This window comes from Dipodomys merriami, unplaced genomic scaffold, assembly GCF_024711535.1.
Source record: "Dipodomys merriami isolate MVZ:Mamm:240054 unplaced genomic scaffold, mDipMer1.0.p SCAF_14, whole genome shotgun sequence".
Classification (NCBI taxonomy): Eukaryota; Metazoa; Chordata; class Mammalia; order Rodentia; family Heteromyidae; genus Dipodomys; species Dipodomys merriami.
Genome location: NW_027202715.1, coordinates 18,520,475 through 18,592,563, shown reverse-complemented (window position 1 = coordinate 18,592,563; position 72,089 = coordinate 18,520,475). Strand labels below are relative to the sequence as shown.

The window sequence follows — 72,089 nt, the reverse complement described above, 5'->3', positions numbered from 1 at the left end:
CAGTTGCCTGGGCTGAGCAGTGAGTGTGAGCAGACACTGGAGGTGAAAAACAACAGCAGTCTTCAGGGAACGGGCTCTTCTGAATCCACTGATGCAGGTTTCTGTGTGGATTCCCCTGGACCCTTGGACAGAAAAGAAAACCTTGAAAATCTCAAGAAGAGGATAAATTATGAGGATAGATTCCTTGCCTTAGAAGATTTTGAGGTATAGACCAGCTTGGCATAGGAGCCATTCTGATTCTCTGGAACATGATATCTTTCAGCTCATTGACCAGGATGAAAACAAAAAAAAAGAAGCATTTGAGTTTAAGAAGCTCATAACACCTGCATCTCATGGTTGCCTGTATGCCCATGGACTAGACGAGGGTAAAGATGACTTCTCACAGAGGCAGAACTCAGCCCCAGCTCGGATGCTTTCTTCACATGAAAGAGATGTGAGCGAGGGAATTTTGTTCCTCTTTTCACACTCCAGTCACCTGTGACAGCCAGTTTGTCTGATGAGGATGATTGCTTCATGGACCTTCTTGATGGAGAGAATCTGAAGAACGATGTGGAGGCCCCATCGGGCATGGCAAGCCTCTGGACAGCACCCATAGTTATGAGAAGAGCTACAAATATTGGCAGTGGGTGGGGGCTGTTTGACTCCCCTTCCCAGTGTGACTCCAGCATTTGGTCAGCAATGAAGGGAACAGAGCAATCTCAAGAGGAATCTCCACAGGGAAGCACAAAGTGGCAAAGAGCTTGGCTGGTATTAGTCCTGGAGGGTCACTTAATCTAGAGGGTCTCTGAGATTCTACACCAGTGTGTGTCTCTGACAAATTCCTCCAAAGGTACCATAGAGAAAAAATATCAATGCATAGTCAATAGTATTTTACTAAAAATACTCCTTTTGGGGAAAAAATATTCATAGAAGCTTTTATGTGTTTCCTCTCAGACTTCAGAAATTGTAAATTTTCAATGTGCTCAAGGCCCAAGGGTAAGGACACAGTTTATTATACAGCTTGTACAGGTTGCTCTTGGGTGTGTGTGTGCGCTGTTATTAGAAAGTCAACATTTCTGATTTAAAAAGTTTTAAATCTTGTTAAAAACATTTGTTTCACTGCAGAATTGTTTATAAAAATTCAATGAAGCTGGGCACAGGTGGCTCATGCCTGTAATTCTAGCTACTCAGGAGGCTGAGATCTGAGGATCATGGTTCAAAGCCAGCCCTGGCAAGAAACTGTGAGATTCTTATCTCCAATAAACCACTGGAAAACTGGAAGTGGTGCTGTGTCTCAAGCGGTAGAGCCCTCTCCTTGAACTGAAGATCGCACGGACAGCGCCCAAGCCCAGAGTTCAAGCCACACGCCCGAAAAAAATTATTCACTGAAAATTGGGGATCTGTTTCCTACTAGTCACAGCATTTATACAATGTTGCTTTTTAATATATTAAAAACAGGAAAAACAATGCTCAGGAGGAGGAATAGAAAGAGTATCTGAGTAGCCAAGAAGATGATGGCAATGATGGTAGTGATCCAAGGTCTCCCTGAAAACATCACCAGACAACACACCGAATTTTGGCTGGATAAGAAGTGGTCCCAGTATCTCAGTAGTCCCAGGCCATTTCTGTCCTAAGATGGCTAAAGCCAGTTCAGCCAGTTCAGTGAATTGGATAATGACATATCCTGAAACAGAAGATCACATCAGATGTAGGGAAAGAAGTCACAGAAAGACAGCCTATAAAAACACATTAAAAACTCAGGTGAATGAGTACAATAGCCAGGAAATTAGGAATATCAAAAAATTCCATGGAATAAAAGCACAAAGCAGATCAGGGGACCAAGATTAAGTCCCCATATACAGATACACAGCATGGCAGGGCACCTAGGTAAATGGAAGACTAGACACTGCATGCTGCCTCCTGTTTTTGTCTCCACTTGAGGTATGAGACAGATTGTAAGGAAGAGTTCTGGCAGGCCACGGGCACACACTGCTGGAGCTGGACTTGGGTTCTTGTCTCATTCCTGATACTGTCCCAACACTGGCATCCTAATCTCCAAGCTGCCTTTGTCCAGGATCAACCAGGCCCTTTAGTGATGCTGACACATGCACCCCAGCTTCCTGCTCTCCTGGAAGCTGCTGTCCCTTGGGCCACAGGATGAACAGCAACCACGATTTTCGTACCCCTCCATCTAGCCTCACTCTCCAACAATAGAATCCCAGACATTGTCCATGGAGCAGGTAGGATCCTGAGCCACCTGTGTAGGCCATGGGAACAAAGGCTAGCCAAGCAGGAGTCTAATGACAAGTCAGAAGAGTGATCAACACCTTTGTCTCTGATAAGGCCAATACAGACACTAATTCAAGGGGGCATCAACTCTGGTTGACTTTTCTCATCTTCTAGACAGTTATTGAATAAATGTAAAAGCCTATCTGGCTAAACCAAGGCTAGAAGCAGCTCTACCAGATCACTGATTCTTAATGATGCATGCTTTCTAATGAAGACAATTCTCAATAGCAGAGTAATCAAGGGTTTCCTTTTAGAATTCTAGACCAAAGAGAGAAGGCACAGACAGTGTCACTGAGTGGTAGGACTCCTGTTCACAATCACTGCATGTTACCCATGAAAAGCATTTGGCCAGGCCCCTTGGGGAACAGCCCCCATGGGCCATGCCCAACTGCTAAAGATAATCTATCATGGTGGTTGCTTTTCCTTTCACCTCAAATGCTACCTTTGGGGCCAGCAATGCTGTACATTGATCAGAGCAAGTTCCTCCTCAGGACACAGGTAAGTCAATAATGTCAGGGTTAAGGCTTTCAGTGTGCTGAGCCTGCCTCTTCCAGCAGGAAAATCTATCTCTCTATACCTCCTAGGTACAGGTTCTCTCCCCCACCACAGAGCTTAAAGCTAGTGTCAGAATAGTCTCAGAGATTCTCCAGGCTGATGTTCTATAGGTTTGTGAAGCTATAAGAGGAACCTGAGACATTATCTCCCAAGAACTAGGCCTTTAAGTCCCATCTGACCATTAAGTTTGCTATACTCTCAGCCTCATTCATCTAAGAAGGCCTACCTCTCCATGCCTGCCATGTCCATTGCTGAAGCCCTGGCAGTGCAGACCTGCTACATAGCAGTGAGATGTGAGCTCCATCTAATCCAAGTAGCCCTCGCCCCCAGAAGACTGTGCTAGGAACTACAATAGAAATATAAGTAGATAGAAGAACTCTTTAATGAAGGGGAGCTACTGGGCATCAATCAGGGCCCCATAAGCAGACCCCTGAGAGCAAACATAAAGCTGATCAAAGTCACCCATAGTACTTGGGTATCACCAAGTGAAGTGGCTTCTGCTCACTCAGAGATGTGGAAGACAAAAAGAAGAGGCACAACTAGGAGCCAGCTCTTCCTTCTTCCCCTCTCAGAGACTCTGCATCCCAAATGTAGACAGCAAGCATTGTCCATCTCCAGAGATAGTCTTAAACTACCATTTACTAGCGAATGCCCAAGTAGAACTTTGACTTTCTAACCCCTTCCCTATTTTTAAAAATGGAAACAGAAAACATCTAAAACTGAAGCTTCTGGAAAAAGCACTTGTTCTTGCTGGTCTCCTGTCTCTCCTCAAACTTGGCCTTGGCCTCCCATTGGGAACTTTGAATTTTTTTACCAAATTAGGAGAGAAGGAAACAGACTTTTCCACTCATATATTGTGGAAATACCAGCACTAATGGTATCATCTGCTATTATTCCACATGGAACATTATGAACATGATAGATTCTTTTGGCTAGAATAAGTCAATCATTTAGATGCTTCTAGATATTAAGAATAAAGGCTTATTAAGAAGTGGAAGCCAAACCATCCTAGAAAACAAGGCATCTCTAAAAGATGAAATAAGACTCTCCATCTACTCTAAGACTAGATCTAACCAGATACAAGACATGCCACTAAGTTGTGAATTTTCAAACCGTGAAGAATACTTGGGGTCAACGGGGCAAAATCTAAAGTACCAACACTCACTCACCCATGTGAGGAGACAGAGCTGAGGAAAGGGATTGTAAGACAGCATATGCAATCTGAGCTCATTTCCCACATAGAGGGAACTAGAAGAAGTACCAAATTGCCTCTGTAGCCATCTCCAGAGATGAAACCATGAAGTCATTCATCATTCCTCTGCTTTCCTTAATGGCAGTATACTGCTCTGATCAAAGAGAAAACCTAAGAGCAAAGAATCTACAGAAGTGCACTATGTCTTATTTAACTAAAGCCAAACACTTGATAGACATGAAGCTCTTAGAAATGGTCCCCATATAGCCTCCTCTGTTCTTTTTTTTTTTGTCAGTCAAAGGGCTTGAATTCTGGGCCTTGGTGTTGTCCCTCAGCTCTTCAGTCCCCAAGGAGATGTCTTTAAATACTGAGTATTTGCAGAAGTAATTGAAGTTAAATTGAGGTCATTATGATCACCTGTAATCTAATGGAACCAGAGAGGGCCTCACCATGACCAGAGCAATCTTGAGGAAAAAGTATAAAGCTAGAGGTATGTTTTACCTCAGAATACACCACAAAGCTGTTGGAACCCAAACAGCATGGTGTTGGGATAAGAACAGCAGAACAGGACAGAGACCAGAAACAAACCAGTATTTATAGGCAACTGATTTTCAGAAGCCCAAGGAACACAACAGAGAGAAGGTCCTCATCAATAAATCATGCCATGGGGGTTGGGAAAGTGGCTCAGTGGTAGAGGGCTAGCTTTGCATTCCTGAGGCCTTGGGTTTGATTCCTCAGCACCTCATAAGCAAAAAGAAAAAAGCTGGAAGTGGTGCCGTGGCTCAAGTGGTAGAGCCCTAGCCTTGAGCTGAAGAGCTGAGGAACAGCGCCCAGGCCCAGAGTTCAGGCCCCATGACCAGACCCCCCCCCCACAAATAAACAAACAAATAAATAAATCATGCTGGGAAAACTCGATCTTCATACTTGGAAGCTAGACCTCTAACTCATACACGAAATCAACTAAAATTATAAGACTTCAAAGTAAAAACCAAACATTGGACTCAAAACAATATGACTCATGCAGGGTGAGTCATCCTTCTCCAAATGCCTTGGGTCAGAAATGTTTTGATAAAAGGTTATGGGGATGTATTGGAAATGACCAAATTTAAAGTGGGAAACATGAAATTGCTGTGTTTGTTGTATGTGTACCTTTCACATACCTTAACTCATTAGCACAGTTTGGTATGCCTATGTTTTGACTACAACCTGTCACCCATTGTCAAACAGAATTTTCCATTTCTGGCATTGAATGAGCATTTGGGAGCATTTTGAAATTTCTGAATTAGACCTTAGGGGATATTCCATATCATAGGTCTGAGCAAGGATTTTAAAAAATAAGATCTCCAAAGCAAAAACAAATGAATGGGGCTACATCCAATTAAAATTTTATGCATGGCAAAAGAAAGAGCATAAAAATCCTAGAGAGTGGAAGAAGACGTGTAAACTAGCTGATGAGGGCATAATATGCAGAAATTATAAACTCAATATCATGAAAATATACAATTACAAGTGGACAAAAGACCTGAATAGACAGTTCAAAAGATCTGCAAAATTACCTAGCAGGCCTATGTTAAAACTATTGCTAATTAGGATGATGTAACTCAAAAAGGCTCAATTACATATCACCTCTCCCCAATTAGAAGGGTGCTTAAGTTTAAAGGTTTTGAAGATGTGTATAGACAAGGGAACATTATATACTATTGGCATAGTAGTTCAACTCATATGGAAAATTCTGTGGAGGTTTGCTTAAAATGTAAAGACATGAGCTGAGAATGTGGTTTAGCGGTAAAGTACTTGCCTCGCACACATGAAACCCTGGGTTCAATTCCTCGTACCACATAAACAGAAAAAGCCAGAAGTGGTACTGTGGTGCAAAGTGGTAGAGTGCTAGCTTTGAGCAGAAGCAGCTCAGGGAGAGTCCCCAGGACTGTCAGGAGGACTTCCCATGGTCAGGCAAAAAATAATAAATTCAAAGACACAATTACCATGGGATCCACTACTGGGTATATAGCAGAGACCAAAGTCCTGTCTGCACTGCTGTGTTACTGCAGCATTACTCAAAATAATTTGAATAACTCACAAGGTATAGAACCACCGTAGGCATCAATTAACCAATGGATAAATATAGTTTGCATACACAATGGAATAGTACTTGGACATAATCAAAACCTATCATTTGTGGGAATATGCATGAACCTAGAAGAATGCAGTGTTGAGGCACAAAATGGTAATCTATGGTCTCCATATTGAAGCATCTCACCTTGGGAGAATAGTAATCAGAGGCTGGGAATGTAGGATAAGGAAGGCTGGCCAAAAAGCACCAAGTTCAATAGAATGGATAAATTCTATTAAAAAATTTAGGAGGAGAATTCAAGTGTTCTTACACAAAGAACTGTAAAGTATTTGAGATGATAGCATTCATAAATGATACTATGCATATTTGTCTCAAACTCTCCCCCATAGATAAGCAGTTATATCAATGAAAAGTTTTGAAGAATGTTTACAGTCTAAGACCAGAGTAGTAATTCAAGGAAACATCTTAACAAATAACATCCAACTACGGTTCATCATTTTACATCAGTATACAACTGAGCTCATTTCCAGGAATACTTTAATCCATTCCTTTTTAAGCCTCTCTGCTGAGAGGTCTCCATGACAGTATCTGACTCTAGGACTACTCCATGAATCTTCCTTTCCCCCATGTGAGGAGAGTTGTCAGCTATGTACAAGGCATGACATCTAATCCTGGACAACCATCAAAAGTACAAGGATGAAGAATCCAAGTATAAGGGATTCTGAATTATTCATAGGGTAGGAAGGGGCACCCACTTATAAAATGTGACCAGAGACCATGAAGGACCTTCAGACTGGATAGTCAGCCTCCAGAGGAGCCTAGGCCCCATTATTAGCCAAGAACCTACAACATGCCTGTACATTCCAATAAAAATAGAAATATACCTATCAACTGGCAACTTGAGAGCCTGGTAGAACCAAAGAATGTGACATGTCTTACCTGCAACATGAGAACAGTGCTTTACCACTCTATAAGGAAATGAGAGCCATCATACTTGGAGAAGAACCAGAACAGACTGGAGACTTCCAGTTACAACCAGATGCTGCTCATACTTAATCCCAGGGCATTTCAATTCCTTTACAACCTGCCAATTAGACAGACAGATTTGAGTATCTCCAGTCCCCTTGTCAATTACTCCTTGCAAAAACTGGTACCATGGTGTCAGGCAGCAAACCCTTAATCAGAATCTCAGGAATCAAATCTAAGATTAGCACTCACAAAACACGATGCACTTGCCCATTATGTGGGTTTGGGAACACAGCTATTACCAAAAGCTCATTTCCAGAGGTCAAAAGGCGGTCAGATTAAAGGCAGAGGAGATTTAGTTGAAAAGGCTTGGGCCCTAGGTATAGCAAGGAGCTTACAAACTACATGACTCCACTTCTATTCCACTGTTAAGGGCAATAGCTGGCAAAGGTTGAAGATACCAGTAACAGGCCACACAGCAGGAAACACTCTTGTAGATAAGCGTCATAGGAAACCAACTCCAGGTCCCAGATCAGTGAGACTTACCATGATCTGTTATATCTCCTGGGTATAATAACACTTAAGAAAAAGAAGTAAATGGGAAAAGTGTTTCCAGTAGGCATCAAGAAGCCCGACTAAGAAAGCCTGGAAAGTCATCAAATCCAGCTTGATTGGGACCACAGTGGGACTCTATCGGAGAACCCTAGGTAACCAGAATGGAGGTCCTAGCTTTGAGCATGGACTCTACAGGCTCATCCTGTGTTTCCCAAATGACCACCAGCCTCATAGGGGACACTTCCAGAGCCAAGTTCCAACATCACCTAGCATGACTGGGGCCACAACCAGCGAGCTATCCAGATCATCTTTCTAAGCATGAATAGTAATCAGAGACACTGGAAAATTCTTCCGATTCCTATACCACCAAGACTCTGATGTAACTAGGAGTATAAACTGGAATTTTTGAGAAATTTACCTGGCCAATGGACATAACCCATCTAACAACTAGATCCAGGATTAAGCCTGAATAAAGCAAGAGATGAGCAAGATGTGAGCAGCTGTTTACATCATCTTCTCTAACTATTCTAGACACAGACTGTGGAGACCAAATTGACCAATGAAGCCAACAGCTAGATGGAGGGAATCAGATTATCTGTAATATCTAAAGGTGCCTATAGGATGCTAAAGGATATAAACATATTAGTTGATTCCAAGATGTAATTCCAAATCAATCAGGGATTAGGCCTCTAACCTAGACTGAAAGGATTGGGGCAGAGACCAATGAAGAAAACTCAAGGTAAAGGGTGGGAAGGACTCCACCCTTTGAAATATAGGCTAGAAGAGCACGTGCCCACAGACACCATCACTCATAGAAGAGAGAAACAGGTGGCCTGGAAACCCAAGGCCCATACTCATGGTGATTTCATAGTCAAAGGGAAGTCTGAAGGATGATGCATAAGGAAAAGTAGACTAGACATTGAAGCAAGAGAAACTCTAGGCCATAGACAATGTGGAGCAAACATGGTCACTCATGCAGCAAGACCACACTTTGAATAGTGAAGCAAGAGAAATTCTAGGCCATAGACAATGTGGAGCAAACATGATCACTCATGCAGCAAGACCACACTTTGTATGGTTGATATATATTACCAAACACCAGAACCCTGAAGAGTGGGCATGGGCCTGGCCAATGACTCAGCACATGCAGGCTCCTCAGGAGTCTTGTCTTGCAGAGGCTACAAAAATATTTTGATTCCAGAGAGAACAATGGCTACCCAGGAGTTGGCAGAAGTGGGTCTTACTCAAAGCTATCCTCGTCTGAGTGAAGGCTAAAGGCCATTTCCTCTTCAAAATTAAGCTAAGCATTGTTAGAAAAGAACAAAGTCCAAGGAGGAGAGAGAAGGACCATTACTATCTCATGGTCATGAAGCTTTCAGCTGAAGAACACCTGCCCACAGGGGAAGTATGGGTCCCAAACTAACTCTGAGCCCACATAGGATAGACAATTCCCATGTTTACTAAGAAAACAGTAGACAGAGGCCACTCCAGGGCCAGAGCTCAAACTGTCCCAGCCAGGCAAAAACCCTCCCTGGAAGGAGTCCGATGCTGAGACCAACAGCTGACAGCCCCACCCCAGGCCATGCCATTCCATGCCAATACCAAGGACAATAGCAATTCCATGATAAGAGAGGGGTCCTAGAAGAACAAACTCCAGCAACCATCAAGACCCAGCAAGGAACAAGGGCCTAAGCTGCATGACCAACCATAAGGGAACATGTCCACAGAAAGATGACGTTACCTGCCTTTTCATTAAGAACAAGAATCAGAGAAAGATGCTGCATGAGCTACCCCTCACCACTGAGGCCAGAAGAAAAACACAGGGGGAGGGGTCTTGAGAATCACCTCATACCTGCTCTTGCTCAAGCTTCTGGAAGAACTCTACCCCATTCTGGACATTACCCACGAGGAATATGTACCCCACCTGCCTGGGAAGCTTCCAGCAAAGAATCCAAAGGAATTCATGATATACACAAAATAGGCAAGACATGTACTTGGATATTAATTCATGAATCTTCTGGAGCAGAGGGCAGAGGTAGGACCCCACAGGAAACTAAGATGTTTTCTGTCCTCATAAACAACACCTGCCATAGCAGAACCTGAAGGGAACAGCGGACTTTCAGCCAATCATATACATCAACGTCACAAGCAGCTCAGCTTCTCAGCAGATCAGGTAGACCCATGAGATCAATGCGCATGCTCAGGGACAGGCTGGATAGTTCAGAGGCCATCCATTGTATTGAAACCAATGCCTCTGCTGTTTGCTCCACCAAAAAGTGGACAGGGCCTTTGCGGGGGTTCAAGCTGAACATCAAGGTGCTAAAGGTAGATATGTAAGCAACAACCAACATGACTTCCTAATGGCCAAGCTATTCCTACCAAGACCAAGACAACATACTGGGAGGAAAAGAAATTCATGAGTATGTCTCTGAAAAATTCTCAATTATCATCTGAGACAGCTAGGGTCACAAAGAAACTAGTGCAGCTTTGTTGGTTGCTTCACTCCAAAATGCCATTGCCCACATGGGCAGGAATTGGGACATACAAAGACAAGGGGGGCCTTGTTTGCTCTGCCTCTATTAAGCACCACTGGCTGGGGTACCAGTCTTCAATGGGAAACAAAGAAATATGACCTACCTAGTTTCAGTTAGTGGTCTGAAACATGCATTCCCCACATGCCAGGGTTCCAGTTTATGTGTGGGTCCTGTCCATACCAGCAATACTAATGCACACATGTGCATTAGTTAATGCACACTTGTGGCTGCCTGAGAGTCCCAGGGAGTCACTAGAAAGCGAACATGTGCTCAGTTTTAACCCGTCACTATTGCAAAAGAAGTTCCTTTAACACATGTTTCAAGAGCTTTAAGTTATAGGCACAAGACAGCATGGAAAAAACAACCTTCAAGAAACCTCCTACTGGTGACTTGTTTATCTGCTGCCATGGCGCACATGTGTGCAGCAGATGGCATAGTCTCTGGGACTGAGATTTCAAGGGCCTCAAGAGGGAGCACTGCTTTGTGAGCTGCAATGTAGGAGAGGTTCAATAGAGAACTCTCAAACCGCACTCACCCATTGTGTCCCGAGGACTAATTAAAATAGCTACCCCATAACTGCTCCTCTGAAACAGGAACCAAGACCAGGTTCCTCAATAGATCCTCGTCATCATCCATGCTTTAGCAGAATAACTTTCTTATCATTTCCATCCTTGGAAATTTTCCTTCCAAGGGCTGTTCAGGATATGGATTCCAGTTTAAAATTAAATAGGGAAAGTATATGAATTCATCTCTCAGTCCTTGGTACTCAGTATTAACAGTCACATACTGGCTAGATCTAGGATGGAGACAGGGATTGTCTCCCAGGTCATGCATGCCCTATTAGTGTGATTTGCAATTCAACTTTAAAGTCAAATCAACTCTCTGGAGATTTCAAAATTACACATTTACAATTGATAATATTAAAGATTTGAGTAATTGGCTTAGAAGACAAACTCCAAGGAGGATAAGCATTGTGTGTTTGACATCATTCTTGCTAATATAACCTATTGTTATCAACACTAGCAATTTGAAAGACCCAAAATCAGTGGCTGAGAGGTTACTCTCACCTCACAGAATACAATCATTCCCTTCTATGGTTGAGAGATCAGACACCTTCCTTCCACATTGGGGCTTTGACTTCTTGGTCCTCCAGTTTTGTAATAGACCCAAAAGAAGACAGGTAAGCCTTTCAGGTCCTGGTCTACTGCTTAGAACACGGTATACCACCACAGTCTAGCCTGTGACCAAAGAGAGAAGACCTGCAGACTTGGGAGGACCAGCATCTTCTTGAGGATGAGAAGAACCACTTCTCTGCATCCCTTTCCCTAGGATTATCATCTTACTGGCACTGCAGAAGTTATATTTTTGACTTTTTAAAATGTCTGAAGTGGTTTCAGTGTTGCAAGTACTCTTACTAATGGCTCCTAATGACACTCCCAGATGTCCCAGACAAGGTAAGACTAACTCACTCTGCAGGTCCTTGTATTAGCACTCAAGTATCATTTGAAGTCACATAAGCATTCACAGGAATGATTACTGTTACAGAATTGCTGTCTCCAAGACATCCCCTGTGTGCATAGGTGACCAACTTGAATACAGAGTTTTATAGGCTGTATCATTATGTAAAACCTAGTCACTGAAACTAAACCATGTGTGACAAAACTATAAGCCTTAATATTTTTGCCAGTTATCATGGCTTATAAATACATTAATTGAGATATATTGCATGATTTTCCATTTGTAGAATGTAGTCTTTAAAATACATATACATATAAATGTACATGTATACACACATTACCCATAAAGCCAGATACTTATGCAGGAAATATTTCTAAAAATTAGAACTAATCCTCTCTCATTGAACACTAGAACATGATAGCCACTGAAACATCCTCTCAATACCACTGAGACCTCCTCTCATATCTTTTTCTGAGGTCCCTTATGAATGGTCAAAGAAGAATCCAGAAGATCATATCCTCCCCTGATCAACAGAAGGCCAAGACAACCCTCAGGTCCAGGTCAAGCCAATACTAGTTGGGCTTAAATCAGGATTAGCTCAAGGGAGAACTCTAACTGTCAAGTCTACCTCCAATAATAAGATCCAGGGTTTTCTCTCTGGTAACCAAACAAGAACTGTTCAGGAACAGGAAATGCTCAGGAATTGCAAGTCAACACATGGGCCCACAGCTTCAAGAAGATGGAACACAGGGCTTCATGGATCCAGCAGCATTAGAATTGGGTCCATCTTCATTTTCTCCCATCCTTAGCACCCACTTGGTATTTATAGCCAACAGACAGCGGGGGAAGGCAAGCAGGGGAGAACTTCTCATGTCTGCATATGCTCATTTTCAGAGATCCCCAAGTTTTTTTAAGGCAGCTGTAGAACTGCCATCACTATGCCTATACACAAAACAATGTTGAGGAAACAGAAAAGCCAATTATCCACCTGTCATGGATCTTTTACTAAAAGGTGGTGCATTCCTTCAATATCAGGAACTCATGAGGCTGAGAAAGAAGGGTCACAAGTTCAAAACATGGCCAGGAATGTTGTTCAACTATTATTTTCCATTACTCAAAATAATTTGAATAACTCACAAGGTATAGAATCATCATAGGCATCAATTAACAAATGAATAAATATAGTTTGCATACAGAATGGAATAGTACTTGGACATAATCAAAACCTATCATTTGTGGGAATATGCATGAACCTAGAAGAATGCAGTGTTGAGGCACAAAATGGTAATCTATGGTCTCCATATTGAAGCATCTCACCTTGGGAGAAAAGTAATCAGAGGCTGGGAATGTAGGATAAGGAAGGCTGGCCAAAAAGCACCAAGTTCAATAGAATGGATAAATTCTATTAAAAAATCTAGGAGGAGATTTCAAGTATTCTTACACAAAGAACTGTAAAGTATTTGAGATGATAGCATTCATAAATGATACTATGCATATTTGTCTCAACTTCTTCCCCATAGGTAAGCAGGTATGTCAATGAAAAGTTTTGTAGAATGTTCAGTCTAAGACCAGAGTAGTAATTCAAGGAAACATCTTAACAAATAACATCCAACTACGGTTCATCATTTTACATCAGTATACAACTGAGCTCATTTCCAGGAATACTTTAATCCATTCCTTTTTAAGCCTCTCTGCTGAGAGGCCGCCATGACATTATCTGACTCCAGGACTATTCCATGAATCTTCCTTTCCCCATGTGAGGAGAGTTGCCATCTATGTACAAGGCATGACATCTAATCCTGGACAACCATCAAAAGTACAAGGATGAAGAATCCAAGTCTAAGGGATTCTGAATTATTCATAGGGGAGGAAGGGGCACTCACTTATAAAATGGGACCAGAGACCATGAAGGACCTTCAGACTGGATAGTCAGCCTCCAGAGGAGCCTAGGACCCATTATTAGCCAAAAACGTACAATATGCCTGTACATTCCAATATAAATAGAAACAGGCCCATCAATTGGCAACTTGAGAGCCTGGTAGAACCAAAGAATGTGACATGTCTTACCTGCAACATGAGAACAGTGCTTTACCACTCTATAAGGAAATGAGAGCCATCAGACTTGGAGAAGAACCAGAATAGACTGGAGACTCCCAGTTACAACCAGATGCTGCTCACACTTAGTCCCAGGGCATTTCAAGTCCTTTACAACCTGCCAATTAGACAGACAGATTTGAGTATCTCCAGTCCCCTTGTCAATTATTGGTACCATGCAAAACTGGTACCACTGCAAAAACTGGTACCATGGTGTCAGGCAGCAAACCCTTAATCAGAATCTCAGGAATCAAATCTAAGATTAGCACTCACAAAACACGATGCACTTGCCCATTATGTGGGTTTGGGAACACAGCTATTACCAAAAGCTCATTTCCAGAGGTCAAAAGGTGGTCAGATTAAAGGCAGAGGAGATTTAGTTGAAAAGGCTTGGGCCCTAGGTATAGCAAGGAGCTTACAAACTACATGACTCCACTTCTATTCCACTGTTAAGGGCAATAGCTGGCAAAGGTTGAAGATACCAGTAACAGGCCACACAGCAGGAAACACTCTTGTAGATAAGCGTCATAGGAAACCAACTCCAGGTCCCAGATCAGTGAGACTTACCATGATCTGTTATATCTCCTGGGTATAATAACACTTAAGAAAAAGAAGTAAATGGGAAAAGTGTTTCCAGTAGGCATCAAGAAGCCCGACTAAGAAAGCCTGGAAAGTCATCAAATCCAGCTTGATTGGGACCACAGTGGGACTCTATCGGAGAACCCTAGGTAACCAGAATGGAGGTCCTAGCTTTGAGCATGGACTCTACAGGCTCATCCTGTGTTTCCCAAATGACCACCAGCCTCATAGGGGACACTTCCAGAGCCAAGTTCCAACATCACCTAGCATGACTGGGGCCACAGCCAGCGAGCTATCCAGATCATCTTTCTAAGCATGAATAGTAATCAGAGACACTGGAAAATTCTTCCGATTCCTATACCACCAAGACTCTGATGTAACTAGGAGTATAAACTGGAATTTTTGAGAAATTTACCTGGCCAATGGACATAACCCATCTAACAACCAGATCCAGGATTAAGCCTGAATAAAGCAAGAGATGAGCAAGATGTGAGCAGCTGTTTACATCATCTTCTCTAATTATTCTAGACACAGACTGTGGAGACCAAATTGACCAATGAAGCCAACAGCTAGATGGAGGGAATCAGATTATCTGTAATATCTAAAGGTGCCTATAGGATGCTAAAGGATATAAACATATTAGTTGATTCCAAGATGTAATTCCAAATCAATCAGGGATTGGGCCTCCAACCTAGACTGAAAGGATTGGGGCAGAGACCAATGAAGAAAACTCAAGGTAAAGGGTGGGAAGGACTCCACCCTTTGAAATATAGGCTAGAAGAGCACCTGCCCATAGACCACATCACTCATAGAAGAGAGAAACAGGTGGCCTGGAAACCCAAGGCCCATACTCATGGTGATTTCATAGTCAAAGGAAAGTGTGAAGGATGATGCATAAGAAGTGGACTAGACACTGAAGCAAGAGAAACTCTAGGCCATAGACAATGTGGAGCAAACATGGTCACTCATGCAGCAAGACCACACTTTGTATGCTTGATATATATTACCAAACACCAGAACCCTGAAGAGTGGGCATGGGCCTGGCCAATGACCCAGCACATGCAGGCTCCTCAGGAATCTGGTCTTGCAGAGGGTACAAAAATATTTTGATTCCAGGGAGAACAATGGCTACCCAGGAGTTGGCAGAAGCCGGTCTTACTCAAAGCTATCCTCGTCTGAGTGAAGGCTAAAGGCCATTTCCTCTTCAAAATGAAGCTAAGCATTGTTAGAAAAGAACAAAGTCCAAGGAGGAGAGAGAAGGACCATTACTATCTCATGGTCATGAAGCTTTCAGCTGAAGAACACCTGCCCACAGGGGAAGTATGGATCCCAAACTAACTCTGAGCCCACATAGGATAGACAATTCCCATGTTTACTAAGAAAACAGTAGACAGAGACCACTCCAGAGAGAGAGCTCAAACTGTCCCAGCCAGGTAAAAACCCTCCCTGGAAGGAGATGGATGCTGAGACCAACAGCTGACAGCCCCACCCCAGGCCATTCCATGCCAATACCAAGGACAATAGCAATTCCATGATAAGAGAGGGGTCCTAGAAGAACAAACTCCAGCAACCAAGACCCAGCAAGGAACAAGGGCCTAAGCTGCATGACCAACCATAAGAGAACATGTCCATAGCAGGATGACGTTACCTGCCTTTTCATTAAGAACAAGAATCAGAGAAAGATGCTGCATGAGCTACCCCTCACCACTGAGGCCAGAAGAAAAACACAGGGGGAGGGGTCTTGAGAATCACCTCATACCTGCTCTTGCTCAAGCTTCTGGAAGAACTCTACCCCATTCTGGACATTACCCACGAGGAATATGTACCTCACCTGCCTGGGAAGCTTCCAGCAAAGAATCCAAAGGAATTCATGATATACACAAAATAGGCAAGACATGTACTTGGATATTAATTCATGAATCTTCTGGAGCAGAGGGCAGAGGTAGGACCCCACAGGAAACTAAGACGTTTTCTGTCCTCGTAAACAACACCTGCCATAGCAGAACCTGAAGGGAACAGCGGACTTTCAGCCAATCATATATATCAACATCACAAGCAGCTCAGCTTCTCAGCAGATCAGGTAGACCCATGAGATCAATGCGCATGCTCAGGGACAGGCTGGATAGTTCAGAGGCCATCCATTGTATTGAAACCAATGCCTCTGCTGTTTGCTCCACCAAAAAGTGGACAGGGCCTTTGCGGGGGTTCAAGCTGAACATCAAGGTGCTGAAGGTAGATATGTAAGCAACAACCAACATGACTTCCTAATGGCCAAGCTATTCCTACCAAGACCAAGACAACATACTGGGAGGAAAAGAAATTCATGAGTATGTCTCTGAAAAATTCTCAATTATCATCTGAGACAGCTAGGGTCACAAAGAAACTAGTGCAGCTTTAATGTCTGCTTCACTCCAAAATGCCATTGCCCACATGGGCAGGAATTGGGACATACAAAGACAAGGGGGGCCTTGTTTGCTCTGCCTCTATTAAGCACCACTGGCTGGGGTACCAGTCTTCAATGGGAAACAAAGAAATATGACCTACCTAGTTTCAGTTAGTGGTCTGAAACATGCATTCCCCACATGCCAGGGTTCCAGTTTATGTGTGGGACCTGTCCATACCAGCAATACTAATGCACACTTGTGCATTAGTTAATGCACACTTGTGGCTGCCTGAGACTCCCAGGGAGTCACTAGAAAGCGAACATGTGCTCAGTTTTAACCTTGTCACTACTGGAAAAGAAGTTCCTTTAACACGTTTCAAGAACTTGAAAGTTATAGGCAGAAGACAGCATGGAAAAAACAACCTTCAAGAAACCTCCTACTAGTGACTTGTTTATCTGCTGCCATGGCGCACAGGTGAGCAGCAGATGGCATGGTCTCTGGGACTGAGATTTCAAGGGCCTCAAGAGGGAGCACTGCTTTGTGAGCTGCAATGTAGGAGAGGTTCAATAGAGAACACTCAAACTGCACTCACCCATTCTGTCCCGAGGACTAATTAAAATAGCTACACCATAACTGCTCCTCTGAAACAGGAACCAAGACCAGTTTCCTCAATAGACGCTCGTCATCATCCATGCTTTAGCAGAATAAGTTTCTTTTCATTTCCATCCTTGGAAATTTTCCTTCCAAGGGCTGTTCAGGAAATGGATTCCAGTTTAAAATTGCAAATAGGGAAAGTATATGAATTCATCTCTCAGTCCTTGGTACTCAGTATTAACAGTCACATACTGGCTAGATCTAGGATGGAGACAGGGGATTGTCTCCCAGGTCATGCATGCCCTATTAGTGTGATTTGAAATTCAACTTTAAAGTCAAATCAACTCTCTGGAGATTTCAAAATTACACATTTACAGTTGATAATATTAAAGATTTGAGTAATTGGCTTAGAAGACAAACTCCAAGGAGGATAAGCATTGTGTGTTTGACATCATCCTTGCTAATATAACCTATTATTATCAACACTAGCAATTTGAAAGACCCAAAATCAGTGGCTGAGAGTTTACTCTCACCTCACAGAATACAATCATTCCCTTCTATGGTTGAGAGATCAGACACCTTCCTTCCACATTGGGGCTTTGACTTCTTGGTCCTCCAGTTTGTAATAGACCCAAAAGAAGACAGGTAAGCCTTTCAGGTCCTGGTCTACTGCTTAGAACACGGTATACCACCACAGTCTAGCCTGTGACCAAAGAGAGAAGACCTGCAGACTTGGGAGGACCAGCATCTTCTTGAGGATGAGAAGAACCACTTCTCTGCATCCCTTTCCCTAGGATTATCATCTTACTGGCACTGCAGAAGTTATATTTTTGACTTTTTAAAATGTCTGAAGTGGTTTCAGTGTTGCAAGTACTCTTACTAATGGCTCCTAATGACACTCCCAGATGTCCCAGACAAGGTAAGACTTACTCACTCTGCAGGTTCTTGTATTAGCACTCAAGTATCATTTGAAGTCACATAAGCATTCACAGGAATGATTACTGTTACAGAATTGCTGTCTCCAAGACATCTCCTGTGTGCATAGGTGACCAACTTGAATACAGTGTTTTATAGGCTGTATCATTATGTAAAACCTAGTCACTGAAACTAAACCATGTGTGACAAAACTATAAGCCTTAATATTTTTGCCAGTTATCATGGCTTATAAATACATTAAGTGAGATATATTGCATGATTTTCCATTTGTAGAATGTAGTCTTTAAAATACATATACATATAAATGTACATGTATACACACATTACCCATAAAGCCAGATACTTATGCAGGAAATATTTCTAAAAATTAGAACTAATCCTCTCTCATTGAACACGAGAACATGATAGCCACTGAAACATCCTCTCAATACCACTGAGACCTCCTCTCATATCTTTTTCTGAGGTCCCTTATGAAAGGTCAAAGAAGAATCCAGAAGATCATATCCTCCCCTGATCAACAGAAGGCCAAGACAACCCTCAGGTCCAGGTCAAGCCAATACTAGTTGGGCTTAAATCAGGATTAGCTCAAGGGAGAACTCTGTCAAGTCTACCTCCAATAATAAGATCCAGGGTTTTCTCTCTGGTAACCAAACAAGAACTGTTCAGGAACAGGAAATGCTCAGGAATTGCAAGTCAACACATGGGCCCACAGCTTCAAGAAGATGGAACACAGGGCTTCATGGATCTAGCAGCATTAGAATTGGGTCCATCTTCATTTTCTCCCATCATCAGCTCCAATTTGGTATTTATAGCCAACAGACAGCAGGGGAAGGCAAGCAGGGGAGAACTTCTCATGTCTGCATATGCTCATTTTCAGAGATCCCCAAGTTTTTTAAGGCAGCTGTAGAACTGCCATCACTACGCCTATACACAAAACAATGTTGAGGAAACAGAAAAGCCAATTATCCACCTGTCATGGATCTTTTACTAAAAGGTGGTACATTCCTTCAATATCAGGAACTCATGAGGCTGAGAAAGAAGGGTCACAAGTTCAAAACATGGCCAGGAATGTTGTTCAGCTAGCATTTTCTATCTCCAACTCCAAGTGGGGGAAAAAGATCCTAAAGGAAGATCATATCCTACCTTTATGATAGGTGTGCTGGCTCATCTATCACCTGTGTCCTGTCAGTTCAAGTGTTCCTGCGTTTACAAACACATCCTTCCATTTTCCTCACAGTGTTAACAAGCCATCTATTCTCCATTCCCATGTCCTCTTCACATCACAGTATCTTCATACTTCATACATAAATTTCTATTTCTGTTTTCAAAAATACTCAAGAGTACACGAAAAGTAGAGCATTCTTGATTGGCTTCAATTGAGAAGAGCTTCTGAAGGTATGGAGATCTCAGGTGTACAGTTTCCTGATGATTCCCACTAGCTACACAAGGTTGGGAATCAGAGAAGCCTGACCTAGAGACCAGAGGGAAGGATCAGCTCTCCTGGTCATAGTCAAATAACTCAAACTTTTTCTTTCTCAAAATGGATTATCTTCCTATCTTAAATCTTCTTAGACATATGCTATGCCAACAAGCTGACAAATTCCTCCCACAGACTCATCAAGGCCTTTTCCTTTCTCCCAGTTTTTTTTTTCTGGGGATCAAGTCTTTCTCAAAGCCCTTAATGCATCTGATTTACATCTTAGCTGGACAGGGACTCACCAGGTCCTGCTGACCACTCCACCCCAATGTAGCTCAGTGGACAGCCACAGTGTTTTCATCTGTTAAGAGTGAAAAAGGTTTATGCTCCGGTTCCTCCTAGACTGACACTGACTACAAGGTACACCTGCTTTTCTCAGGCCTACTAAGGTAAAGCTGTCTTCCATCCCTGAAGATGAGATTAACAAGGAGCTGACTGCCCTGTTTTGTAATCCTTTCCATTTCTTTTGTCATCTCCAAGTGGTTTTCTCACTTCTGCCCTGAATGGATGGTTGCCCTTCCGTGTGACCTTTGTGTGCCCTCTAATAACTTCTCTAATGGCTTTATTCTTAATGTTCAGACCCTGCCTCCCAAGACCACTTTCCTTAGATGCATAAGCCTAGTCACAACCAAGGAAGTATTACTACTGATCTTGGCCTTGAAAAATCACCACAATTAGTCAGCATGGATGTGCTTCAGAACTGTAACAAGGCAGCAATGGTAGATCTATCCAGAAGAACAGCCCCCACCCTCCCCTTAGCTTGTCTTCCTCAGAAGGACCCCACCACAGCCTGACCCAAAATCACATCTGATGGGCCCACCAGGAAGCCTCTCAACCTGGCCCTGATCCTCCCAGCCACACCCTCATTCGCCCAGCCACGCCCTCAACCCTCCTTGTCTTGTCTTCAGCTGCCCAGCCAGGCCCTCATGTGCTCAGTCCTGCCTATTTCCAACAGTGAGAGGCTCCCTAGGCTCTGAGGTCTTCTCTGCATTGCTGTGGCCCATACATCCTTGCCCTTCCCTATATAATTCCTCTCCTCTGTCCTAAACCTTCATTCTCTGCCCATCTCCATCTCCAGCAGGCCAGTAAGCTGGTCTTTCTCCTGAATAATCTCTTTCAGAAGAAGTCTGGTGCAGACTTTTAATTCAAATGGGTGGTGGACAGGACTCGTGGAGAGTGAAAACTTTAGAAGAAATTCTCCAAGAAAAGAAGAAAAGGAGAAAACAAGAGGAGAAAGCAGAGATAGAACGCTTAAAATGTTCTGATGACCGGGATTCCAAGCAGGACACTGCTGAACAAGGGGAGCAGAGAGATCCCCCAATGGATATCACAATCAGGAATTTGCCCTACAGAAGAGAGGACACGATGGAAGACAGGGGAGAGGAAGAGGAGTCTCTGGCCATCCATCCCTCACAGCAGATGTCTCGGCGAGGAAAGGCCCATCGCAGCAAAGAGAAGAGAAAAGAGAAGCACAGACATGGCAGCCACTCAGCAGAAGGGGGGAAGCATGCTCCAGTGAAAGGAGAAAGCAAGCACGGACTTCAGAAGCAACACCTAGAACAGCAGGAGCAAGACCACCGTGAATGGGAAAGATAGAAAAGGAGGAAACTGGTAAGAGAATGTCCCGGGAGAGAGGGGGACCGCCTGGAGCAGGTCAAAGGGAAGCGAGGATGGGAGCGCAGGAGGAGCAAGCACCACAAGGAGACAGGGGACCAGAAGGGACAGGGATGGCGCCAGGAGCCTGAGGCCCGCAGGGAGGGCTTGGCACACCACTGGTGGACCAGGGAGGCCTACAGCGACAAGGGCAGGGCCACTCCCTGGAGTCGCAGCCCAGTGTGGGCACCCAGGGTGAGCTTTGCACTGGGAGCCAGACCGAAGCCAGTCAAAGGAGAGAAAACTGAGGCAAGAGATCTGTTGTCTAACCTACAGGACAGTGTGAGTGACAAGGAGAGGAAAAGCAGCTCTGCCAGGTCCTCAGTGGAATCAGGCTCGGGCTCGGAAGATCCACGGAGCCACTGGGAGGAGGCCTCAGAGCAGTCTGCAGACCTAGGAAATGAGGAAGAAATGAGTGAGGGTGAAGAGCCAGGCCACGAAGACCACATCTTGGCTGTTCCACAGTCGCGATCTGACGGAGATTCCGGGGACAGTGAAGAGGAGGAGGAAGAAGTGGGCGAGAGGACCTTGCAGAGCAGCATGTCCACCACAGGGGACCACCCTCCTGACTCCCCAGCACTGTGGCCCACCGAGCCCAAGCAGGAGCTGCCCAAATACCTGCCGGCGCTGCAGGGCTACCGCAGCCTGGAGGAGTTCCAGTGCCTGAACAGGATTGAGGAAGGCACCTACGGGGTCGTGTACAGAGCCAGGGAAAAGAAGACAGACGCCATTGTGGCTCTGAAACGGTTGAAAGTGGAGGGGAGAGAAGGGTTCCCAATCACATCCCTGAGAGAAATCAACACCCTCCTCAAGGCCCAGCACCCCAACATTGTCACTATCCGGGAGGTCGTGATGGGCAGCCACATGGACCAGATCTACATAGTGATGAACTACGTGGAGCATGACCTCAAGAGCCTCATGCAGACCATGCAGCAGCCCTTTCTGCCAGGGGAAGTGAAGACGCTGATGCTTCAGCGGCTGCAGGGGGTGAATCACCTGCATGACAACTGGATTCTGCACCGGGACCTCAAGACCTCCAACCTGCTGCTGAGCCATGAAGGCATCCTCAAGATCGCTGACTTTGGGATGGCTCGAGAGTACGGGATGCCCCTGAAGGCCTACACCCCCGTGGTGGTGACCCTCTGGTACCGAGCCCCCGAGTTGCTGCTTGGCGCCAAGGAGTACTCCACACCCGTGGACATGTGGTCGGTGGGCTGCATCTTCGCAGAGCTGCTGACACATAAGCCCCTGTTTCCCGGGAAGTCGGAGATGGATCAGATCCACAAGATATTCAAGGATCTGGGGACTCCAAGTGAGCAAAGCTGGCCTGGCTACAATGAGCTCCCAGCAGTCAAGAAGATGACCTTCAGCCAACAACCCTACAACCACCTCCGGAAGCGCTTCGGGGCTCTGCTCTCAGACCAAGGCTTTGATCTCATGAACAGGTTCCTGACCTATTTCCCTGGGAGGCGGATGACCGCAGAAGATGGCCTCCAGCACGAGTATTTCCGTGAGAACCCCCTCCCTGTCCACCCTTCCATGTTCCCCACCTGGCCTGCCAAGAGTGAGCAGCAGCAGCAGCAGAGGGTGAAATGTGGCACCAGCCCCCAGCCCCCCAGGGGTGGTCTAGGCTTCAACCGGCTTGGTGAGAAGGAGGAGGTGATGGAGACAGGCTTCCACCTCACCACCACCAACAAGGGGGCCTCAGCCATGGGTCCAGGCCTCAGCCTCAAGTTCTGAAGTTGGAGCCACCCCGCCTCACCCAGTGCTGCTCTTCCATCCAGAGCCTCCCTCAGCCAGGACACCTGACTGGAAACACTGCCGCTAAACCTCTCCACTTGTTTTGTATTTTGATTTGTGAATTTGTATAATTAAATGACTATTTCCTTTTGGAAGAATAAAAATAAACTCTTTCCTGCCTGAAACAAGTAGTGGTCTCTTGTTTGAGAATCTTATACAAGGGAACCCAACTATCTGGTGTGATAATCCCCACTAAAAATTGAAGGTATCTGAGTTACTAATCACTGGCAGAAATTTCCTTCTATTGTCTGGCCTCAGTCCCTCCTGCTGCAGGAAAGTTACTGTCTCCCCTGACACAGTAAAGAAAGGATATCCATGAAAACAAAATGTGAGATCAATACAGAACAAAATTATTGATCAAGGGGAAAACCTCTTGGTAAAGAAAAACCCCAGGCTAAGGCTGACCAGCAGTCAGCGATAGCCCCTTTACATCCTTGCTACAAATTAAAAGAAAATCTCTCCCTCTGTCAAGCTTCCAAGCCAGGGAGCTTTGCTGAAGACCACTTACAAGCTTGAGGCTTGTCATCGGCTGTACTGACTTGCTGTATTAGTCCGGAGCTCATAATAACTATAATTTCTGTTCAATAGACTTTCCCCACCAGGGATTGTATTTTGATTTATGCAATCCAAGGATATTTTTTGTGTTTTTGTAATCAAGTGTCAATAAATTGTTAGTATGGATCATGCTGATCAAGTGAAGATTATGTGTTGCCTATGTTCTTGTGACTCAAAGGCTATGCTTTGCTCTGTAACCTTGCTTGCTTGATGCTTTGGCAAACATCACCTAGGTGAAACCCCTTCCTATAGAAATCCCATGAAAAGCAAATGGGGCTGTTCTCTGAAACTCAGAGCTGGAGACCGATGCCATATGGCTGGTGAGTGCTGTGGACACTTTTCATAGATTGGGGGGATGAGTCCCACCACTCCCAGGAAGCTGGGATATTTCATTTGGCCCAGAGATTTAGGTTTCTCTCTATATAGTGAGGAAACTTAGGAGAAGGTTGGGAGACTAGCAAGTATGCAGCTTCCCACATAAAAGCAGGATTACATTGTCAGATTGAATCCCTTCCACCCCTTCCCCAGCCCATTCCTTTAGTCAAGCTCCTTTGCCACGTTGGAACCAATGGAGGCACAAGTTTCCCATTTTAAAGTGGAAGTGAAGTGCTCATTCTATACTAATGTGTCAACACAGGGCGCAGCTTGAACTCTCCCTAGACTGTCATCACCAATCCCCAGACTCTCAAGGGCCCTTTGCTTCCACCAAACATTTGGGTGTCCTCAGCACACTCCCAGAAGGGCACATTGGCATTGTCTCAGGTTGCTTAGCTAACTATCTGCCCTAACTGATAGATTTCCATCTTTTGGGGGGGGGTTGGGAGGGATTTTGGGCCTGAACTTGGGGCCTGGACGCTGTCCCTCTGCTCTTCCTCTGCTCTTCAGCTTAAGGCTAGCATTCTACCACTTGAGCCACAGCACCACTTCTCGTTTTTCTGCTTATGTGGTGATGAGGCATCAAACCCAGGGCTTCATGCATGCAAGGCAAGCACTCTACTACTGAGCCACATTCCCAGCCCTCGATTTCCTGATTTTAGTCCTAACTCTAGGTTCAACTGCCCTGTCACCTGGAGGTATTCATACCCAGTGTCCCAGTGGTGACAGACCAAGTTCTCAGGACCTAATTGGTGCCTTTCCCATGGAGCTCTGATTGGAATTACCGTAGCTTTTCCTACCTGAAGTAGCTGAGCACAGACATCACACTTAGGATTATTGCCTACTTTACCTTCTTGTTACTCTCATTGCTGTACCAAGACTTAAACCTATTTATTTCCCCAGGCTCCATTGCTGTTCACTTACACCAAAAGGCTTCTGAACATATACTTAGCCCTACTCAAACCACACACACTTCATCTATTCTTCTCCAGTAACCTTCCAGAACCATAATGTTCCACTCATTGTAATGACTATGTATTTCCCCACAGAACTCTCAACTCCTAACGGGAAGGTAGGGATGAAGAAAAATACAAAATAATCTAGGCATAAAGCAGAAATAGGAAAAAGGATTCTTGGAATGCAAATACCTGAAGAATACACTTCAGGCTAGCTTCTGATCTTACTTGTCACAGTCTCTCCATATAGTTTGTTCCTCAGGGAACAAGCAGACAGCTCTGCTATGTTCTAGTTGCCGAACAAACAGGAAAACACTGCCACAATTTCTTTCACACCAGCTATCTAGTGCCAGATACAATTATTCTGTAAGAAAACACCATCCCCACAACTATTCAACAGATAATAGCCTCAAGGGTATTTGGATGTGAAGAACTCAATTATATCTAGCATAAGAAAAACAGGAATTTTCTTTTATAGCTTGCAAATATTTAAACATATCTAACATGATTCTGCAGATTTCTTCCATTGCACTCTTCCAAAAAGACAGCACAATACAACATCATCTGAGACAGCTAGGCTCACAAAGAAGCTAATGCAGCTTTGATATCTGCTTTGCCTCGAATGGCATTAACCTCAGAAGCAGGAATAGGAGGCTTACAAAGCAAGGGCAGCCTTGTTTGCTCTGCCTCTTAAGTATCATAGGCTGTGGCTAGCCTTGAAGGGGAAATAAAGAAATATGGCTACCATCTTCAGTTAATGATCTGAAACAAGCAGTTCTTAGACACTGGCTTGCTCATTTAAGTGTGGGTGCTGTCCACACTGGCAATAGTAATGTTAATGCACACTTGTGGCTGCCTGGACAGTCCCAAGAAAGAGAACATGTGCTTAGTTCCAATCCCTTCCTTGGGGGACAAAATGTTCCCTTAATACCTTCAGGTTACAAGACCTGAAAGTTGAAGACACAAGGCACCATGAAAAAAAGACAAGTTGTCCAAAACTGAAGAACCAACCCTCAAGAAACCTCCCAGTGTTTCTTTGTTTGCCTGCTGACATGAGCACACTGGTGGGCAGCCGATGCATGAGGTCTGGGCTCAAGACTTTCAGGGCCTCAATAGGGAGCACTGCTTTGTGAGCTGGAATATAGCAGGGGTTAAAATAGACAACTCTAACTGCACTTATTCAGTCCCATGGACTAGTTATCATAACTAATTCTTAACAGCTCCTCTGAAAGGTGAACCAAGACCAGGTTCAAGAGGGGACCTATAGCTAGTTATCACCCATGATTTACTACTAGAAGCTTCCTTTTCATTTCCATCCTTGAAAAATTCCCTTCTAGGAACTGCTCAGGAACAGTCTCTCACTTAAAATTAGAAATAGGGCAAGCATGTTTTCATAAATCAGTCCTTGTTACTCAAACCAGTATTAACATAGTCACATAGCTAGATCTACTACAGACAGAGGAGCATCTCCCAGAGGGTGCCTATCCTACTAATGTGGTTTACAACTCCACTTCAAAGTCAGATCAACTAGCTGGAAGTTTCAAGATGGCTCATTGATGTCTGATAATATTTAAGACTGGAATAGTTGGCAATCTATTTAAGATACTGGCAAAACATTTAAGATGTGAGTAGAAGACAAACTCCAAGGAGAGTAAGCATTGTGTGTGTGTTTGGCATTATTCTTGCTAATCTACTGTCATCAACACCTCCAGTTTTATTGTAAATGCAAAAGATGACATGTGAGTACTTCATGTCCTGGCCTACTGCTTAGCATGTGGCATATCACCATGGGAGAAGAGCTAGAATTCAGTCTAGCTTGTGACCAATGTGAGAATACTTGAGGGTCCAGGACCAGCATCTTCTTGGGGCTCCAAAGAACCATTTATGTACATCTCTTCCCCTAGGATCGTCATCTTACTGGCATTGCAGTAGCTATGGTTTTACTTTTTCTAATTTAATGTCTGACATCATTCTTTGTGAACAGGCCTCAGAGTTGCAACCCCTCTTATTAAAGACTACTAAATACACTCCGATGACCATGAGCAAGACAAGCTAAGACGGACTCACTGTACAAGTTCCTCTGTTAGCATTCAAGTGTCCCTTGACAGTCAAGTCAGTTAAGCAGCTGCAGGTATGGTCATTGTTGCAGAATTGCTACCCCCAAGACATCTGCTGTGTGCTTAGCTGACCAAGGTGAACACAGTGTTCCATAGGCTGCATCATTACATAAAAACGACTCACTTTGAACCTGAGTCATGGGTCGAGAATGTATGAGCCTCAAATTTGTTTTGCCATTTATATTGGCTTTTAAATTCATTGTATTCAGTTTAGATATATTGCATGCTTTCCAATTTGCAGAATCTAGACCTAAAAATACCTACATATGTATATATGTAAATACACACATACGTAGGACATTTCTGAAAATTAGACAAGCTTCTGTCTGCTCATTGAATACTAGGACATGATAGCAAATGAAATATGCTCACAAGTCTTTTCCTGGGCTCCCTTGTGAATCTCTAAGAAGAATCCAGATCATATCCTCTGCTGATCATTAGGGGCCAAAACCACTCTCAGGTTTTCTCAAAACCTTTAATGCATCTGTTTTTTTGTCTTGTTGCTATTACCTGGAGTTCATATTAATGAATAATTATTTTGTATGATCAGACTATGTAGGCATTGCACCTTTGCGTTCATCTCCTAAAAATATCCTCCTTTGGTCTCACTCTGTGTGAATGCCTATAGTCTTATATCATTCTGGACTGGGTTTCAAACTCAGACCCTCATGGCTGTGCGTGGTTTTGGTTTTGGTTTTTTGGTCAGTCATGGGTTATTGGTCTTGTGGCTTGAACTCAGGACCTTGGGACTGTCCCTGAGCTTTTTGCTAATGCATCTCGTTTACATCCTAAGTAGACAGGCCCTTGTCAGGTCCTGCTGACCATTCTCACTGCAGTTAGGCTCAATGGACAGCCATAATGGTTTCATCTGTCAAGAGTAAAAAAGCCTTATGCTCCTGCTCCTTCTATACCAACCCTGATTCCAAGGTACACCTGCTCCTCTCACAGAAACGTCAACATTAGTTAGGCTTACGTCAGGATTAGCTCAATGGAGTATTCTTACTGTCAAGTCTATCTCTAATAATAAGATTCAGGGTTTTATCTCCAGTGAGCCAAACAAGAACTGCTCAGGAACAGGAAGTTCTCAGGGACATCAAGTCAACTCCCAGGCCCAGGCTTTCAGGAAGATGCCACAGAGGGCCTCCTGAATCAAGTAGCATTTGAATCTAGTACATCTTCATTTTCTCCCATCCTTAGCACCTACTGGGTATTATAGCCACAGACAACATGGGACGGCAAGGAGGTGAGAACACCTCATGTCTACATGCCCTTGAGGCTGAGGAAGAAGGGCCACAAGTTCAAGGTACCCCATTGCCAAAACCAAGGGCTAGAAATGTAGTTCATCTAGCATTTTCCAGCCCCAGCACGAAAGGTGAAAAAAATACTAAAGGAAGATAATTTTATACCTCTGATTGTTTTACTGCCTCATCTACTATCCTGTGACCTGTCAAATCAAGTGCTCCTGCCTTGACAAAATACACCCTTCCATTCTATTAACAGTGTTAACAAGGCATCTGAATTTCATTACCATGTCTTCTCCAGTTCAAAGAGTCTTCCTACTTAATAAACTTATATGTTAGTTTGAAAAAGTACTCAAGAATGGCTGGGTATGTGGCTTAGTGGTTGAGTGCTTGTCTATCATGTATGAAGCCCTGGGTTCAATTCCTCAGTACCACAAACACAGAAAAAGATAGAAGTGGTGCAGTGGCTCAAGTGGCACAGCACTAGCCTTGAGCAAAACAGCAAAAGAAGTTCAAGCCCCAGGACTGGAAAAAAATACTCCAGAATATACCAGTAGTAGAGCATTATTGACTGGCTTCAATTGAGAGGAGCTTCTGAAGTTATGGAGGTCTCAGGTATACAGTTTCCTGATGGTTCATACTAGCTACACATGGTGGGGGCTCAGAGAGGCCTAACATGGAGTCCAGAAGAAAGACCAGCTCTCCTGGTCATAGTCAGATAATCCATTTTGAGAAAGGAAATGTTTGAGTTCTCTTGCTGCCTTAACTTTTCTTAGACATAGATGATGTCAACATGCTGACAAAATACACCCCTGTCCTCATCAAGGCCCTTTTCCTTCTCCTCAAAGTTTGTCTGGGGATCAAGTCTTTCTCAAAACCCATAATGCATAGGGTTTACATCTTAGCTGGACAGGCCCTCACCACGTCCTGCTGACCAGTGCCACCGCAGTTGAGCTCATCAGACAGCCACAATGGGTTCATCTGTCAAGAGTAAAAAATGCTTATTCTCCTGCCCCTTCTCTACCAACACTGACTCCAAGGTGGCCAGCTCCTCTCTCAGACAGACTAATATCAAGCTACCATCCATCTCTGAAGATGAGAGTAACACTGGGCTGACTGCTCTCCTCTCTGTCCCTGTCTATCTCCTTCCTTTTCTCATCTCCAAGTCATCCAATTTTTTGCCTTCCTGCCAGAGACATTCCCATTGTTCCTGATGGGTTAAAAAGGGTTAAAAAGGCTTCAAAAACCCAGAGCATTTGGAACAGAATCTGACCTTCCCCCTACTAAGTTGGAAAGTTAGCTTTACTTCCTAAACAGTGGACCTCACAAACCAGAAACTTCTAAACCACAATATTCTGCTTTGCTTCTGTTTGAAATTTCTAGAATAGTCTTCACAATGAAGGAATAACAGTATTAACACTATTAACACTAAAAATCAAGTCAGAAGACTAAAGACAGGGAGGAGCATCAATTTATTCTTATTGTCTATAAGTCAGATCAGAATTAGACCAATGATAGATTTTTCAGCATATGAAAATAGGTTCCTAGACAAGGAGAATCTCCAAAGTTCTTAAGAACAGTGAGGAGTTTAGAACAGTGAGGAAGGATATGCCAATGAATTGTACAATGACAAGCACAGTATATATTTGTCTGCCCATGGTGGTTATTTCTCACCTACAAGATACAAGTCTGCATTCTAGTGGAGACAGAGGTACAGTGGGAATGGCTGTGCAACCAATTCAACTTGCAGCTGTACTTAGTGAGCTTGAACTTGGATGCAGTACTTATTGAACCTGATCTGTGGCATATCAGGCTTAGAAGTGGCAAATCCTTAGACCTTGCAAGTACACAGGAGACAGGAGCCTAAGGTCAGATGTATACAACAAGGTCATGCTATGACCTTAGAAACAGTTGCCCCAGAGATCTCTAAAGGATATCATGACAGCACACCTATTTCTGAAGCCTTCACTCCACTACAGCAGGGCAGAGACCAAAAGTGTAGTAGGCAGGCACCAATAGGCTTCCACATCCCTCTGCAGGAATGGTGCTACCCCTGGCCTCCAGAAATTTCAGAGCCCAGCCCTACAGGGCAATGACTCTGAAGAAAAGCCACTCACTTCCAGACTGACCGATCTTTCTTTCCGAACATGAAAAGCTTTAGAGCTGGTTAGTTTACAAACCCTACCATTATTCTGACAAGCTTTAATGGAAACTTCAACCCAGCTCATCTCTCTGCCTAGTCCCACACATTGGTACTGGCACAAGAACAGAGCAACTCTTAAAGAGAAGCTAAGACCGAGAGATGGAGCTTCTTCTACTTCCACCTCAACAGATCACAGATGAAATTAACTCAAGGAAAAGGATGGCTATTGAAGACAACATAAGAAAAAACAGGATCATCTCTCTTCCTAGTCCCATACCCTTCACAGGCATTAGTCAAGAACACTTCCTAAAAAGCCAAAAAATAAGCCCAATAACAATAACACCTCTGATTTCTCCACTTCCAAAGAAGGAAAATAAGTCATTTTATGAGTCAGGATTTATGAGTCAATGTCCAGTGTGCCATCTGAGGGCAGAACTGAGGTTGAAAGCCCTGAGCATTCAAAGGAAGAAAGTGGTTCCTGGCATAAAGGTGATATTGTAGGTGTTTTCTTCAGAGGGGAATGTGGATTTTGAACATGTAAAAACTTGGTTTATCATGTTTTAACTTGAGGGACAGACATTGATGAATCACCAGTTAGGTAGCCCTAACTGGAAGTAAGGGTCTCAAGGGAACACATCCCACTGAAGGAGCTGATGGTGTCCTTAGGTGATTCATCCCCACTCTCAGATGCCAGCCATCATGCCTCCATTGGAGTCTAGTCTTCTCCCTTCCTGCCCTGGAGTCAGGGAAGGACTTGGGGATAGTGGAAATGGTTAGTTTGCTGTGTTATTGGTTTGAGTTGCATTTATTTGCCTTCTAAAATAATCTTGAAAAATCAATGTGGGAATCAGGCATGGGAAGAAATCTCTGTCCACATTTACCAGGATACCATGGTATTTTGTACCATCTTAGCATTGTTTAGCTGACAGTTGAAGATTGTACAAAAGTCATTAACCCTCCCCCAAAAGATTAGAACCTAGCCATGGTGTCCTCAGCCCCACAGAGCAGATCAAGCCGAGCCACAGACACCAGTGGGGCAGCAGTGTTCTTACTGCCCAATCCTTCCCTCCCCTGGGCACCAGAAAGGCAAAGAATCCCTGGCAGTCCCCAATGTCAACGATACCACGGTCCCAAAGCCTGCTGCTGGGGTAACCTATAGCTGCTAGGGTAGCTCATAGCCAATAAAGGCTCTTCTAAGAACCCCTTCATTGACTTCAAGTTTATTTTCCTCCAGGCTCAGCCCAATTTCACAGAGCTAAGACCCACCTTCCTAAGACACATGCTGTCCAAATCGGCCATTTGGTATTTGAGGTTTCATAGTGGTTGCACATGCCTGAAGCTCTGTAAGGGTTAAAATATAGTAGTAGAGGGGCTGGGAAGCTGGCTCAGTGTTAGAGTGCCTGCCTCCTAGGCATGAGGCCCTGGGTTTGATACCTCAGCAGCACATATGCAGAAAAAAATCACAAGTGGAACTTGGTTCAAGTGGTAGAGCATTAGTCTTGAACTAAAAAATGTTAAGGGACGGTGTCCAGGCCCAGAATTCAGGCCCCAGCACCAACAAACACACACACACACACACACACACACACACACACACACACACACACACACACAAATATATATATATTAGAGCCTTTCTGATGAAATAGCCAAATTCACCTAGCAATAACAATTAGAGATCCTTGAATCAAGAAGTCCAAACTAAATCCATGCAACAACTTGCATGGCCTTAGACCTAGTGATTAACGCACCTGCTTTTTAGATCCATGTTGTCTCAGTGACTGGAGCTTAACTCCCTTCACTTGGTGCCTCACCTAGTGCTCAGAGAGGCTGATGTAAGGGAAACCTCAGTCTCTGAAGAAATGAAGCCAGGGAAGCCAATTCAGAACAGGTTCTTCCCCTCCTTTACCTGAGAAGTCTAGAATCTACATCATAAATAAAAATTGAAAACCCATTCAAAGTTCCCTTTGAATGAAGAGGGCCAAGGCACTAAGAGCTAGCATGGTCCCAGATTTCTCAGCATCCCAGGATCAAGATAGAAGCTCTATTGTGAGGAGCTGGGTTCAGTTCCTCTTATTGGATTCTGCCTCAATAAGAGATGCTTAAATGAATCCACATTCCTGAGAGGTCCTAGGTCAGTTTGGAGAGTTTAGGGTCTTCTTGCTATTGGAGGTAATTAGAGGATATTAACCCTTGTGCATGGAGTTTGAAGCTACCAATTCCTTCCCTGCCTACTGGTTAAAGGTGAACAACGATCTCTTAGACTTCTACTTAAGTGATAGATAAAATGGTCACCTCAACATTGAGGAAAGTACAGAATCAGCCAAGAGAAGCTCAATTGCAGAACCTGCTAGAGCCACTAGCTTGAGAAAGAGTAAGCTGGCAATAATCATTAATTCTGAAAAGTAGCTAGAAAGCCAATGGCTTTACATTCTAGCGTTTACTCCTGTGAACACTGAGTATTGGAGGGAGCTTATCTCAGGCAATGTGGAGGAGAATGTCATCTTGAACTATGCTTAGCAGCCTCCCTAACAAGGGTCTGTCTTTGAAGATCTCATTGCTAGATCCCTTGTCCTGCATAAGAACAACTAGCTGGCTTCAACCTACTCTGCCCTCCTGTATAAAGTGATGGGACCAGAAAGGCTAAGATATGCTTCAGGCACTAAAACCCTGAGATCCAATCATAAGGCGTCACAAGCTTTTTCAGAGAAAGTGGGAATAATAGACTGCTAAATAGAAGCTCCAGGACAATAGTACTGAGAGTTCTTAGGGAAACCCAGAGAAAGGCCACCAGAGCATCTGTCCCTGGCAGCTACCACTGTATGTGACACATTCCTAGCACAAGGAGCATACATCTTTTCACAAAACTCAAACACCACAATTCAAACAACATCCATTCTTACTCTAACTGGTGATGTCTAGCTTTCTCCAAAAATTGCTAGTGAATGCCAGAAGCAGGATCATTCCAAAGAGAATTACTAAGCATCATCATCAGATGTCAGATCCTCAGAGTCAGACAGAATATAAAAGAGAAGACATATGTGCAAATCTCTAGGACTTAGATACCATGAGAATGAATGGTTGATATAAGGGAAAAGGTGGAGTTTTGAAAACTCCATGTCTTAATAACAGTGGACCAAAATAATTGAGCTAGAAACTATGTTAATAGACTAGTCCCATAAGAGGACTGCACAGCTGTTCAGGACATCTGACTACAGGATTCAGCATCATAACACTCAGATATAATCATTCCCAGAGTGAAGAAGAGGTGCCTGGACCACCTTGAGGTAGGTTTTCCCTCCCAGAGGCATCCCCAAATTCTGAATGTGGCCAAAAGGCAGAGATCTAGAGCATTCCCATTTTCTACACACCCCTATTTTTGTGCTGCACTTGTGTTTTCCTGCTGAAACTTTGCCATTCAACTTGGGTCAGAGTTGTCTTTTCGGCTGGCCTTTGTTTGATGTCTGGTAGGAAAATTAAGAGTTTGGATACCTGGCCAATGCACTGCGCAGAACAATATTTCTTGGCAGTACTGGTGTTTGAACTCAGGGCCTCTTGCTTGCTAGGCGCGTAGTCAGTCAGTTCAGCTATGTTTCTAGCCCCTTCAATAGTAATTTTGGTAGATAAGAAAGTAGTCTCCCAGAATCCTCGAGTACTTTCAGATTTCTAGCATGTCCTGGTACCCCCAAGTTCCTGACATCCTGGAGTATTAGCTCTTAGGCAGACATTAGCTATTAGTACATCAGAGCAATTAATATATATGTACATATAATATATTTAATATATTAGCATATTCCAAGAGAATGGCCCCTATACCATTCCCTAGGGAGGCTTCCTCTCTGCAAGGGGAAATAGGAAAGGCTCACCTGGCTTCTCCAAAAAGAAGCAGGTTCTCAAGTAAACTAGGTATTCTGGGTGGTGGCTTCAGCCCAAGACACCACCTTCATAGTTTGTCAAAGCTCAGTAGGCCTAGGTGGTCAAGAGCCACCAAGAATTCAAGACCCCAGTGTTTGTTCATCCTCCATATGTTGATACACTTCAGTGCCATTAACTCCGTCCAAGAAGTAAGCAGCCAGAAGGCAGTAGAACATCATCGTCCCTGTGCAAGGAAAATAATGAAGCCAGAGTTCTTCTGGATGATGATCTTTACATGTTAAGGTTGTAAAGCTGTGAGACACTAACAGACTCACAGCTACTGAGCTAGAAATGGCGGGTGGGGAGGAAGTGGGGAGGGGAGAGAGGGAAGAGAACAGGAAGGAAGGAATGAAATGATCAAAGCCAGGACACAATGGAGATGCAGAAAATTTGCTCAGGTCCATAAGCAATCCTAAGAGAAAACCTAGGTCAGACCAATCAAGGACTACAGAAGGCTGAACAACTCCATCTTCCATGGCCAGTTACCTCAGTGTTACCCCAGTAACCCTGCTATTCTTCTGCCAGTATGATCTCTAGCCTCACCTGCCCATGCTGGCCCTAGACAAACATTATACTACTTTCACTTCACATAGTCCACAGCTGGTCTAGTCCCTCAAGGAGCCCAAAAACCCATTGCCCAGAATCCTATCTGGTCGACTGCAAGTGGCTTCTATAACCAACAGTCATCTGTCCTAGTGAGGAGAGCAGAATCTTAGATTCACCTGACATCTGACTTTGTAAGATTTAGAGATTCTAGGTGGAAGACTCAAACAATTAAAAAAAAACCTCTAGCTTTTCTTGTTTTGTAAGTGCTGAACTGAAATTTTTCCCGAAGACTACTCACTACTTTTTCTTCTCCACAAGAATGGAAACCAAAGGAAAGTGTGTGCATGCTGTCTGAGCAGGGCTTCCCCAGCATAACTGGAGTCCCAAAGGAAACTGGAGGAAAGTCATCTGTTATGCTTGGAATGGATTCCGAGACAGGGGCTCTCAGCACTTCCTTTTTCTTAATAATGGTAAGCTGTGGGCTGATCTAAGATGTCCTTTTCCAATCTTTGGATGTCTCCTTCCCACAAACCCTTAGGAAATATGCAATCCTGAAGATCTGGTTCCATCTGGACTGGATCCTTTTCTCCTCATTAACATGCTATGTCACCAGACACACATTTCTATGCTGTTCTCCTGATTATGCAAAAAGCATGAGGACAGGCAGACACAGAACCCATGCTGTGTGGTCGCCAAAGCAATGAGAGCCTGGATTTAAACCTTGTGTCCTTTATCTTCAGGACCTCCAAGTATCATATGCGAACTGTCTGTGGCCCCCTTCATGTGCCTGGCAGCTCCCTGAGCTCAAGGCTGAGCTTCCCTGCTGCCCCTACATCCACCCATCAACTTTAGCAAGAGGCAAATGGCCTCATCCTCAGAGTGACAGGGGGAAGAGTCAAGGTCAGGAGCAGGCTCCAAAGAGCTTCGTCTAGAATTGAGCAAGGTCTTTTAGGATTACCAACATCATAGCTCAGCTGAGAGTCCCAGGAAGTAAACAAAACCAAAGTTTAGAAACTTTGATCCTGCCAGGAAGGCAAAGGAAACTTTCTTGGGAACACAGCTAGAAGTCAGTACAGAGCAGCTGCAGAGGTTTGTGCACTCCTCAACAGGACTTTTAGTCCACATTACTAAGTATTTGATTTACTTCTATTTACTTGGACTCAACAAAGCAGGGCAAAGTCATTGCTCAGCTAGTCAGTACTTTCCTCACTAAATTCTTCAGTCCAAGATTAGACCAGGTTCCAGCCCTGAAGATTTTTGGCACAGTTGTCAAGCTCCCCCTCCCAGAGTTACAACCAAAGAAACTGGAGGGAAAAAAGGCCTCCAGGTAAGGCACTACTTTGACCTGGTACAAGAGGGTGGCTGTCTCTAGCCCAAGCTGGAGGTAGCTTGGTACAGCAGAGGAGAAAGGACCAAGACGAATTCACCTCCTGCTCCTCCCCAAATAGATTAGGCCCTAGCTTGCTTCATACTGGCAGAAACCACTACCTCCAGCGACTTTTTTTCTGTAAGACAATGAAGTCAGAAAGCTCTGTGCCAAGGAAAAACAGGTGAGAAATTCCCACATCTTTGCCTGACAAGGAAGCTCCTTTACCCCCTTCACCATCTCAGTTAACACCCACTCCTAAGGTCAGTAAGTTGGAGTCTTTCGGAAGACAATCTACTCAGAAAGCCTTGAGCTAAAGTCAAAGACAAGTGAGAAATCCCCACATGAATCCTTAACAAGGAAGCTGCTTTACCCACTTCACCATCCCTGTTCCCACCACTTCCACAACCAGTGAATTCTTATAAACGTTATGCTGGCCTCCTATGGCCCTCTGCCTGCTAACAATGGGAGATTCTGCACAAGAAGTCATTTGACCTGTTCTCAGGATGCTCTGTCCCAAGACTCATCATTCTCTATTTCTGTTCCCTGGGGATGGAGATTGAATGCTTCAAGGGCTGAGGTCTGGCCCTCCTCATAGATGTGGTTGGACCAGACAAAAGCTCTCCATAAGAAATAAACTCAATCCAAAGTGGAACATTCTTCTTCAGGATAGCTACTAGATCACCTGCCGGAGGTTAAGCATTTAAAATAGGCCAAGGGGCTCAAGGCTATAAGCCAATACTAAATGAGGCCTGAAAAACCATTCAAATATAGTATGTAAAGGCTCTGCAAGCTGAATTGATTCAACTGAAAAACTAGAGAGCTTCATTGAAATCAGGATTGACCAAAAATAAAATCATCTCTCAATAGTTGAAATGAGAAGAGGGGAAGAGATGGAGGTATGTCTGAAGGGAATATTCTAAGGTTGAAAGAGATTGTAGAGAGCACAAGGGTGCACAGCTCAGGCCCAGGTAGTTGGCTATGGTATTTGCTTCACTGAAAAGGAAGATCAGAGCTGGGAAAGCAGGTGACTGACATCAGCAGTTGCTTGGAGAGTGAGATACCAGGCTCTTTGGAGATGGCACCTTTCCAGAGAACTACCAGTTCCTTGCTGTCAGCAACATACAGGAAGTTGCCCCAGCCTGGAGATGCTACTTCCTGAGACCATAGAGAAAAGAGTGGACTAGGACAAGTCCCCTAGCTTCCTGGAGCAGTGCAGCCTAGCCCACAAGCCCCAGGGCAGCCCACCTGGACCCTCCACCCCCCACCAAGAGCAGGCACTTTGCAAACATCCGATTTCATTTACCCAGCTGCCTACACTTAGCTTGCTGCTAGCCTTACTCAGCCCTCTTGGGAACAGGGCCTCACACATTCTCCCTGCCCTTGGTTTCTTGAGAGAATCCTCAACTTTGTCACCATTTTCAGTCATCTCCACACCACAGCCTGATTGAAGAGGGAGGCATCAATATCTTCCACCTGAGCTAGGGTTAGGCCCTTCTGGTTCTTCCCCCTCCTTGCTCCAACATCTGAAGCCATTTGTGCCTTCCTTCCCTGAGAACACAGCCATTATTAGGTTTCCCCTCTTCATAAGAGCTAGAAACCTGTCATGCTACAGTAGAGACCTCAAGGCCAAAGTGGGGCCCTGCCCATGCTTGTATCAAGAGACCTGTCATTGGCTCCAGTTAGCCCACTTCTGAGGTCCAGCTTCGGTGCATTTCCCCCCTCTTGCTCCCTATCCAGGGAACCCTTCAAGTTCTGGGTTCTGGCCTTCTTCCTGTCATTGCTGGGCAGTGGCTCACACATGGCAGATAAGATAGGAGTCACAGACAGCTCCGGTTGTCCACACTCAAGCCTTGTGCTCAGAGTACCTCCCTGAGCTACCAAGCAAGTCAGACTCCAGCACCAGAGCTGGATGGCCACAAGGCTTTAGAAGCAAACTAGGTTATTTCCTGGCATCTAACAGCCAGCTTCCTGATGAGTCAAGCACCTGGGTTTTGAGCCAAGCCTTTTAGAAAACAAAACAAAAAAAAACCTGTTGGTTCCAGGCCCAAAGTACCCCAGCATGGGCTAGGAGCGGCCTTTCCCGGGGTCCTGCCTATGACATTGCCTCCGTAACTGGGGTTGCATTCAGCCCTTCTGGGAGCTAGACAGTGTTAAAGGACCACTCTTCAGTAACTGAGACCAACACTGTTTCTCCCATCCAAACTCCAAACCCCTAAAGTTCACCAGGCTGACCAGGAAGCCTCAGAAAGCCCCTTGTTCCATTGCCCGGTGTCAGATCTGAACAGAACCAGTGGTAGCAGCACCTCCCTGGCTCCCTTTCCAGCCAACCCAGTAGCCAACATTACTTTTCCATCAGACCAGAAGCTGCTAGAATTCCAACCTCCTTCTCCCTCCTCTTCTTTCAGCTTTTGCCAGTGAGAGCCTACACTCCACCTAACACTCTGGAAATGTCTTGACCCCCACCCACAGTTCTTTCTTCTCAAGCGGCTGCTTAGCTGAGGACTGGCAGGATCAACCCCACCACCACCCGTACCGCCCCACTCTCCCCACCCCCGCTTCAGGCCTGTGCCCAGAACTCCATGCTGAAGCCAGGCTGAGCATTCCCAGTGCAAAAGTGCTCATCTAGCCACTTGTCTTCTCCCTGCCTAGACAAAGTCCATCTTCTGGAGAAGCAGGCCCAGACCCTGTGGAAGAGAAAGTCCCTATTTATCCTCAGCATGCACTTGTTCCTGGTTTCCCTAAAAGCCAGGAATCCCCTCCAGACTCAGCCAGGTCGGTCTACTTCCCAGTCCAATCACTCCTTCTAGTCCATGGATAGAAACCCAAGAGACCCTCTGCTCTGTCAGACAAAGAGAACTTTAGCTTCCACTAGAGACCTGTTTTGGCCTAAAGCATGGCTGGCTAGAGTGACCGGTACAAAGCGGAGCTGAGGGCATCCTGGGAAGGAGGTTTTTATAGACCCGCTTGGGCTCATTCTTCTAGATCAGCTGTTCTCAACTCTGCAGCCTGCATTAGAATCACTTGGAGAGCTTATTAAAACACACCCTCTGGGCCCCATCCCCAGAGTCCTGGATTCAGTAGGCCTGGGCTAGAATTGGAGAAATTGCCTCCCAACATGGTTGGTTCCCAGGTGGCACTAATATTACTATTCTACTGCCTCCATTTTGAGACCTACTGTTCCCAAGTCTCCAGAGTCGATGTCCAGTGGAGGGCCATCAGCCAGGATTTGGGGAATGGCTAAGAATGGTCCACTTGATTTTCTGGGTGTCCTAATGTTTCCTTAGTTGTAGTGGTGGTGGTTGGTGGTGATAGGGTGTGTGTGTGTGTGTGTGTGTGCTGTTCTGGTCTTGTGTTTGAACTCAGGGCTTGGAAATTTCCCTGATTTGGGGTTTGATAGACAACAATGATACCTCTTTATTGGATACAGAAAGCTGATAGATTATACAGATTGCCGACATAGATTTTATTATATATACATTTCATATTCTGATGCTATATATGTATACTAACAAACAAATTTGAGTATTTAACTTACCTGTTACTTAAGAGAAACCAATGTCTGTTACTTAAGGGAAGCAAGGCCTGCACTCAGTTCGTGCTGCTTTTCCTTTTTCAAGCTTGATTTGCAAACCAGTGTCTCCCACTCAAATATAATCGCATCAATGTCACCAGGCAGTCCCTTCATTTTAACAATTGCTAAACAAGCCCTAGGGAGATGGAGTGGTGATGGGGAAGTCAGTGGTGTTTTCCTCTTTTTCACGCATGTGCTCTTTGAGTGTAGAGGTGCCAGGCCTGCTACACAAGCCATGAGCAAAGCAGGAGCACCACACTGGGAGTGACTTCCCTAGGGCCACAATGCTACAGAGCCAGGGACCCCACCTCATCAAGGCCCAGCTATGCTTAGGCCCCCAAATCTCCTGAACAGTGGGTGGGCTTTTGCTCTGTTCTACCCTCATGGCTTGGTGGTGAGCTCAGGATGGAATTCTGAGAATCTCACCAGATTTCTTCTGATTCCATCCCAGCATTACAGATGAGACAGATGTCCCCCATAACAAGGGACAAGTCCCACAGCCTGTAGAGGGCCACATGCCAGGGCTTTCTTCAACCCACTTTGCGGGCAGAGCAGTTCACTGAAGCATTTGGGATCTGAGGTGTCACATTCTTAGGTTTGAATCAGGATTCCCACATGATCAGCTGCGTGACTTTAGGCAAGTTGTTTAACCTTTCTGAGTCTTTGTGGCTTTTTTCCTTCTGTTTTTGGTGGTGGTGGTTGTTGTTGGTCATGGGGCTTGAACTCTGGGCCTCAGCACTGCTGTCCCTCAGCTCTTCAGCTCAAGGCTAGCACTCTACCACTTGACCCACAGAGCCAAATCCGGTTTTCTGGTGGTTTATTGGAGATAAGAATTTCCTGATTTTCTTGCCCAGGCTGGCTTTGAACCACAATCCGCAGATCTCAGCCTACAATCGTGAGCCACTGGCACCTGGCTTCCTTCTGTTTTTTTCAACTGAAACTACTAACCTGGAGATGTTGAGAGGCTTCAAGATGATGCTAAAATCACCAACTCCCCATGTTGGAATCCTGTTGCCACGGCCTTTGCTGTGCATGGAATTCAGCTGTGGAAGTCTGGCTTAGGCCTACCCAGAGGGCCTGCTTAAGGCCAGGGAGACTCTTGGCTCTAAGGGTCTCACTGTGAGAAGGTTTCATAGAATGACCACAGGGCTGTGGTCTTAGATCTGGTGGGGCCCCATCTTTTAGTTCTTGGGGTGGCCTGACTTAGGCTGCCTATTTCTCTTATGTCTCAAGCTGCTGGCCTGTGACCTAGGCTGAGAGCCCACCCCCAGATTTGGGAGTGTTCCCCCACCCTCAACAGGAGCTGACAGGAGGTTCACTGTCCACCTCATCCAGCATTGCAGCTGCCAGGAGGCAGCCTCACTCCACAGCTGGAGTACATGGGCCAGGACCACACCCTCCAGGGGTGACTCCAGGCCTGACTCCAGGCCAAACTACCTGCTGGCTGAAAATGTCCTTTCTTAGAAAACCACTGAAAAAGCCACCTGATTGTCAGTCAAACTGATAGCTGGGGTCAGGTGACCCCAAGGAGACATACTTGAACTATTTCAATTTCTTTTCTGTTTCTTCTTTATTTCCTCCCCCTCTCCTTTGCCCTCTCTCTTCCCTTCTCTCTCCCCCTCTCTCTTGCTCCCCTCCTCTCGTCTTCTCTCCCGCTTTTCCTTCCCCCCCTCTCTTTAAAGCCTGTCCTGGGGCTTGAACCCAGAGGCCTGGCACTGCCCCTGAGCTTCTTTCCGTCAAGGCTAGCATTCCACCAATGGAGCCACAACACTACTTCTGGCCTTTTCTGTGTATGTGGTATTGAGGAATGAAACCCAGGGCTTCATGCATGCTAGGCTAGCACTCTACCACTAAGACATATTCCCAGTCCCTATTTCATTTTTAACCCATGTTTAAATATCAGCATCTTACTGGGCTCTGTTGGCTCATACTGTAATCCTAGCTACTCAGGAGGCTGAGATCCAAGGATCCCAGTTTGAAGCTAGCCTGAGCAGGAAAGGCCCTGAGACTCTTATCTCCAGTTCACTACCATAAAAAGCACACCTGTAATGCTAGCTACTCTGGAGGCTAAGATCTGAGGATTGTGGTTCAAATCCAGCCATTTTTGTTTGTTTGTTTGTCAGTCGTGTGGCTTGATCTCTGGGCCTGGGCACTGTCCCTGAGCTCTTCAGTTCAAGGAGAGCCCTCCACCTCTTGATCCACAGTGCCACTTCCAGTCTTTGGGTGTTTAATTGGAGATAGAAGGCGAGGGCTCCTTGACCACCGGGAAGATGCAGGGACAGAGTGGCGCATACCAGGGACTTGTAGGGCTTCTAGAGCACCCCTGAGCTCCCTTGGTTTTGGTAGCTCACCTTCAGATCCTGGGCTAGTGGGTCCAGGGAATGCTTTTGCCAGGAGGCTGCAGCACCTTGTGGAGCGCCAAGAGGGGGCGCATTGGAGCCTGCTTCCTGAGAGATGCAGGGCCGCCCTCAACCAGTTGGCACAGCCAGAGTTAGAGGCTGGGGCCAGGGAGAGAGCACAGGGGAGAGGCTCCTGAGTCTGGCCACAGGAGCACATGGACCTGGAGCTGAGCACTGGACATGCTGCTGCTGGAGCTGGGGGAGCTGCTGTTCTGCTGGGGCCCAGGCTGAACCAAGCATTTGGGAAGCAGCCAGGGACCAGATTGGGCAGGGGTGGTGGGTGGAGGGGACCCTGTTTACCCCCCCCCCTTGAACTTCCCTGAGCCCATCCCGAATTAGAGGTGGTTCTTCCCTGACTTTGCACCCACTGGCAAAGCAGGGAGGGGCGCCCCACGATACCAGGCACAATCCCTGTACCACCAAAGTGGGAGATGGATTGGGCCTGGGGTGATGACCCACCCAGGGGTGGGCACCCAGGAGGGAGAACCAGGCTTACACCTGCAGGGAGAGCTAGTTGTGTAAGATACATCTACAGGAAGACACCTATGAGGGTGGAAAGCTGCGTCCTAGAAGAGAAGGTCAGATATTCTAGCTCTCATGACCCTTCCAGAGGTGACCACAAAACTGGACACTGAATAGTATAGGCAAGCATATTTTATCTCACACCTAGAATGCAAAGGAGATAGATAATAGAGAGTTGAAGGGTACCAAGAGATTTAGGACACACCTGTAGGACTAAAGATCTTAGAAAGATTCAAACCTGACCTCAAGCAAGCCAAATATGCCATTCCTACCACATAGGAGCTATATGTGCTGCCAGAGATGGAGGTAGTAGGCACGAGAGAGATATCAGGTTTTACACCAGCCAAGAACCTTGAAGATCAACTTTCCAGAAGCCCAAGTAATGGGGTATACATACCATAGCAGGTAAAACAGCAACTTGAAAGGCAAGATTATAGTTGAGTTGTCTAGGGAAAGAAAAAAATATTTCATTCCATACTCAATGCACCGTCCCCATGGCCTTTACCCTGGCTAGCAAGGTCTCAGCATGACACATCCCTGCATAGTGGGCTGCTGTGACCACAGGGACCCTGGAATGGGCCCTAGTCTCAAGCTATCAGCTTCAGACTCATCTCCAGGCTCTTCCACACCAAACCACAAAACAAGATCCCTGCCTCAAACTTCACCAAGTTTCAGGACACATGGGAGAACTGCGGACAGCTTCCAGGCACTCCATCTAGTCAAAGACAGTATTGAGAACACTAAAGGATGGGCTTTACTTAGAACTGGATTAGAAAACAGGTGATGACAGGTGATGAAAAGAGGTGTTTCTTTTGTCTCTGAAACAGACCATGAGCATTCTTGTGGACATCAACCACCCTGGCTAGTCAACAGAAAGGATCACATCCAAGTAGGGATCTGATCTGATATGCAAGGCATGCATATCTCTGCTTTGAGCCTTGTTTGAAAGGATTCTCAATGTGAAATGGATGCTCTGGAGGAAGGAAGAGACCATCCTTTATCTCCTTTGGTCTTGTCCAAAACAAGGACAGTTACTGCAATCCGGAAGTCTAAAGTTCAGAAACAGAATCAAGTATGTTTCCATTTTTGGCATATGAAGGTAACACTCACAGGATAATGCTAATTCTTCAGACTTTATTGTCAACTTCTCAACACTGAGGAAACTGGGAAAACAGGCTAATGTTAAATCACACTTGACACTACCAACACAGGAAGTCTTGCTTTGGGAGATGTCAAGCTACCTTAATAGATATCTGGTGTCTTGTTTCCCAGTGGGATTAGGTCACAGGAAAGTACTCAGGGATATGGGACGACAACAAACCAGGTCCAATGCGCTGGCCATTCAGGTCGATCCTGAAGGAAGAATTCGGTACGATGCAGTTGCTCGACAAGGTCAGTCAAAATACAAGGTCATTTACAGCAAATATACTGACCTGCTGCCACAGGAGGGCATGAATGCCGGTGATCCAGACCCACAGAGACCTGGCGAAGAAGCTATTCAAGAGATCATAGCAAAGACAAGGGTAGCCTTAGAGAAGTGTGTGCAGCAGAAGGTTGCCTCAGCCATGCCAGTTCGGGCAGCTGATCAACTGGCTCCTGCTCAGTATCTGCGATACACACCATCTCAGCAAGGAGTGGCATTGAACTCTGGAGCTACACAGAGGCTCATTCGCATGGTAGAGATGCAGACAGATCCAATGGAGCCTCCGAGGTTCCGGATCAACCAGAAGATTCCCCGGGGACCACCTTCTCCTCCTGCACCTGTCATGCACTCTCCAAGCCAAAAGATGACTGCCAAGGAGCAGCAAGAGTGGAAGATTCCTCCTTGCATCTCCAACTGGAAAAATGCAAAGGGTTATACAATTCCCTTAGACAAGCGACTGGCCGCCGATGCAAGAGGACTTCAGATGGTACACATCAATGAGAACTTTGCCAAACTCGCCGAAGCTCTCTACATTGCCGATCGGAAGGCTCGGGAGGCTGTGGAAACACGGGCCCAAGTGGAGAGAAAAAGGGCTCAGAAAGCAAAAGAGAAGCATGAAGAGAAACTTAGAGTGATGGCCCAAAAAGCCAGGAAGAGGAGAGCTGGCATCAAAACCCGTGTGGACAGAGAAGATGGGGAGGCCCGTGGGAGGGAGGAGATCCGGCACGAGAGGCAAAAAGAGAGACAGCACAACCGGCATCTTTCCAGGGCAGCTGCTGAGAAGAGATGGAAACCGCAGAGGAAGGAACATCGAGATATCACTGAAGTCATTGCTCTGGGTGTCCCCAATCCTGGAACCTCCAAGGAAGTTTGGTATGACCAGAGGCTCTTCAACCAGTCCAAAGGTATGGACAGCGGATTTCTAGGTGGAGAAGATGACAATTACAGCGTTTATGATCTCACCTGGAGAGGTGATAAAGACATGGCCCAGACCATCTATAGGCCCAGGACAAATCTGAACAAGGACATGGATGGTGATGACCTGAAAACCAAAATCCAGACCAACAGCTTTCTTCTAGTTCAAGAGTTTTCTGGTTCAGAACATAGGCAGACTGCAGGAGAAGGGCCAGTGCAGTTTGAGGAGGATCCTTTTGGTTTGGACAAGTTTCTGCAAGAAGCTAAACAGCACAGTGGCTCCAAAAGACTTGCATATAGCAGCCGACCCGAGGAGCATGAGCATGAAGGCAAGAAGAGGAGGAAGCCGTAGATACTTCTCTCTTCCCACTCAATGAACTTTGTCCAGAACCCTCGTGATGCAAGTCATGGGGATATGCTTTGGAAAGGGTCAGAGTAAAATCCAAATCTGGATACACCACAAATGGTTCAAAGACCTCAGAGTCAAAGCAGACCCTCAGAAAATATTACAGGATCGAAGAGGAGAAAGCCTAGGTCTACTTGGCACAGGCCAAAATTTTCTTCAAAGAGACCCAGAAACACAACAAATCAAAGAAAGCTTGGACAAATGGGACTGCATGATATTGCAGAGCTTCTGCATGACAACGGACTTAGGTAGCAAGATCAATAGAAAGCCCACGGATTGGGAGAAGAGCTTCACTAGCCATGCAACAGACAAGGGTCTCATATCTAAAATAGTCCTGGAACTCAAAAAATTAAATCCCCCAGAAACAAATCTCCAAAGAAACAACTGCCCGATAAATAAGTGGGCTAAAGGCTTAAAGAGAAACTTCTCTGAAGAGGAAAGAAGGATGGCAAATAGACACAGGCAGAAATGCTCAACCTCTCTAGCCATAAAAGAAATGCAAATCAAAACAACCTTCTGATACCACCTCACCCCAGTCAGAATGGCTATTATGAAGAACTCTAATAACAACAGATGCTGGAGGATGTGGACAGAAGGGACCCTTACTGCATTGTTGGTGGGAGTGTAGACTTGTTCAACCACTTTGGAAAGCAGAATGGAGGTTCCTCAAAAGACTCCACATAGAGCTCCCCTAGGACTCAGCAATCCCCCTCTGGAGCATTTATGCAAGTGTTTCCCCATAAAGACCATACTAAAGCTCCCAGCACAACTATGTTTATTGCAGCATTATATACCATAGTGAAGATATGGAACCAACCCAGATGCCCCTCAGTAGATGAATGGATCAAGAAAATGTGGTATATATACACAATGGAATTCTATGCCTCCATCAGAAAGAATGACATTGCTCCATTTGTTAGGAAATGGAAAAACTTGGAAAACATTATATTAAGTGAAGTAAGCCAGGTCTAAAGAAACATAGGTCCCATGGTTTCCCTTATTTGCAATATCTAGTATATGTATGAGTCAAGCGGAAAAGGTCAGATAATATGATAGGAAAATGAACCCTTAGATATATATTTTAATGTTTTTTTTCTTTCATGCATGTGTTTCTAACGCATTTATAAGATTATTTCTTTGTTGCTTTGTATGTCCCTCCCCCAGAGTATAACTCCTGCTTTAACTATATTTGATGTCAGTATAACTTCTGGAGGAGATGGGGAAAAACAAGTCGTTTAAGGATATAGGTGGACCTGTTGCAACAATAAGAAATACAAATTGCCATGTCGAAAACGAGCTTTACAACGTCGGTGCGGGGAGTGGGGCGGGGAAGGATTGGGTGGGGGTGTGAGGGGGGATACTGGGAAGGGATGTGAAGGGTAAACAAAGGAGGAGGCTGCAATGCTTGGTAAGAAATGTATGCATTATCCTGCCCATGTAATTGTAACCCCTCTGTACAGTATGTTCACAAATAAAATAAAATAAAATAAAAAGAAATGTACTCCTTATCTTGCCCATGTAATTGTAACCCCTCTCTATGGTACTTTTACAATAAAAGAAGAAAGGAAGAAAATGTGGTACATATACACAATGGAATTCTATGCCTCCATCAGAATGAAGGACATTGCCCCATTTGTTAGGAAATGGAAAGACTTGGAAAAAATTATATTAAGTGAAGTAAGCCAGGCCCAAAGAAACATAGGTCCCATGGTTTCCCTTATTTACAATAACTAGTATATGTCTGAGACAAGTAGAAATGGTCACATAAATTGATGTTCGGTGAAATGAATGCCAAGATGAGTATGCAAATGTTTTTTTTTTCTTTCTTGCTGTTGTTTCTTACATAGTTATAAGATGGTTTCTTTGTTGCTTTGTGTGTCCCTCCCCCACGGTATAACCCCTGCTTTCACTGTATTTGATGTTGGTATATTTTGTGGAAGGGAATAAACACATCGTTTAAATAGGGATACAGGTGGAACCATTGCAAGAATGAGATATACAAGTTGTTATGTCGAAAAATGAACTTTACAAGTTTGGCTGGGGTGGGGAGGTGGGAGATGGGAAGGGATGGGAAGGGGAAACAAAGGAGGAGGCAACAATGCTTGATAAGAAATGTACTCGTGGAGCTGGGAAGGTGGCTCAGTGGTAGAGTGCTTGCCTTGCATGCCTGAGGCCCTGGGTTTGATTCCTCAGCACCACAAAAGCAAAAAGAAAAAAGTGGAAGTGGTGTTGTGGCTCACCTGAGTGTTAGCCTTGAGCTGAAGGGCTGAGGGAAAGGGCCCAGGCCCAGAGTTCAGGCCCCATGCACGGAACACCCCCCTCCCCCAAAAAAAAAAGAAAAAAAAAAGAAAGAAATGTACTCATTACTTTGCCCACATGATTGTAACCCCTTTGTATGTATTTTCACAATAAAAAAAATAGGAAAAGTTATTTTTAACGTTTCCACGTTTTCCTTTTTTCTATTTTCATTTGTCAACTTGCAGGATAAAATTCCTTCATTGTAGAAGGAACCAAATACAATATAATAAAGTTTTTCCTATCTGAACCATGTGGCACCGGTCTCCTTTCGGCAAACCTTACACAAGGGAGCCCAACAACCTGGCCCAGAGGGTTTGGCTTCTCTCTATATACTGAGTACATTTTAAGTGGGAGGTCAGCAGAGTAATGATTATCAATTTTCCCACCTGAAAGTAAGATTAGTTTGTCAGCTCTAATGAGATCCTGTTCCCACCCCTCCTTAGCCCATATATTGGTCAATCGCCTATTGCCACCATGTAAACCACTATGGATATCAAGCTACCCATGTTAAATTGAAACAGAGCTCTCCTTCTAAAGTATACGTTCAACTTTCTTATTCAGACTGTTTCCTAAGTCTTCTTTCCCTAGAAGAATATCCAGGTTCACAATCAAGGAACCATCTCTGCTGCCTTGTCCTGATCAGGATGACATCTCTGCATTCTATTCCAAAGAATGATACCCCTGTGTCAGCAGGAAGTAGCCAGAGAGAAAAGGCTCTCCTTCAAAAGTGCCAAAATGCTGGAATGGTAGGAGTGCCCTGGGAAACAACACTGCCCCCAACACCCCTCCTGCTCTCCTCCTCCTTTCCAGGAGAGGGCAGCATGGTAGCCTTTCCAGAATTCTCCTGCTGGAAAGCAGTAATCTCCTCATTCCATCTCCTGAATGAGAGTCAGCAAAGGGCTCCAGGCTCTGAGGTCACGCCCTCACCCACCCAGCCCTGTCTCCCTAAGCCCAGCCACGCCCTTATCCACCCTGTCACACCCTGATAAGCCCAGTCACTCCCTCATCCGCCCAGCCCTGCCTGCTTCCACCAGTGAGAGGCTCTCTTAGCTCTGAGGTCATTTCCGCCTCCGCTGTGGCCACGCCTCCTCCCCGCCTGGCACTATATAAGCCCTCTGGCTGGTGCTAAGCTTTGTCTCTGGGCCAGCCTCCCTCCAGTGCAGGTCGGCACGCAGGTTGGTCTTGCTCCCTCCTGTAACTCAGCTCATCCCATGGACTCGCTTCGTTGTTGGGAAGCTTGGTAGTGTCAAGAGCTCTCTGTGGGGCAGCTCTCTGTGATCCCAGTGTGTGCGGACATCTCCCAGGATCTCCTGCAGACATGGCGGTCTCCACCGCAGTCGGGAAACTGCGGATCCCTCAGCTGGCCAAGGTCAAAAACAAAGCTCCAGCTCTCGTCCAGATCACCGCTGAACAACTGCTGAGGGAGGCCAAAGAACGACAGCTTGAGCTTCTTCCACCTCCACCTCAACAGAGGATCGCAGATGAAGAAGAATTCAATGACTACAAGCTGAGGAAAAGGAAGGCCTTTGAAGATAACTTAAGGAAGAACCGGACTGTGATTGGCAACTGGATAAAATACGCACAGTGGGAAGAAAGGCTCCAGGAAATTCAGAGGGCTCGATCCATCTACGAGCGTGCTTTAGACGTAGACTATAGAAATATCACACTCTGGCTGAAATATGCAGAAATGGAAATGAAGAATCGCCAGGCCAACCATGCCCGAAATGTGTGGGACCGTGCCATCACAGCACTGCCACGAGTCAGCCAGTTCTGGTACAAGTACACATACATGGAAGAGCTGTTGGGGAACATGGCCGGTGCCCGGCAGGTGTTTGAGCGCTGGATGGAATGGCAGCCCGAGGAGCAAGCCTGGCACTCCTACATTAACTTTGAGCTGAGATACAAAGAGGTGGAGCGGGCTCGGACCATTTACGAACGCTTTGTTCTTGTGCACCCATGGGTGAAGAACTGGATCAAATATGCCCACTCTGAAGAAAAACATGGTTATTTTGCCCACGCACGGAAAGTGTATGAGAGAGCTGTTGAGTTCTTCGGAGAGGAACATATGGATGAACACCTCTATGTTGCCTTTGCCAAATTTGAGGAAAACCAGAAAGAATTTGAGAGGGCCCAGGTCATCTACAAGTATGCCTTGGACAGAATCCCAACACATGAGGCTCAAGAGCTCTTCAAGAACTATACCATCTTTGAGAAGAAGTTTGGTGACAGGCGGGGTATTGAAGCTATCATTGTGAGCAAATGCAGATTCCAGTATGAAGAGGAAGTGAGGGCCAGTCCACACAATTATGATGCGTGGTTTGATTACTTGCGCTTACTGGAAAGCACTGCAGAAGCTGACACAGTGCGAGAGGTTTATGAGAGAGCCATTGCCAATGTCCCACCCATTCAGGAGAAGAGACACTGGAAGCGTTACATCTACCTCTGGATCAACTATGCACTCTATGAAGAATTGCAGGCAAAGGATCCTGAGAGGACAAGGCAGGTGTATCAAGCCTCTTTGGAATTAATTCCTCATCAAGAGTTCACATTTGCCAAAATGTGGCTCTATTATGCACAATTTGAAATAAGACAGAGAAATTTATCATCTGCCAGAAGAGCTCTGGGGACTTCCATAGGCAAGTGTCCAAAGAGCAAGTTATTTAAAGGCTACATAGAACTGGAAGTGAAGCTTCGAGAATTTGACAGATGCCGGAAGCTTTATGCAAAGCTGTTGGAATTTGCACCTGAAAATTGTACCTCCTGGATTAAGTTTGCAGAATTAGAGACAATCCTTGGTGATGTGGAGAGAGCCAGGGCAATCTATGAGTTAGCCATCAGCCAGCCTCGCTTAGACATGCCAGAGGTGCTTTGGAAATCCTACATTGACTTTGAGTTCGAACAGGGAGAAATTGAGAGAACACGAAATCTTTACCGACAGTTGCTCCAACGGACACAGCATGTCAAGGTATGGATCAGTTTGGCTCACTTTGAGTTGTCTGCAGGAGAAGGAAGTGTGTCTAAATGCAGACAGATTTATGAAGAGGCTAACAAAATCATGCGGAACTGTGAAGAAAAGGAAGCGAGGCTTATGCTGCTGCAATCTTGGAGAAGCTTTGAGGATGAATTTGGAACAGTATCAGATAAGGAGAGAGTAGACAGACTCATGCCAGAGAAAGTGAAGAAGAGAAGAAAGGTTCAGACTGATGACGGGTCTGATGCAGGCTGGGAAGAATACTGTGACTACATCTTTCCAGAAGATGAAGCTGCCAGGCAAGCTAACCTCAAACTTCTGGCTACGGCTAAACTTTGGAAGAAAGAACAGAATCCTGACTCAGGATGCTTTCTCTAAATGTTGCCACATTTTGGTGTTTTATATTTTTATTTGTAATGTTGTAAAATTTTGTAATATTGTAAATTTCGTAAAATTTTTCCTTGTTGGAAGGAATAAAATAAAATAAACTCTTACTTATCTGCAGCATGTTGTGGTCTGCATTTATTGAAACTTACATTAGAGAACCCAACAACCTGGCCCAGAGGTTCAGCTTCTCTAAACTTACTGAGGATACTTAAAAAGGAGGTCAGGAGACTAGCGATTATCAACCTTCCCTCGGAAGAGCAGGACAACGTTGTCCTATATATGTATAAATGGTAGTTCTTTGTTTTCATATGGAAGATATTGAAGTACAGTTGTTTATTTGATAGTATTACTTAGTACATGTATAGTTTTTAATCAACTCACTGGGGATGGACATTTGGCTCAGACACTTGAAGCTGTTAGGAACACCCACATTGCAGACTTTGGATGGACATCCACTTTTAGTATACTTGTTTTGATTCCAAGAAAGATTGCCAAGTCCTATGGTAGGTATGTATTTATTTAGAAGCTACTATAAAAATGTCATAGTGCAGATCAGAAGGAACAATTCTGCCCAACTAGAGGTACGGAATGTGAAGTACTGTTGCCAATGTTGACCATGTTAATTCCATCACAGGTCTTCATTGTAAGCACTTCTCAGGCTTGTTTCTTGAAATGTCACATCTGACCTTTTCCTGTGCCTGGTTGACTGGATTAAGGAGGTCTGACCAACAAAGCTTCTGCTCACCACTGGCAAGCCATGTGGATGTCCAGACCTAGTAACCCTTCAGCCCCTGCAGGCGCCTGACTTCCACCCTACTACAGATCCCAAGGGAGATCAGTCAACTCATGGAAACATGAGGAAGAATGATTTTTGATTTAAGTTCTGATAGTGATTGCTTGTAATCCCAGCATTTGTGAGACTCAGGTAGGAGGATTGGGAGTTTGAAGCAGCCTGGACAACATGGATAGAGCATGTTTAAAAGAATATATTTTTGGTTATTGTTTTCGAAAAATTATGGATATTTGATAGACAACAGGGACAAAGGTTATCACACCAAAGTAGGATGTGACCATAAAACCAAGTAAGCTGTCAAGTCATTTCCTGTTGATTTGGTGAGGTGTGTTAGTTTCTAAATGGATGGTAGGGGAAGGCAGAAGAAAGGATTTAAAACTTTTTGCTATTATCTGTGTTAGTATTATTTTCTTTTTAGCTTGTGACATATTGTACATTTCATCTTCTCTGCCTACAAATGCACTGTCCATACCCTTGGATTGGTTGAAGAGCTGTTGGTCATACTGAACTTCATTTGAGGTGCAAGAATTGGGGACACCCCAATGAGGTCAGTGATTTCAGTTATATCTGCTGTTCATTTTTCTGCAGTTCTGATCCCTTCCCAGCAGCTGCCCAGGAAAGATAATGGTCATGCTGTCTCTCTTTTTGCCTCTCCTGCTGGATCTCATCCCTCCTACGTGCGTGACTCCCTATAGTCTTTCCACATGGGTTTTGATCCCAGCTCTCCTCCCCCGGCTTTTGCGCCATCACTCTAAGTTTCCCTTTCATTCTGAATCCTTTTTCTCTCCACTTGGGCCCATCTTTCAACAGTGTCCAGAGCCTTCCAGTCATCAATATAGAGAATTTCAGCCAGTTTGGCAAAGTTCTCATTGATGTGTACCATCTGAAGTCCTCTTCCACTAGCGGCCAGTTGCTTGTCTAATGGAATTGGATAACACTTTTCATTTTTCCAGTTGGAAATGCAAGGAGGAATCTGCCACTCTTGTTGCTTCTTGGCAGTCATTTTTTGACTTGGAGAGTGCATGACAGGTGCAGGAGGAGTAGGTGGTCCCCGGGGAATCTTCTGGTTGATCTGGAACCTCGGAGGTTCCATTGGATCTGTCTGCATCTCTACCCTCTGTATTAGTCTCTGTGAAGCTCCAGAGTTAAATGCCACTCCTTGCTGAGATGGTGTGTATCTCATATATTGAGTAGGAGCCAGTTTATCAGCTGCTTGAACTGGCATGGCTGTGGCAACCTTTTCCTGGACATACTTGTCTAAGGCTCCCATGTCTTTGCTATGAGCTCTTGAGAACTTCTTCGCCGGGTCTCTGTGGGTATGGATCATTGGTATTCATACCCTCCTTCAGCTCCAGTCAGTATATTTACTGTAAATGACCTTGTCTTTTGAATGTCTTCGTTGAGCAATTGCATCGTACTGAATTCTTCCTTCAGGGTCGACCTGAATGGCCAGTGCATTTGACCTGTTTTTTTTTTTTTGTCATCTCTATCCAGTGGATAATGGGCCACATAGATCTCTGGAAAAGCATCATCAAAGTCCTCTAGCAAGCGAGACAAACAGCCTTTTTGGTATCTGTATGAGGGAAGTTTCTCTATGGGAAGAGGCCAGGGAAATTTGCCATGGACTATGTGATTCTGCCTTCTCTTCTGCCTCAGGTTGGTTCTGAGATAGCTGAGTAGGTACAGGTAAAAAGCTGGCGAGTGCCATCTTCTTCAGCAAGAGTTGATTTAGTCAAGAGCAGGAGCAAACGGATGTCCTGCCTGAGTTGGATGCATGCACAGTGAGAACACAGGCAGGAGAGAGGAATTATATAGGAAGGGCAAGGAGGAGATGTGTCCACAGCGGATGTGGAAATGACATCAGAGCTGATGGATCTTCTCTCTGGCAGGAAGAGGCCTGACTGGGGCAGATAAGCACAAGACCTCAGAGGATGAGGAAGTGACCTCAGAGCCCGGGGCCTTGCAAACTCAATCAGGGGATTGACACTTTGATGTGATTGATTACTTGTTTCCCACAGGTGATTTCTGGAATGGCTACTGAGCTTTCCTTTCTAGCAGAGAAGAGGAGGAGAGTGGGCCAATGTCATGGGCGTACCTAACATTCTAGACTTTTGACAACTGAAAAGAGCCACTGATTTTCTCTGGCTACTTCCTGCTGACAAGGGGGGGGCTCATTTTTAGGGGTAGAAGGCTGAGATGACATCCCGACTGGTATAAAGCAGCAGTAACAGTTCCTTGGTTGTGAATGTTTATATTTGTCTATGGAAAGAAGTCTTAGGAGGCAGGGGCTGAACAAGAAGTTGAAAGTATAGCATAGAATGAAAAGTTCTGTTCCACTTTAAAATGGGTGACTTGATGCCCTTAGTGGTTCCCATGGTACCAACAGGGGTTTGATCAAAGATTTGGTCTGAGGAGGGTTAAGGGGGAGGGGTGAGGACCTGACTGGACCACTTTTCACCTCCAGGTCTGAGGAGCTAAAGACCAGTCATTTCCACATCGAAGTGAGAGGGGCAAAGGTGGTCCAGTGATGAAACAGGATAAGGGACAGAGGACAGCAGCACTAACTCCTGGTGGCCCATCTGTAGGTCAAAAGTGAGAGATCATTCATGAGAAGTACAAATTGTCATGTCAAAAATGAGCTTTACAATGTCGGTGGGGGGGAAGGGGGAAGGATTTGGCTGGGGGGAGTGGGGAGGCTGGGAAGGGAGGGGAAGGGTAAACAAAGGAGGAGGCTGCAATGCTTGGTAAGAAATGTATGCATTATCCTGCCCATGTAATTGTAACCCCTCTGTAGAGCATGTTCACAAATAAAATGAAAAAAAAGTGAGAGAGCCTGGGAGCTGATCCCAGTGACAACTCCTGAGAATAGTCAGGTGTGACAGACCAAGTAAGGGAAGGTATGGCCATGAACACACAAGCACATAAGTGCATACACATGCCCATATGTAGGTATGAAGGTTGACTAGGTAAGCCAGGTTTTACAGAGAGAGTTCAGGGACACACAGGTTTAAGTAGACAGGTGGTGTCCAGTACATGTAGAGAATGAGAGGGTGGGTTAATCAAGGCCAGAGGACTTGCTTTCAGAGCGGATTAAATGTTTCACCCCGGCCCTATTAGAAACAGGCTGCATGTTGTTTAAGAGAAAAGAGTTTAATAGCCTACAGCCCTTCAGAAGGCTTCAGAGCTAGAGAACAAAGCTCACTCAGAAAAGTCAAGTTTGGGCTGGGAAGGTGGCTCAGTGGTAGAGTGCTTGCCTTGCATGCCTGAGGCCCAGGTTCGATTCCTCAGCTCCCTCTGCCTATACAAAGTTGCAGCTACAGAAGACCACAGACAGCCTCTACATCAAGAAGAGAGAAGCATTCTTCCTGCTATAGCTCTGAACCAGCAAAGCTGCAATCACAAAGATGGGAGTCATTTGTTTGGTGGGTTCTCTGGTGTTGCCATGGGAGATACCATGTTCATTGTCCTCCTGCAGTGTGTGAGCTTGAACAGCCTGGTAGAGGGAAATGCAATTGCCTGATATGAATGCTCAGGACACAGGCTTCACCCAGGGACAGTACCACAGTCTCCCACAGCAGAATGTCCCTTGGTGCCATGATGGAGGCTTTGGAAGCCTTTCCAGTGTTCTACAAAGCCAGCTGCTTCTGGGATGCTCTGCATGCCAGAAGGTTCCATGGGCACCAGCCTGTGGATTCACCGGTACAAAGAAGGCACTTTCTCCATCACAAGCAGAACTGATGTGGAATCAGTGACACCAAGTGTTACATTGAAAGTTCTGAGTGTTATAAAAAATGACTGTGTCTGTCAGACAAAGAAGGGTAAAAATCCAAGCAAGAATCTTTTAAAGGCAAGTGGCTTCATCCTATCACAGCAGCCCAATGCCAGCAATTGGCCTTTGGATGGATGGCTGCCTCCCAGGTTCAAGAAGTTTATCAGGGTCACTGTTGCAGCAGTATCAGTTCAGCTTTTTAAAGACATTCAAGTCATGGATCCCACCTAGGGATCATTTCCTCTAGAGCACTTCATCTGTGAGTCCTTTCAGAAAGCAGTAGAGTAGCTAGGGAAAGAGGCAGGTCCATCTGAGGGCAGCCATCTTGTTCAACTACCTGAGTCTCTCATGGCCAGGACTTTGAGTATTCAAGGGTACCGTGTTTTCACTCCAAGTGCTCCACCTGTATATTCCCCAGCCCAGCTCAGTCTCATGATAAATCATAGTGTTGCTACTTCTAATTCCATGACTTAGAATGACTTCTTTTTAGACCATTTGTCCTACTAGGCAAAGACAACCCAGTGACAACCCAGAGTCCTGCCCTTTAGGAAGACACCTCCTTACTATGGTCCTTCAAGTCTAGCTTGCACCAAAATCTCAGAAGCTCCCAGGAGGATAAGAGATGTGATAAGTGTATTCCACCACTTCCACCAGTAAAGAAGAAGAAAGACTCCAAGCCCTCTGGTCTTTGCCCAGAACAACATTAACAGCAAATGCAAGTTATCAAGGCGAAGCAGAGGGTGCTGAAGTAGCTGGGGTTCTGTGCGCATGTCAAGCACCCCAGATGATCATTGCTATGTATTTACAAGTCTTAAAATGTGAACGTGATCAAATCCTCATTCAGACTGCTTAGGTAGTCCCTGATGGAATTACATGAACGATAGTTTGTGAGCAATATTTTTGTTCACTTCCAACCAGAGAACATATCGTGCAAGTGCATCTACCTGGCAACTAGGGTGCTCCAGTTTTTACTGCCTACTCATTCTCACAGGTTTCATCTTTTTTTGGCACTACAGAATAGGAAGTTCAAGAAATATGCATAAGATGCTTTGGCTGTACACCAGGAAAAAGTCTAATTGAAGTTTTAGAAAGGGAAGTATCTAATGGGAAACCATAGTCAGGAATGATTGTACTTTACTATAGTTGTGTATTGTTTATTGCTCTAAGAACTGGAGTGTGAATTCTGTAAAAATTTATCTTATTTTTATACAGATATAAGTACAGACATTGTTCTGTTTAAGTGGTTTATTTCCTTAACTGCTGGTGAATACTTTAACACTTCTTTGTCTGCACCTGCAAAGATTTTGACAAGAAAATAATATATAAATCCTGTTTTTCCAAAGAACTAAAACACACACCCAGGTCATGAGTGCAATAGCGTGGAAATAGGGAATAGCAAAAAATTGCCTGGGGCTGAGGGGCAAGGGTTCAGCTCTGTAATCCGGAGGATTGTAGGACGGCAGATTTTTGCCAGCAATCCTCCTCAACCCGTGTTATACTCCTTGGCCCAGGCCTTGGTGGGCATATCTGCTACTGGGGAAATGTTCCCTGTCACCAACCTGGTGATCAGGATGTACCAGTTGCATGAGCTGAGAATTGAGTGTGAGCAGCCACTGGAGGTGTAAAACAACAGCAGTCTTCAGGAAACCGGCTCTTCTGAATCCACTGATGCAGATTTCTGTCTGGATTTTCCTGGACCTTGGACAGACCCTGGACCTTGGACCTTGGAATAGGAGCCATTCCGATTCTCTGGAACATGATATTTTTCAGCTCATTGACCAGGATGAAAAAAAGGGAAAAGAAGCATTTGAGTTTAAGAATCTCATAACACCTGCATCTCATGGTTGCCTGTATGCCCATGGACTAGACGAGGGTAAAGTTGACTTCTCACAGAGGCAGAACTCAGCCCAAGCTCGGATGCTTTCTTCACAAGAAAGAGATGTGAGCGAGGGAATTTTGTTCCACTTTTCACACTCCAGTCACCTGTGACAGCCAGTTTGTCTGATGAGGATGATGGCTTCATGGACTTTCTTGATGGAGAGAATCTGAAGAACGATGTGAGGCCCCATCGGGCATGGCAAGTCTCTGGACAGCACCCATGGTTATGAGAAGAGCTACAAATATTGGCAGTGGGTGAGGGCTGTTTGCCTCTCCTTCCCAGTGTGCCTCCAGCATTTGGTCAGCAATGAAGGGAACAGAACAATCTCAAGAGGAATCTCCACAGGGAAGCACAAAGTGGCAGAAGAGCTTGGCTGGAATTAGTCCTGGAGGGTCACATAATCTAGAGGGTCCCTGAGATTCTATACCAGTCTGTGTCTCTGACAAATTCCTCCAAAGGGACCATAGAGAAAAAATATCAATGCATAGTCAATAGTATTTTCCTAAAAAACTCCTTTTGGGGAAAAAAGATTCATAGAAGCTTTTATGTGTTTCCTCTCAGACTTGAGAAATTTTAAATTTTCAATGTGCTCAAAGCCAGAGGGTAGGGACACAATTTATTATACAGCTTGTACAGGTTGTTCTTGGGTGTGTGTGCTGTTATTGGAAAGTGAACATTTCTGATTTTAAGTTTTAAATCTTGTTACAAAACATTTGTTTCACTGCACAATTGTTTATAAAAATTCACTGAAGCTGGGCACAAGTGGCTCACGACTGTAATCCTAGCTACTCAGGAGGCTGAGATCTGAGGATCATGGTTCAAAGCCAGCCCTGGCAGGAAACTCTGAGATTCTTATCTCCAATAAGTCACTAGAAAACTGAAAGTGGTGCTGTGTCTCAAGCGGTAGAGCCCTCGCCTTGAGCTGAAGAGTGCACAAATAGAGCCCAAACCCAGAGTTCAACCCCAGGATCGAAAAAAAAATTCACTGAAAATTGTGGATCTGTTTCCTACTAGTCACAGCATTTGTACAATGTTGCTTTCTAGTGTATTAAAAAAAAGGAAAATGCCCACGAGGAGGAATAGAAAGAGTATCTGAGTAGCCAAGAAGATGATGGCAATGATGGTAGTGATCCAAGTTCTCCCTGAAAATATCACCAGATAACACACTCAATTGTGGATGGATAAGAAGTGGTCCTAGTATCTCAGTAGTCCCAGGCCATTTCTGTCCTAAGATGGCTAACGCCAGTTCAGCCAGTTCAATGAATTGGTTACTGACGTATCCTGAAGTAGAAGATCACGTCAGATGTAGGGAAAGAAGTCACAGAAAAACAGCCTATAGAAACACATTAAAAACTCAGGCAAATGAGTACAATATCCTGGAAATAGGGAATATAAAAAAAATTCCATGGAGAAAAAGCACAAAGCAGATCAGGGGACCAAGATTAAGTCTCCATATACAGATACACAGCATGGCTGGGCACTTAGGTAAAAGGAAGACTACATACTGCATGCTATGTCCTGTTTCTGTCTCCACTTGAGGTATAAGACAGATTTTAAGGAAGAGTTCCGGCAGGACACGGGCACACACTGCTGGAGCTGGACTTGGGTTCTTGTCTGCTTCCTGACACTGTCCCAACACTGGCATCCTAATCTCAAAGTTGTCTTTGTCCAGAATCAACAAGGTCCTTTAGTGATGCTCACACATGTACCCCAGCTTCCTGCTCTCCTGGAAGCTGCTGTCCCTTGGGCCACAGGATGAACAACAACCACCGATTTTCAGGCCCCTGCATCTAGCCTCACTCTCCAACAATAGAATCCCAGACATTGTCCATGGAGCAGGTAGGATCCTGAGCCACCTGTGTAGGCCATGGGAACAAAGGCTAGCCAAGCAGGAGTCTAATGACAAGTCAGAAGAGTGATCAACACCTTTGTCTCTGGTAAGGCAAACACAGGCACTAATTCAAGTAGGCATCAACTCTGGTTGACTTTTCTCATCTTCTGGACAGTTCTTGAATAAATGCAAAAGCCTTATAACAATGGCTATCTGGCTAAACCAAGGCTAGAAGCAGCTCTACCAGATCACTGATACTTAATGATGCATACTTTCTAATGAAGACAATTCTCAATAGCTGAGTAGTCAAGGGTTTCCTTTTAGAATTCTAGACCAAAGAGAGAAGGCACAGACAGTGTCACTGAATGGTAGGACTCCTGTTCACAATCACTGCATGTTACCCATGAAAAGCATTTGGCCTGACCCTTTGGGGAACAGCCCCCATGGGCCATGCCAAATGGCTAAAGGTAATCTATCATGGTGGTTGCTTTTCCTTTCACCTCAAATGCTACCTTTGGGGCCAGCAATGTTGTATATTGATCAGATGCAAGTTCCTCCTTAGGAAACAGGTTTGTCAATAATGTCAGGGTTTAGGCTTTCAGGTTGCTGAGCCTGCCTAATCCAGCAGGAAAATCTCTCTCTCTACACCTCCAAGGTACAGGTTCTCTCCCCACCTCAGAGCTTAAAGCTAGTGTCAGGATAGTCTCAGATTCTCCAGGCTGATGTTGTATACGTTTTTGAAGCTACAAGAACATCCTGAGATGTTATCTCCCAAGAACTAGGCCTTTAAGTCCCATCTGACCATTAAGTTTGCTAAACTCTCAGCCTCATTCATCTAAAAAGGCCTACCTTTCCATCCCTGCCATGTCCAAGTCTGAAGCCCTGTCAGTGGGGACCTGCTACATAGCAGTCAGATGTGAGCTCTTAGAAATGATCCCTATATAGCCTCCTCTGTTCTTTTTTTTTTTGGACAGTCATGGGGCTTGAATTCTGGGCCTGGGTCCTGTCCCTCAGCTCTTCAGCTCAAGGCTAATGCTTTACCACTTGAGCCACAGTGCCACAGACTCTGCTGTTCTGTAGGAAAAGTGCTTGCTCCCACAACAGATATGCTTGAAAAGACATGTATTGTCAGGAGAGTTTCCAAAGGGATAGGAGTGGTGGATGAAATGCTCCATAGACAGACTTGGTTAAACCACCTCTCTGACAGGAAGACCACCATGACTAGTAAAAATTTGCACAGGGTCTGCGTGAGGGACTAGAAAACAAAACCTTCTTTCCAAGCTTGGTTGTTTCCACACATTGCAGAAAATGTAACCTTAACTGTACTTTGCCACTTTGAGACAGAATGATTCAATGCAATGGAAAGTTCTGGATAGGCAAGTCACAGGCCAATTCCAATTATGAAAATGTAAACAAAGCCTTAAAAAGTTAAGCTAATTATGACCACATGGTGATATGATAAATGAAGTAATCCAGACCTAAAAGAATCACAGGTCCATGGTTTCCCTTATTGGCAATAATTAGTATATGTCTAGGGTAATCTTATCAGATGGGCAGAACAGCTAAAAAGCTATGCACATATGACCATATAAGATGATGCTAAGGGAAATGAACTCCAAGATATGGACACAAGTGTGGTTTCTTTGTTGTTTTTAATGTACTATGTGATTTCTTGTTTGTCTTGTCTGTTCTTCTCCCTATGGTATATCCATCCCCTGTTGTCACTCTATTTGATTTTGGTACCCTGGATTGTATATATATTTATTTGAATTGGAAAGAGAAGTGAACAACAGAGTCATGCGACAAAGGATAAGGGGGGAACCAATGCAACAGTGACATACACAAGACAAGATGCAACTTGAGGGGGGATTGGGGAGATAGGGAGAGTAGGAGAAAAGCGAGGGAAGGGGTAAGAAGTTCAACAAGAAATGTACTTTTTACCTTACTTATGTAACTGTAACCCTTCTATATATCACCTTGACAATATTTTTAAAAAAACAGTGGTGCTGGGAAAGCTGGATCGCAACTTGTAGAAGACTGAAAGTAGAGCCGTCTCTTCTCACCCTGACAAGCTATTCAAAATAGATCACAGATCTTATGGTAAAGACCTGAAACTGCTAGGGGAAATCTGACACACACACACAGACAATTGTCAGAATCAAGAGACAACACAGAGAATGGGAGGAAAATTTTTGGCTATCAATCTTTTAGCTGATGAATAGCTGGCAGATTATATAAATAGTCCCCAAAACTTACAAACACCCATAATGTCTTAATGCTCATCTATTACAAAGATTGTGGATATCACCAGAAGATTCTGGGACATGATTGTTCTCAGCAATCACAGGGAGAAAGCCCACATGCCTGGAGAAAGAGAAAGCATGAGAATTTCCTGCCACTTATGCAGATATAACAGGGAAGTGGACTCAGGAGCAATGGGAAGTTAAAGCCAACAGGGCCTTAGAAGAATATGCTAAGCCTAAGAGGCTAAGCCAGGAGAGTGCAAAGAATTCCATTGGATACCACTGGGGAGCTGCTGCTAGGAGGCCCTCTGGAGGCCAGACCAATGACAGTTGTATTGACCTCGCCAACAAAGCCACATCATAGAAGCAGCATGTGACTTATCAAGAGACAGTACCAAGACAGAAGCATCTCCAACCCTCTCCAAAACTTAAGAAAACCGGGCAGAAGTAGCCTAACAGGCACAATGCACAGGGCAGCAGGGGCCATGGACAGGAGAAGTGCTTCAGAATGAGGAAAGCCGAGTAGGACACAAGCAGGGTAACAGAGCACCCAGGAGGGAGCACAAGGCTTATACTTGCAGGGAGAGATAGTTGTGCAAGATAATCCAACAGGGTGCAAAGCTGCATCCCAGAATAGATGGAGATGCTGTAGCCCTCATGGTTCCCCTAGAGATGGCCATACAACTTGCCACCATGAGCAATATATTATATTTCTTGCCATACCTGGATATTGAAGGAGATAAATAATAGCATAAAACTTGAAGGGTATAGAAGGACAACAACAGGTTTAGGCTATACCTGTAAGAATAAAGATCTAAGAAAGGGTTAGACCCCGACCTCCGACAGTCACATAATGTATATACCACCTGCCACATACAAGGTATATGTGCTGCCCAAGTCCAGGGAAGGAAGCACCTTGTATGAGGGAGAGATCACATTTTACACCAAACAGGAACCTTGCAGACCAAATTTCCAGAGGCCCAAGCAATGAGATGGCTGACATACAGATATACCTACCATAGCAGGTAGAAAAGCAACTTGAAGGCCAGGAATATAACTGAGTCATCCACAAGAAAAAAAGGTTTCACTTCATCCTTAGATGCATCTTCTCCATGGACTTTACCCTGGCTTAGCAAGGTCTCAGCATGACACATCCCTCCATAGTGGGCTGCTGAGACCCTAGAATGGGTGCTGGTCCCAGCCCCCAGCTTCAGACTCATCTCCAGGCTCTGCCACACCAAACCACAAAAAAGATGCCTGCCTCAAAGTTCATCAAATTTCAGGAGTTATCTAGCACCAAGGAGTACCTGTGGAGAGCTTCCAGGCTCTCCATCTAGTCAAAGATAATCTTGAGATCACTGAAGAATAGACCTTGCATAGAAATGGATTAGACAGAGATTATGACATTGGGACAGTGCTGCTCTTGTCTCAGTAGTCTCATGGATAACTTCCACTATGGCTCGTCAACAAACAGGTTCAGATCCAAGTAGGCATCTGATCTGATATGGAAGGCATGTGCGCCTCTGCTTTGAGCCTTGTTTGAAAGGATACTCAATGTAAATGGGATGCTCTGGAGGACAGAAGAGGATACAATTTATCTCCTGTGCTCTTTTCTGAAAAGAGCAAAGTTACTGCAATCCTGGAAGAATAAAGTTCAAAAATAGAACCAAGTATGTTTCCATATTTGTCATATGAATGCACCACTCAGAGGTGCGTGAAGACAATAAAGTGAGGTAAATGAGAAAAGTGGCTAAATGTTACATCACAGACTTCCTGTGTTTGTAGTGACAACCGTCTTTGGGAGATGGCAAGCTACCTTAACAGCCATCTGGTGTCTTCTTTCCCTTTTAGGCTAGGTCACAAGAAAGGTCTCAGGGAAGATTTCTACTTCCAATATCTGGTTATGTTTAGTGATGGGCATGTACACCAGAGAGAAAACATAACAACAGCAAACACAGAAGAAACTAGGTCCAGAAATATCCCTTACTTGACGCAAGCCAGATTGTGGCTGCCATCTGTAGGGAGCAGACAACAGAGATCCAGGACTGGTGTACCCAGATCCAGGAAACTAGCCTGCCGCCCAGCCAGAAATCTTTAGTCTCAAGTCTTACCTACATGTTAAGACACTCATAGGTAGTATGCCATCTTTGTTGTAGCTCTGTCTTTGCTCCTGACTGTCTGAACAGGTGAATAACTGAAAAGTTATGTGTCCAAGCACATTAGGATCTCAAGCCTAGAGAGTTCTGAAGGAGCCTGCCAGAGTCAGTATTTTTCATCATAATGCCTTAAGCTTCACCTCCTGACCAACTGCTAAGGGGCCAGACAGGTTCCTGGAGTCCAATTTTTTTGTTTTTAGGTTTTTAAAAAAATGTCATTATTGAGATTAAGTGATTTCATAAATTTCACAGTATTGTGAGATTGTGATACTTAGTCACAAACACTGTAAACTTTACAAGGAGAACTGACAGTTTTTTTTTCTTTTTGTCAGTCCTGGGGCTTGAACTCTGTCCTTGGGCACTATCCCTCAGCTCTTACAGCTCATGGTGAGTGCTCTACTGCTTGAGCCACAGCACCACTTCCAAGAACTGACATTTTCATGGTCTATAAAACTTATGAACACTACAGACTTTGACAATATAACTATTTCTTCCAAATCAGTTGATATGTTGATATGTATATTGCTTTCCTTTTGCTTAGTGTAAGCTCTTCCCTCTTTCTCTTTCATTCTCTCCTTCCCATCCCTGCCCTTGAGTTGCTTAGCTCACTTTCATCAATATCCAGTACAGCTGATGGGCCCTCTGCTGAATTTTTTTTATCCTGTTTCCCTTGGAGTCCTATTCTTTTTTTTTTTTTTTTTAAATTGTATTTTATTTTATTTGAGAACATACTGTACAGAGGGGCTACAATTACATGGGCAGGATAATGCATACATTTCTTACAAAGCATTGCAGCCTCCTCCTTTGTTTACCCTTCACTTCCCTTCCCCGTGGAGTCCCATTCTTAAGAGTCAGGAAGCATCCGTCCTCCATGGCTTAGCTTTCTTGGGATCTTTCCAATTCAAGTCCAATCTCCTGAACATAGCCAAGGGGTCTGATTCACCAAGGTCACCACTGAGGTCACCACAAAGTCATCCACTGAGGTCACCAAGGCCTTACTGCCAAACAAGCTCTGCCCACGGAGGTTTCATGAACATAGTCCATGTCCAGTTTCTTAGGCTATGTCATCTGACCCATGAAAATCAGGCCACACAATTTATATAGGAGAAATACCACAGAACCAAGCTACACTCAAGATCAGTTCACTGACCTTTAGTGTGGATATTTGCTAGAATGTTAGAAACTCCATAATCTTGCTATACCTGTGAATGCAGGGCTGAGTTACTTATATTTAGCTCACAGTGGGCTTAAGATGGAAATTGTCATTTCAAGTGTGGAAATCTTCCTCAAAAAACATTTGAAATCCTAACCAACTGTACCCATGGAAATGTCTTTAAAGACTGAGTCTTTGCAGAAGTAATTCAAGTTAAAATTGAGGTCATTATGATCACTTATAATCTAATGGAACCAGAGAGGGCCTCACCATGACCAGAGCAATCTTGAGGAAAAAGTATAAAGCTAGAGCTATGTTTGACCTCAGAATATACTACAAAGCTATTGGAACCCAAACAGCAAGGGGCTGGCAGAAGAACAGCAGAACAGCACAGACACCAGAAACAAACCAGTATTTATAGGCAACTGATTTTCAGAAGCCCAAGGAACACAACAGAGAGAAGATCTTCATCAATAAATCAGGCTGGGAAAACTCGATAGTCATTCTTGGAAATTAGACCTCTAACTCATAACATGAAATCAACTCAAAATATAAGACTTCCAAGCAAATTCCAAACATTGGACCCAAAACAATGAGACTCCTACAGGGTGAGTCACCCTTCTCCAAATTCCTTAGGTCAGAAATGTTTTGGATGTCAGATCATGGGGATGTATTGGAAATGACCAAATTTAAAGAGGGAAAGATGAAATTGCTATATTTTGTGTATGTGTACCTTACACACACCTGAACTCACTTGTACAGTTGGTATGCCTTGCTTTTGACTACAACCTGTCACCTATGGCCAAGTAGAATTTTCCATTTCTGGAATTGTGTGAGCATTTAGGAGCATTATGAATTTTCTGAATTAGACCTCAGGGAATATTCCATATCATAGGTCTGAGCAAGGATATTGAAAAGTAGGATCTCTCAAGCAAAAACAAATGAATGCGGCTCCATCAAATTAAAACTTTTATGCATGGCAAATGAAACAGCATAAAAACCTTAGGGGGGGGGAGGATTGTGTGGGGTGGGGTTGGGGGAAGGCTGGGAAGGGATGTGAAGGGTAAACAAAGGAGGAGGCTGCAATGCTTGATAAGAAATGTACTCATTATCTTGCCCATGTAATTGTAACCCCTCTGTACAGTATGTTCACAAAAAATAAAAATAAAAATAAAAAAACCCTAGATGTAATTGTAACCCCTCTGTACAGTATGTTCTCAAATAAAAAAAGAAAAACCCTAGAGAGTGGAAGAAGACATGTATAAACAAGCTGATGAGGGCATAAGATGCAGAAATTATACATTCATTATCAGGAGAATATAAAATTGCAAGTGGACAAAAGACCTGAATAGATAGTTCAAGAGATCTGCAAATTACCTAGTAGGCCTATGAAAAAATATTGCCAATTAGGATTATGTAACTCCAAAACCCTCAATAGGTATCACCCCTCCCCAGTTAGAAGAGTGCTTAAGTTTAAAGGTTTTGAAGAACATTATATAGTATTGGTACATTAGTACATCCCTTAAGGAAAACTGTATGGAAGTATGCTTAAAAGTTATAGACATGAGCTAGGAATGCAGTTTAGTGGTAAAGTGTTTGCCTAGTATGAGTGAAACCCTGGGTTCCATTCCTCATTATCATATAAACAGAAAAAGGCAGAAGTGGTACTGTGGTACAAAGTGGTACAGTGCTAGCTTTGAGCAAAAGCAGCTCAGGGAGAGTCCCTAGGACTGCCTGGAGGACTTCCCAAGGTCAGGCAAAAAAATAATAAATTCAAAGACACAATTACCATGGGATCCACTACTGATTATGTAGCAGAGATCAAAGTCCTGTCTGCATTGCTGTGTTACTGCAGCATTACTCAAAGAAATTTGAAGAACTCACAAGATATAGATTCACCCTAGGCATCAATTGATAAATGGATAGAGTTTGCATACACAGTGGAATACTACTCAGCCATAATCAAATCCTATCACTTATAGCAATATGCAAAACTGGAATAGTTCAGTGCTGAAGGATAGAACAATAATCTATGGTCTCCATGTTGAAGCATCTCACCTTGGGAGAACAGTAGTCAGAGGCTGGGAAGATAAGATAAGGAAGACTGGCCAAAAAGTACCAGCTCAATAGAATGGATAAATTCTAGTGTTTGATGCCCAGGAGAGAGACTATTATATATTGAATATTTCAAAAATCTAGGAGGATATTTCTAGTGTTCTTACACAAAGAACTGTAAACTATTTGAGATAGTATTCATATATGATACAATGCATATAAGTATCAAACTCTTCTGCATAGGTATGCAGGTATGTCAGTGAAAAGTTTTGAAGAACGTCTTACAATCTAAGACCAGAGTGGTAATTCAAGGAAACATCTTAACAGAAATAACATCCAACTAGGGTTCATCATTTTGCATCAGTATGCCACTGAGTTCATTTCAAGGAATACTTTAATCCATTCCATTTTAAGCCTCTCTGCTGAGAGGTCTCCATGACACTATCTGACTCCAGGGACTGCTCCATGAATCTTCCTTTCCCCCATGTGAGGAGAGTCGCCAGCTATCTACAAGGCTGGCATCTAATCCTGGACAACCATCAGAAGTACAAGGATGAAGAATCCGAGTCTAAGGAATTCTGAATTATTCATAGGGTAGGAAGGGGCACCCACCTATAAAATGGGTCCAGAGACCATGAAGGACCTTCACACTGGATATTCATCCTCCAGAGGAGCCTAGGCCCCATTATTAGCCAAGAACCTACAACATGCCTGTACATTCCAATAAAAATAGAAATAGACCTATCAACTGGCAACTTGAGAGCCTGGTAGAACCAAAGAATGTGACAAGTCTTACCTGCCACATGAGAACAGTGCTTTACCACCCTATAAGGAAATGAGAGCCATCAAACTTGGAGAAGGACCAGAACAGACTGGAGACTCCCAGTTACAACCAGATGCTGCTCACACTTAATCCCAGGGCATTTCAATTCCTTCACTACCTGCCAATTAGGCAGACAATTTTGAGTTTCTCCTATTCCCTTGTCAATTACTCTTTGAAAAAACTGGTACCAGGGTGTCAGGCAGCAAATCCTTGATCAGACTCTCAGCAATCAAAGGTAAGACTAGCACTCACAAAACACGGATTTATTGCTCAGCTTGTAGGTTTGGGAACACAGCTTTTACCAAAAGCTCATTTCCAGAGGTCCAAGGGGCATCAACTTACATGAAGAGGAGAATTGACTGAAAAGGTATTGGGTCGTAGGAATGGCAAGGAGCTTAAAAACTTCATGACTCCACTTCTGTAATAGTAACTGCCACTAAAACTGTTAAGGGCAATAGCTGGCCAAGGTTGAAGATACCAGTAACAGGCCACACAGCAAGAAACACTCTTGACATTTTACAGGGAATCAACTCAAGGCCCCAGATCAATGAGACATACCATAATCTGTTATAGCCTCTGGTATAGTAATACTTAAGAAAAAGAAGTGGGAAAAGTGGTTCCACTAGGTCCCAAGAAGCCCTACTAAGAAAGCCTGGCAAGTCATCAAATCCAGCTTGATTGGGACCACAGTGAGACTCTATCTAAGATCCCTAGGTAACCAGAATGGAGGTCCTAGCTTTGAGCACGGGCCCTACATGCTCATCCTGTGTTTCCCAGATGACCACCAGCCTCAGAGGGGACACTTCCAGAGCCAACTTCCAACATCACCTAGAATGACTGGGGACTCAGCCAGCTAGCTTTCCAGATCACCTTTGTAAAAATGAATAGTAATCAGAGACACCGGAATATTCTTCCAATTCCTATACCACCAAGTCTCTCATGTAACTAGGTATATAAACTGCCATTTTTGAGAGATTTACCTGGCCAATGGACATAACCAGATCCAGGATTAAGCCTGAATAAAGCAAGATGTGAGCAAGATGTGAGCAGCTGTTTACATCATCTTCTCTAAGTATTCTGGACCCAGACTGTGGAGAACAAATTGACGAATGAAGCCAAGAGCTAGATGGAGGGAATCAGATTATCTGTCATATCTGAAAGTGACTACAGGCCCTAAAGGGATATAAATGTGTTAGTCGATTCCAAGGTGTAATTCCAAATCAATCAGGGATTGGACCTACCACCTAGACTGAAAGGGTGGGGCAGAGACCAATGAAGAAAACTCAAGGTAAAGGGTGGGAAGGACTCCACCCTTTGAAATATAGGCTAGAAGAGCACCTGCCCACAGACACCATCACTCATAGAAGAGAGAAACAGGTGGCCTGGAAACCCAAGGCCCATACTCATGGTGATTTCATAGTCAAAGGAAAGTGTGAAGAAAAGTAGACTAGACACTGAAGCATGAGAAACTCTAGGCCATAGACAATGTGGAGCAAACATGGTCACTCATGCAGCAAGACCACACTTTGTATACTTGATATATATATTACCAAACACCAGAACCCTGAAGAGTGGGGATGGGCCTGGCCAATGACCCAGCACATGCAGGCTCCTCAGGAGTTTTGTCTTGCAGAGGGTACAAAAATATTTTGATTCCAGGGAAAACAATGGCTACCCCCGAGTTGGCAGAAGCGGGTCTTACTCAAAGCTATCTTCGCCTGAGTGAAGGCTAAAGGCCATTTCCTCTTCAAAATGAAGCTAAGCATTGTTAGAAAAGAACAAAGTCCAAGGAGGAGAGAGTAGGACCATTACTATCTCATGGTCATGAAGCTTTCAGCAGAAGAACACCTGCCCACAGGGGAAGTATGGGTCCCAAACTAACTCTGCGTGCAGATAGGATAGACAAATCCCATGTTTACTATGCAAACAGTAGACAGAGACCACTCCAGGGAAAGAGCTCAAACTGTCCTAGCCAGGCAAAAACCCTCCCTGGAAGGAGATGGATGCTGAGACCAACAGCTGACAGCCCCACCCCAGGCCATTCCATGCCAATACCAAGGACAATAGCAATTTCATGATAAGAGAGGGGTCCTAGAAGAACAAACTCCAGCAACCAAGACCCAGCAAGGAGCAAGGGCCTAAGCTGCATGACCAACCATAAGAGAACATGTCCATAGCAAGATGACGTTACCTACCTTTTCATTAAGAACAAGAATCAGAGAAAGATGCTGCATGAGATACCCCTCACCACTGAGGCCAGAATTAAAACAAAGGGGGAGGGGTCTTGAGAATCACCTCATACCTGCTCTTGCTCAAGCTTCTGGAAGATTCTACCCCATTCTGGCCATTACCTAGCAGGAATATGTACCCCACCTGCCTGGGAAGCCTTCAGCAAAGAATCCGAAGAAATTTATGATCTACACAAAATAGTCAAGACATGTATTTGGAAAATAATTCTTGAATCTTCTGCCCACAGGAAACTAAGAATTTTTCTGTCCTCATGAACAACACCTGCCATAGCAGAACCCGAAGGGAACAGTGGACTTTCAGCCAATCATATACATCAACATCACAAGCAGCTCAGCTTCTCAGCAGATCAGGTAGACCCATGAGATCAATGAAGGCTTAAAGTACTTGAGGCAGTGATCACTAGTTGCTTGTTTAAACTAAACTTAAGATCAGCAAATTCTGTCTAGCAGAGCAATTCCTAGTGTTATCCCAAACTCCTGGTTGTTTGTGTGACTTCATAAGATCTGCAAATCTTTAGTTTGGGGCTCTCCTCCTAAGCTCTGCTGTGTCAGAGTGTATGACAAGGCCCAATCTGCAGCCCGACTAAATAAAATATTAAAACAGCTGTAAGTCTGACTCTCAGTGGTCTTCTTGGTGGGGGTGCTGTGACTTGGGCACAACAATCAATGCACATCCTCAGGACAGGGGATAGTTCAGAGGCCATCCATTGTACAGACACCAATGCCTCTGCTGTTTGTTCTAGCAAGACGTAGACAGAGCCTTTGCAGGGGTTCAAGCTGGACATCCAGGTGTTAAAGGTAGATATCTAAGCAACAACCAATGCAACTTCCTAATGGCCAAGCCATTCCTACCTAGACCAAGACACCATAGTGAGAGGAAAAGAAATTCAAGAGTTTATCTCTGCACCTTATATTTATATACTGTTTTGTAGAATGGAAACTTCTTTCTACAACTACCTAAAAATTAATAATAATAATATTGTAAAAAAAGAGTATGTGTCTGAAAAATTCTCAATTATCATCTGAGACAGCTAGGCTCACAAAGAAACTAGTGCAGCTTTGATATCTGCTTCACTCCAAAATGCCATTGCCCACATGGGCAGGAATTGGGACATACAAAGACAAGGGCAGCCTTGTTTGCTCTGCCTCTCTTAAGCACCACTGGCTGGGGTACCAGTCTTCAATGGGAAACAAAGAAATATGACCTACCTAGTTTCAGTTAGTGGTCTGAAACATGCATTCCCCACATGCCAGGGTTCCATTTTATGTGTGGGTCCTGTCCATACCAGCAATACTAATGCACACTTGTGCATTAGTTAATGCACACTTGTGGCTGCCTGAGAGTCCCAGGGAGTCACTAGAAAGGGAACATGTGCTCAGTTTTAACCCCGTCACTATTGCAAAAGAAGTTCCTTTAACACATGTTTCAAGAGCTTGAAAGTTAAAGGCACAAGACAGCATGGAAAAAACAACCTTCAAGAAACCTCCTGCTGGTGATTGTTTATCTGCTGCCATGGCGCACAGGTGCGCAGCAGATGGCATGGTCTCTGGGACTGAGATTTCAAGGGTCTCAAGAGGGAGCACTGCTTTGTGAGCTGCAATGTAGGAGAGGTTCAATAGAGAACTCTCAAACTGCACTCACCCATTCTGTCCCATGGACTAATTAAAATAGCTACACCTTAACTGCTCCTCTGAAACAGGAACCAAGACCAGGTTCCTCAATAGATCCTCGTCATCATCCATGCTTTAGTAGAATAAGTTTCCTTTCATTTCCATCCTTGGAAAATTCCCTTCCAGGGGCTGTTCAGGGGATAGATTCCAGTTTAAAATTAGAAATAAGGCAAGTATATGTATTCATCTCTCAGTGCTTGCTACTCAGTATTAACAGTCACATACTGGCTAGATCTAGG

The 72,089-nt window shown here is 44.5% G+C and overlaps 1 protein-coding gene and 5 pseudogenes across 1 annotated transcript; 5 read left to right on the top strand and 1 right to left on the bottom strand.

Annotated features, from left to right (window-relative positions):
* LOC138825862 (M-phase inducer phosphatase 1-like) overlaps positions 1-8,186 on the top strand; it is an 8,511-nt pseudogene extending 325 nt beyond the window's left edge.
* Positions 8,187-20,815: 12,629 nt separating this feature from the next.
* On the top strand, positions 20,816-23,059 carry LOC138825754 (cyclin-dependent kinase 11B pseudogene; annotated as a pseudogene).
* Positions 23,060-44,132: 21,073 nt separating this feature from the next.
* On the top strand, positions 44,133-45,518 carry LOC138825861 (SNW domain-containing protein 1 pseudogene; annotated as a pseudogene).
* Positions 45,519-49,188: 3,670 nt separating this feature from the next.
* On the top strand, positions 49,189-51,219 carry LOC138825860 (crooked neck-like protein 1). The gene has a single exon (XM_070020501.1). The coding sequence runs from the start codon at positions 49,189-49,191 to the stop codon at positions 51,217-51,219; it is 2,031 nt and encodes a 676-aa protein (XP_069876602.1).
* A 1,553-nt stretch (positions 51,220-52,772) lies between these two features.
* Positions 52,773-55,617, bottom strand: LOC138825859 (SNW domain-containing protein 1 pseudogene; annotated as a pseudogene).
* A 1-nt stretch (position 55,618) lies between these two features.
* Positions 55,619-63,599, top strand: LOC138825858 (M-phase inducer phosphatase 1 pseudogene; annotated as a pseudogene).
* The last annotated feature ends 8,490 nt before the right edge of the window (positions 63,600-72,089 follow it).

What these genes read in the sequence shown, in the direction of transcription:
- LOC138825860 (XM_070020501.1), top strand. Translation starts at nt 49,189, where the DNA reads ATGGCGGTCTCCACCGCAGTCGGGAAACTGCGGATCCCTCAGCTGGCC.